General features: G+C 40.3%; 3 protein-coding genes across 4 annotated transcripts; 1 reads left to right on the plus strand and 2 right to left on the minus strand.

The window, feature by feature from the left end:
* Positions 1-16481: 16481 nt before the first annotated feature.
* On the minus strand, positions 16482-22371 carry adcyap1b (adenylate cyclase activating polypeptide 1b). Of its 2 annotated transcripts, XM_051410323.1 has the most exons (5): positions 22279-22371; positions 21861-21965; positions 20756-20890; positions 20251-20355; positions 16482-19596 (listed from the first exon to the last, which is right to left on the minus strand). In XM_051410323.1, the coding sequence occupies exons 1-5, from the start codon at positions 22293-22295 to the stop codon at positions 19413-19415; spliced, it is 546 nt and encodes a 181-aa protein (XP_051266283.1). In that variant the 5' UTR covers positions 22296-22371; the 3' UTR covers positions 16482-19412. The 2 variants fall into 2 exon arrangements, with proteins under 2 accessions (XP_051266283.1, XP_051266294.1); XM_051410334.1 differs by lacking the exon at positions 20251-20355.
* A 4641-nt stretch (positions 22372-27012) lies between these two features.
* Positions 27013-54210, plus strand: yes1 (YES proto-oncogene 1, Src family tyrosine kinase). The gene is made up of 12 exons (XM_051410294.1): positions 27013-27441; positions 38233-38523; positions 39818-39917; positions 41358-41456; positions 42410-42513; positions 42759-42908; positions 44243-44398; positions 46604-46783; positions 47450-47526; positions 48353-48506; positions 49126-49257; positions 52189-54210. Exons 2-12 carry the CDS (start codon positions 38241-38243, stop codon positions 52395-52397), a joined length of 1644 nt encoding a protein of 547 aa, XP_051266254.1. The 5' UTR covers positions 27013-27441; positions 38233-38240; the 3' UTR covers positions 52398-54210.
* A 73-nt stretch (positions 54211-54283) lies between these two features.
* On the minus strand, positions 54284-59934 carry clul1 (clusterin-like 1 (retinal)). Its single transcript, XM_051410297.1, has 9 exons — positions 59829-59934; positions 58278-58419; positions 57775-57923; positions 57517-57687; positions 56348-56783; positions 55864-55986; positions 55564-55778; positions 54679-54857; positions 54284-54520 (listed from the first exon to the last, which is right to left on the minus strand). The coding sequence occupies exons 2-9, from the start codon at positions 58378-58380 to the stop codon at positions 54505-54507; spliced, it is 1392 nt and encodes a 463-aa protein (XP_051266257.1). The 5' UTR covers positions 58381-58419; positions 59829-59934; the 3' UTR covers positions 54284-54504.
* Positions 59935-60948: the final 1014 nt, after the last annotated feature.

Here is a 60948-nt window from a genome sequence, read left to right on the forward strand (position 1 = left end):
ACTATTCTCCACCTCTTTTGTTTTCTCTAGGCTATAATGAAAATACATTTTTGGTCTTGTATGTCCAGTGCCGCTTAACACTTTGTTTTCTTAATTCACACTTGCAGCAGTCTCACATTCACTCTGTCTCTCATTTGCATTGAAGACAATTCTTGTAGACTTGCACTGAGGACTAGACTGTTTACAGTCTATGATCACTCTGCTTGTATTACTTACCATGGACCTGGATGTTGTTTTATATGCTGATTGTCAGTCAGTTTTGTTGGACTGAAAGAAAATGGACATCTTCAGTTCTATGCCTTCTCTGCATGTGGCATTATGATACAGATTTGTATCGTGTGTGTGTGTGTGTGTGTGTGCGCGTGCGTGTACAGACACACATTTGCAACTACTCACATGTTCACATATACCTCCTCTTCCCCCTCCCTTCCTTAAAATGATTCATCTGTCTGTCGTTCTTACAGGAACTAAAAAGAGAACAGAGGGTTGAGGAATACCATCTTATGTTTATATTTAGATGAAAGAGAAAATATGGCTTTTTGAACAATCAGCATCAACACCAACAATCAGTGGGTTTTTTTTTTCTAGGTTTTGACTGTCTTCTGTTTGGATCTATTTATGAACTCACGAGGGGAATGTTATATCAGCTCTGATCTGTCCCACTAACTGAGGGAACCGGCTGCAGCACTGCAGCCTCACAGGAGGCCTAACCGTTCAGTGCTGGCCAAATCAACAAATCTGCTCTCTGATAGAAACTCTAGTGCAAAACAGTCAACATCTGGAGACAGCTGCGCTTGCCAATATTATGCCATTCAGACTCTCACTTGTGTTTTTGCATTATATCATTGCAGCTCTCAAGGCAGGAATACTGATCCTGATAAGGGACCAAAACCTAAAATCACTTACAGTTATTGTGCATTTGTGGCCTATGTTTGCTGTTGAAAGGAAGTCCATCGTAACAGACTAAATTAAAAGGATGCAAATTCACTGCTAAATCTTGGTTATAAAGCTTATATTTTCTTTTTAAATCAATAAGTTGTGTGTCGTTGAGTGTTGAAATTCACCATTTACACATTTACATGGTGGGAGATGCTTTTATACTGTGCTGTGGATGTCTCTGCATACCTTTTCTGGTCATATCTTGTGGACAAATGTTTATTCTGAAGTCGGAATTAGAAGATAATAGCACATTTTTATTATGATTTTTAAGGTTTCATATTTGTTAAACTTTCCCAGAGCATAGAAAAGGTAATTACATCATGTCAGTGTAAAGTCGATAGACTGAGCAGGTAACGTGAGTCACACTAATGCACATGTGCAGTGGGCCACACGACATGGAGACATAACTGGAAGTGAGAAACCTTTTTTGGCTTGAGCAATCTTCACTGAAATGAATGGGCACCATCTTGGTGATTGATAATAATACATATAATGCATACAGAATAAAACTGGACAACAAGCAGTACAAAACAATCATGTCTTCACTGGAGGTACAGTGTGTTTGTTTACATCTTGTTTTACCTTTGAGATAAATTCATTTTTATTTTGATCGTAGTCTAACAGTAGCACAAGTATAGAGTCATGTGAATTTGTATTCAATTACACAGCAGTATCTAAAGAATGTTTTCTAACATTAGCACCATAGAGGTCATACCAGACCAAGTAACCTATAGCGACCAAATCTATCAAGGTGTTGAATTGAGGGGGAGTTTTATTGCTAATAAATTCAACTTGTCATTTGTAAAAGACTGTGTTACTTTTTCAGAGAGTTGCGAGATCAGACTGAAATTAAACTCCAAAGCTGTTGTGTGCTTTTTTTTCTGGGCTGTGCCACTATAACTGACCCGAACTGCTGTATTATGCACAGCACAGTTACTGTAGGTAATACACTGACTATGGAAAAGTATCTCATATAACCCCACTTCAAAAAACCCGAACTATCCCTTTAAGATCAAAATTGATCCTAAGTCTGTTTTATAAATGAGGCCCCAGCAGAACACAACATATAGACAGGCACAAGAAAATGAAAATCACAGGTATCATAGGTACGTATTTGCAGACACATTGGATATTTATGTCTTTATTGTCATTCCTTTCGTATCAGCGTGGCCTTTAGTTAGACATTGTCAATCATTTGCATTCGCAGCCTTGTGCATACACATCCACAGCCTGTCCAGAGCACAGTGCCAAGTCTATATCCAACACTGAGGGCAATCAAATATTTACCAAGCAAAATAAGGAGGAGAAATCAGACATCTTGCCATCTGAATAACAAAAGACTTCACCCTTCTTTTAATAAACCTCAGATTCCCAAATCAATCTGAATTAAAGTATTTGATTACCAGTTTCCTAGCAACCCAAGACCAGGGCCATCTGTTGCTTCTGCAGACAGACGAGTCGGCCTGTGCTCTAGCCAGCAGGGAGGAATTCCACCACGCTTTCCATTTTTCAAGCTCATGCAGAGGTCTTTTTTGCATCGAAGGAAAAAGAAAGGACCCAAAAGGACAGAATTCACAATATCTACAAACCTCACAAAGACTGTTTTCGAGAGTGCATTCAGTTCAATAATTTAGCATTGGACTGGAGGAAAAAATGTAATATTCATACAGACAAATGTCCCACTCTATTCCATTCAGGCCCTTAGAGGACTGGGAGGATGCCACATACTTCCTCTGACACAGTGGACTGCGAGACACAGGGTATCAGTTCAGCTAGTGACAAGCCCTGTCAGGAGGACAATGTAAACTCACACAGTTCATTTAAGTTCATATAAATATGATGTGTTTGTCTTTTGGCTTCGCCGTCTATCAGGGAAATGGGGAACTGTGATAGGACAGTTTGGGGATTGATATTAGTGAGAGAATCTCCGGAATATATACAAAAAAGGAGAGAATAAAATGAAAAACCACAGTACTGTACTATACAAATAAATAAAACTACCAGTCAGACGAAAAGGCGAGTCTATGAACATAGGTTTTAAAGAGGTAGTGTACTTCGATAAGGTTTGGGAGCATTTAAGAGACATAGTGAGGGTAGAAGTGTCAAAATTGAAGGAGCAGAGGCAAAGATATACTGACTTAATCCCTAGTGTGGGTCACACTGCAAAAATACTTAATTCTACATTTCCCATAATGCAAGTCTAATTTTTCATGAGACCCTGTGCATAAAATGCTCTTTTAAGTTTCTAACACATCACACAAGCCCAAAGTGATACAACCCTAATGTCATCACCATGACATCATGAAGGTTATTTTCTCAAATTTGACGAAGCTCCTCCAGAGCCACAGAAGTCATTATACAACTGTTTTTTACAGACTGATGAGTAAACTGAACTTTATTTGTAAAAATTAGTGGAGTTTCCCATTAAGACACAATTCATAAGCTGAGGCCGTCCTAGAAGGCAGAATAATAAACTGGGAGGATTTTCCAACACTGGTGCTCCAGTACAGCAAAAGGTCTATCGCTGCATGACTTCAGCTTGTAACAGCTAAAAAGCTTAACCCAGCAGATCTAGAGGCCTTTTAGGACAGTAGGGAGTAAGATGTTACAATGATGTACTCTGGCATCTGGCCATGCAAAGCCTGGTCTGCAATGAGTAACATATTAAAATGTATTAGGAAACAGAGAAGTTAAAACGCTGATGATGTATTTATGCCTTTTGATACAACTGATTACTATATAGTGTCATTATTTCTTATTGATAGTTATTTTAAAGGTTATAAAATATATTAGATTTAAAACATAGCAGCTTGTTGCTATATAAAGACATAGTGGAGTCATTGTATTTGTCTGTGTTGCTATCGCAGCCTGTCTGTGATTTGTTTACAAAGCCAGTCTGCTCTGCACATGCATGTAATCATACTCCCATGTGAGTAGGGAATTATTTCGACCAAACCAGAGTTGGTGATTGTTGTAACAGTGGAAAGACAGTTTTGTTAAGTTATATTTTGTCTCTCTCCACTTGAATGAAGTTGTGATGTTATGATGATATGCAAGCTAAAATTAGCATTTTTGTCTATGGAGTCTGGTGGTGAGTGATAGTGATATTACAGCTGTTGCTGTTTGTTTGCTGAGCTGTATTCAAATGGTTGCAATTGCAACTTCACCGCTAGATGCCACTTAATCCTTCACGCTGGTCCTTTATGACTTGTGCAGAAAACCATGTATAAGTTATTTATAAAACCTTACTTTGGCGTGGAAATGATCTAGCAAAGTCTAGACTTGATGTAAGCAATTTTTAAAAACGAAGCAATGTTCTGTAAATAGGGTGTCAAATTACGATGATTGTAAGGCAGGTGCTGTCAATTTTAATATAAAGATATATAGATATATATCTATAGCTCACAGGTGCGTAATTTGCAAATGGGCTTTTTAGAAAGTGCGTAAGCAAGATTTTAAGCTCAATATCTTTTATGAATCGAGCATAAGCACAACATCATAAATTATCTGATATCTTATTATCTCTTAGCTGAAGGATACATCTGAGAACATTTTCATAAATGAGGCCCCTAGAAGTTGAAAAACACACATTTCAGATTTCTTCAATACAGCTGAACTGTATAGTGTAAAAAATGAAGATAGTTCGGCCTAGAATAGGTTTAGTCGTCACTTTCCTTACATACCTGTCTAAACTAAACTGCTGCTTTTTAATTTTGTACTGGAGGAAAGACAGCTTCACATCATTTGTGTCGCAGTTTGTCCTAATTTTTACAACATTTCATGCAGCTGTTGGCAGCTTCTTAGTATTGGATTCATTGCTGCCAGCTGGAACAGCCAGTATGAAAAGTTACTTGGTTCAACTTTCATTTGTTTTTTTCTTACATTCTCCTGAGACAGTTTATGTGTCTTTTAATTTTGGCTTGTGTTCAGAGTTGTTACAGGAATCACGAAAATAGCTTTGTCCAACTGAGAGTTTAGTAGCAGTCGATTTGGCAGTGGGACACCTCAGCTCTCCCTCACCTTTTCTGTCCCTCTGTTTTCCCCTCCACCTCCTCCTCCCTCCCTACCTCACAGACAAAGTGACTTGACTCCAGGCTGTGTTTGCTATACACTGCAGCATCACTGAGACATTCAATAATGTTTTCCTATAATTAGAAGCTGTAGTAGCGCACTCATTTCCCCTTTTTATTCCTTTCTGGTTGCTGTTGGCTGAGTCCCTGGTTTGATGATATGAGCTATATTTTCCCACCATATGGCTACCTGGCATATAAGTAGACTCTATAATATCCACAGTTTTATTACAGCACATTCATTTCCCTCATGATACTGTGTGAACAGTGTCTCCGCAATAAAACCAATAAATGAATTTTTAGTTGCTCAACTCCTGTTCATAACTTTATCAGATGCTTTATCTCATAAAATCCAGCCATGTTTTGGTGAATTTGACAGTGAACTTGAGAGAAGCACTTCATGAATTCAAAAGGAAGCACTTAAACATTCACAGAGAAAATCTTTGTTTGCCTTTGCTGTTGTTTGTTTGCTCGTAGGATCCTCCCTTTTCCCTCCCTCGGCCACCACTTGCATCATTAACACCATTCAGCCCTGGTGCTGGTGTGGAGGGGGTAAACCAGCCCTTTGGAATCCTTCAATGGCCATTATTAGTATTCTGTGGGGAAATAAAAGGACCCATCTGTGGAGGTGGTGATGAGGGGGGTGACAGGAGGACAGGGGGAGGAGGGAGGGGTTGTCCCTTGAGAGACCGAGGGATTAACCACTGACACATGGAGCCTGCTAATAAGGCGTTTCGGAGAACCCCATCTATAGGATCAGTACATGCACGTGTAATACCCACCAGTCATGCACAGTCATATAGTTTCATATATGCGTAATGTTTTTCACACACTTGCACAGCTCAAAGTCTACCACACACACACACACACACACACACACACACACACACACACACACACACACACACACAGTCGCATCTCCGCATCTTTATTAAATTTGTAGTAGGGCCACATCTGGTCACATACACCCACAGAACAAAAGGAAGAAGCAGAGGGGGGAGAAAAGCCCAGTGTCAGATATGGAGATTTCATTCCGTGCCGCAGAGTATTAATGTGCGTGTGCACGTGCCAAGCATCTGTCACATATAATTGGAGGGTGTCAGGTGCGGACACGGGGCCAGATTCAGTCCACCCACAACATGAATTGTCTGCTCCTGTGACTGGTAGAATCTGTGTGTCAACATCTATATTTATTACGGGGCTGACCCAGAGGTTTGGGAACGATGACTGCCTGATGGGGGATGAATGACTCTCAAGATTGTCATGAATCACACTGCAACGCCCCAGTAGACCAGGAGCGTCTCATTTGCAACAGCCTCAACGTTTGCTGTTGTCAATTTAATCAGAATTCATTGATTGTCCAAAGCTTTTCTCCAGAGAGGGATTTGTGTTAGGCTGAGTAAAAATCTCCCCCTTCAGTGTCTGTTGTAGGTATGTTTACACTTGAGTTAATAGAGCATCGTTGTTAAAGCAGTGACGCAAAATTAGTTTATTTCGCTGTCCAAATTATCTCGACACCAAGTGCAGCACACACACACACGGGATACAAGTGCATGAACACGAGACCCTTTCCCTCATGAGACTTACCTGTCATGGTCACGGTACACAATCCCCCAAGAGTCTCCGATCCTGCTTGATAGGAGAAACCACTGCATCACCAGCATTGGCAGGAAGGTTTTGACACTTCCTTGCGGTAGTTTTGTTTGTGAAGGCATTACAAATTGTCTTGGTGTGCAGTTCTGGCTTCAGCTTTATCAGACTGTTCATGAATGTCTGCTGACAAGAGGAAAAGTATTGCTCATTACCTATGAGCTTTCATTCACGGTAGGTAAGTAATGTGACACACGGGTTGATAAGACTGCTTGGAGTGGGATTTTACCCAAGGGGCGCGGCAATTAACAGGCATGCAGAGCAGCCTTGACAACAATATGGCAAGGGGGTTTTGCCTCCCTCAGTCTAACCTAAATTTAACGTAAATGACAGTATGGTTTAGAGTGCTTGGATAGAAATAGATCACTGGGACTGGAGGAGAGACAAGGTAATGTAATGTCATTCACCGCAAATCAGGTCTCGTTGGCTTCCTGAGATACGGTGGATCCAGAAATAGAATTTTGCTGACAGAGGAAGTTGTTGCGACCAAAGATCGATACACTCACTCGCCCCCCTGCTTTAAGCCTAAGGCATTTTCTAAGCACTGCATTTTGTTTTCCCTGTTCCCGTCTGGCCGTGCCCTGACTTAAGAGACGATGGTTTTGGCTGTAATAAAGTTTACTCCTGAAAGACTGGGGTGCCTGCAGAGTCAGATTACTTACTGAGGCTGCAGTCAGTCAGAACTCTGCTTTAGAAACATTGATGTTTGAACATACAAGTTGTTTTCATTACTGATTATTCTACCAATAATATAGACCAACAGTTTAAATGCAAAAATATTTAATTCTCACATTTGAGAATCTTCACAAAACTTGTTTGGCTTCATGTGCTTGGTGAGCAGTTTTAAATGAAATGAATGAGCACCAGCTTTGATTCTGGTATCTAGTTCTTATAATGTATCGATGCATTGGACAAAATCCAGGGTTTCGTGTAATTGTCCAATCTCGACATTGTTGTCCGTTGACAGGGTTGTGACCATAGACTGTATAAATAAAAATGGACATGGCCTCTGTGACATCACCCATAGGTTTCTGAAGAACCACTGGAAATTCAAAGTGCGGTCAACTGTGGCCATCGCCATCTTATCAGCCCCGAATCCGCTGCATCCCGGCTAATCCAAAAATGGGCAAATACGTGGCGTGTATCTGGAGCTGAGGCAGACCGAATGAAGCCTGGATACTCAAAACAGCTGCCTGTGATGACACCTACCTGTTCTTCAAAGCGGGTAATTTACTTAATTATGCATAACTTTAAGCCTTAATATAATTTAAACAGGTGAGTATATAAAAATTCATACCCGTACAATTTTCATGAACTACGAATTTAGATATAGAGAAGGTACCAGGCTGTAAACGTGTTTATTTCTGCTGTAAGTTTCGCATTTTAATATGGGGCCTTATGAAGATTGACTCACTTCTGTAGGCAACCTCAAGTGGCTGTTAGAGGAACTGCAGTGTTTGTTAGTTCTGTGTTGGCTTCATTTGCCAGCTGTGGAGGTTGCGACTTAATTGTAAAAGTAAGTCAACCCATACTCCTTACATATGTGAATCGTTCATTTCAACATCTGACAAACGTTATGTACTCAAAGGTGATTTGACTCTGCAGTGGCTGTGTCAAATATAAATTAATGTCCTAAATGAACAGATGAATGGCATCTGTCTGGCATAGTGCTGAGTTTTACACCCTCAGAGTTAAACACTGACGATTTTGCCTCGCGCCAACATGCGGCAGTCAGTCTTTCCCCATATGGCTCTGAACATGCTCACAAGCTGCTGTCAGTCAGTGACTAGATGCCTCCTACACCAAACAGTGGAAGTGATATGGGCCTACGCTACACGTCCAGCAAAACAGCAGCAGATGGTGAATATTCTGGATCCACGAGCCATTGTGATGGACACCTCTGAGACTCAACTGAGTGACAGCTGTTTCTCAGTACGTGTCCAGTTACTGTGCAATCAGCTGCAGATCAGGCAAGTGACCTGGAGGGTGGATTGGCAGGAGGTTTGGCAAAAAAAGCTTAATCACAGATGTGATGTCATCAACATGCACTCTTTGGTGTATCATTAACTGATAATGATGAGGTCTGTCCTCATCTCCTCAGCAGGACAGGTCAAGAATTGGTTTCTTTTTTAAAAGACTGGATAATATCTTTAAAAACCAGAAACCACTCTGGATATGAAAGGTACAGTTTCATTTTTATAAAGAGATTAATAAAAATTGAAAGAACAAACACTAAAAATAAAATACATTCTGCTGTTTTTTCTGCAGCTGAATGAAACGCTGACTTTATAATTGTTTTCCAAGATACATGATCTACAAGGCTTTTTAACAGTCTAATCAATTGGTGCATTACTTTTGTAGCTATGACTACAGAGACACTCTGTCAAGACATTCTACGAGATCATGTTTTGCAGATGTTAGCTGCCAAACTCTAAAAAGCAACTTATGTATAATGAAAGATGGCTGCATGCATCTCACCTGCATGAATTAGAATCAGCTTACCGTAAAGAAATTAAGCATCTAAAGCATCCAAGCAGACAGTCGGTAAAACATGATTTACACTCACAACCACACACAGTGGAAGTTAAACCAAGGGAGCTTAATTTTAACTTTCATTACTTTATCATTACATTAGTATTTTTAGCCCTACATGTTATGCACAGAGATGCAAAATCATATCCTACATTGTCCTTTGTGGAATATACAATGTATGAACCCATATGTGAAAAAACAGTAATGCATACAACAGCATACATCTCTGTTTTCTTCTTCTGTTTTTTTTTTTTAGACAACAAAGAAACTCTTTTGAAAATAATGTTGTGAATTGAGCCATTAACTTGACAAGTACTCTCAAAGGTATAAAGCTTGGAAAGTTTGATGAATGGCTTCACTAAGCACAGCATTGGATTCTTATCAGTTCTCATGCACACAGGTACTTACATCGCTAAACACTACTATGTAATTATATTCTGTCAGTTACAAATACATTCCTAACACTTGAGGAAGACTATATGTCAAAAACACTTTTGTGATGATTGCTTAGAAATGTGACATCAATCCTAACAGGGCATGTGCAACGTTGATTTGGTCGTTGACTTTGTATCATGGTTATTATGGGTAGACTTTTGCCTAATTTTGATTGGGCTGATCACAGTGTACTAAACCAATGTTTAGACACTTCGTCTTCAGTATTTGTGTGTCTCGCTAGGCTTAACATCAGTCAATTAAATTAGCTTAATGTGATCATCTGCAGTGTGTTTGTTTTTATTTAGAGACATCTTTGATGCTAAGCAGTCATTGCCGTGTTGTTTTCACTGCATTTCTCAGTAATCACTGTGCCAGTACAGTGATGTCACTGGACTGACAGCCGCTGCCAAACAAACAAAGCATGAGCTTTTTTACTGAGACTACAAATAACAGAACGGCAGAAATTAACACAGTGACTACGTCTGAAGAGACGAGAATATCTGCACCGTTATCAGGTGTGTTTTAAGATATGATGTGATATAGATGTAGATAGATAAAGCTGACTTTTAGTTATCTATTAGACTTCATGACAGACAAATAGGCCAAGTAATGAACTTGACCTGGAGTATTTTGCAATAAATCTAAGTGTTTTTAATCAGTTTACTAATTCTTGCAAAAATGGAGTGCAAAATCCACAAAACATGTTGTTTGTTTCATGAACGCAAAGAAGAGTATTCCACCCTACTACGATTTCATACATTTCTGAATATTCCTAAATTACGTATTTTCTCTGATAACAATACTTCAATTAGCACCAATCAGCAAATTCAGTCCAAAAACTAATAGTGACCTGAGGGAAGTTACTACACAGAATCACTGGAAACATTAACACTATTTTCCATCTATATATATATTGGGGCTTTTTGCCTTTATTGGATAGGACAGCTGAAGATAGAGGAAAGAAAGAGGGACGACATGCAGCAGGGGGCCACAGTTCAGATCTGAACCCATGATTGTGATGAATCCATCCAAACTTTCAACTATTCTCAGATACTCTCAGTATCACAGAGACAATGTAAAGATTCAAGTCAGTCCCACTTTAGGTGAACTTCAGCCAGAGATCAGTGCACATCAGACAAGTTTTGATCAGCAAATGCAGGTCACAGTGTGTAGATTCAATCATTGTATCAGTCAGTTACAGAGTCAGTGGCAAAACCAAACATTTAATATTATATATATTACACTTTAGAAACAAGCCAATTAATGTAACAAAAGATCCCTGATGGGAAGAGCCGTGTTGGAGGAGAGCCCTCCAACAGAAGGGAAGAGAGACAAAAGGGAAATTGTGGGACACACAGGCAGAGCCTGTCTCCCCTCTACGCGATGCGGATGCTGTAACCCAGGGAGCTCAGGATGTCGCTCACAGGTGTGAATGAAGAGCCTGGTTGGTTGCCTCGCCTCCCTGTGTTTCCCACTCACACCTCTCTCCTTATCACACAGCCTGACTTTTTATAGAGCTGCCACAGACAATTCCCGAAGAGTTATGTGTTGCTCAGTGACAGGCAGTACCTTTTTGTTATGAATATGTGTGAAAAGATGGGAAAAGCCTATGCCCGCTTTGTGCCTCCGCCTCTCAAAGGGAACACTTACCTTTTGGCGTGCGTGTGAGGTTTGGGATAAAGCAATCCAGGATCTCTGTATGTGAGCACTTTCAAGCGTGAGGAGTTTGTAAGATCGGAGAAGATGCATTTTACAAAGGTGATACAAGAATGTTAAAACAAGAAACTGTTCCCATTATGAACAAAAAATATTGTGATAAAGTCAACGTCTTCAAGTGCTTTCTCTTAGTTTTTGCGCAAGAGAAAAGGGACTTTGCAAGCTACACTATTCTCCGGCAACTTTTTCTTCAAACGCTTGTTGTGTTTCACTGTCCATAGAACTTGTTACATCTGGAGCTGTGCCCTTAGAAACACTACTGTTACATCCTGCATTATACAGTCGTTGCCAGTGTTTTGTCGACACATTTCCCTACCACACACACACACCTTCCTAATATCTCATTCATTAAAAGGAAAGAAGAAAGATAACATAACCACAAGCTGTGTGTCAGCGTGTAAATTTGACTCTCATGAGCACATAACCCATGAAGCCTAAACCTGATAAGCGTATCTCTCTACCCTCTACTGTTCTCCATTCATTAACACCCTGCTCATTCAGGAAATCTGTCACAACTTTAGAGAAGTGAGGGTGAATGATGTGGAAAGGGATGCAACAGTGGATGTCTGCAGGAGGAAGGAGTAATAGGGTGTCTTTCTCCTTCATTTGGAGGCAAGTGAGAGAGACGAGGAGGAGAATAAAAAGAGCATGAACATGTTTCTTCACTAATCTCACACTGAGTTTTCACACCTAACTGCTCCAGCAATGATACATAATTCAGTGTTTGCACAGCCTTGCCCAAACCAGAATGAGCTGTGTGAGCATATGAGATACGGGCAAAGACAAAAAGACGGTAAAGCCGCAAGGTGTCTGTTCACCTCACGCTGAACTCTGAAGGTCAGCATGTGTGAAGTTTGGATGCTCTGATGCATGACCTGATTCTTTTTCACAAACTCCATTGAGCAGCCAAAGATAACTTTTGAGATTCATACAAAACATAGCATAACTTCCTATTGAAGTCCCCACACCCACTCAAGTAAGTTCAAAAGCCAGCCGGACCGCCTGCTGTGACACACCCCCACTGAGATTGTTAAACAGAAATTTTGAGCAGCACATGGGACACAACAGTTCTCCGTTCGTGTCTTTTGGAGAACTGGGAGAAGACAACTTTAAAGAAATTTGTTTGATGTTAAAAAACACAGAGTCACAAGCTCTGGGGATCTATCCGGTTAAGTACCACTACGACTACAGGGAATGATAGTTCTGAGGATAAGCCTGTTAAAAATGTATGCTAACAAATTAGAATTTGCACTAGCATACACAGTCATAATGGACTTACATGGGGGGGTGTCTTGCAAATACTGTTTAACCCAAGGATCATATTTCCAAACTATTCTTAATGCTTGTGTTTGTGCTTGCACTTAGATGGGTAGGATTTGCCACCACAGGACAATTCAAATGATATTAGAGCTGTCAGTGGAGACATGACATTAAGATTGTTTTCTGGGGGGTTATAATCTATTTGGCAGTATTTTATTGTCCCGAGAATCAACTTCTGCTCCTTTGTGAATTAGGTAAGGTAAAGTGTGTAACGTTTAGTAGGATCTATTGGCAGAAATGAAATATAGTATTCATAGGTATGTTTTCATTAGTGTGTAATCATCTAAAAATAAGATTTTTGTGTTTCTGTTAGAATGAGCTGAAGGTCACCTTCCTTAAAGTTTAAACCGCCATGTTTCGACAGTAGCCCAGAACGGACAAACCAAAAACTTGGTTGAAAGCAAGTGAGTTGCAATCTGCAACTACAGCACTAGATGCCACTAAATCCTACACAAGGATAAAAAATAACTCCATGATAGTTCAAGTATCTAGAGAGGAAATACTTCCTTTTTCCTTGCACAAAATTATTAAAGCTGTTATAATCAATATTCACAATGAATGAAAATTGCTATGGGTATAATGTGAGAAAAACGACCCACAAGACGTTTCCATCAGCTCCACAGAACATTTCTAACTTCTTTTTGAGGTAATTGTTTTTGGTTTTATGGGTTGCAACAATGTTCGGTCTCACCAGTCTCATTAGCGCTGTTTCAGGAGTCAGCTGTTTACAGAAAAAAAAACCTCTGATAAACCCACTGCACACTACCTGCTCAGCACCAAACAGAATTTGTGGAGCAACTAAAGAGACTGTTGCTAGAGACCAAAAATGGAGCTAAAGATTTCTCTCATCAATCTCATCTCATCTCATCAAACAGAACACATGATATCATTTTAGAAAGGACAAAATGGTGTTGTTTATTTTAGGTTATCATATTCAAACTTAGCTTGGAGACACACACATACAGCAGCTAAGAAAATGACATTTGAGATGGTCATTTTCCTTCCTGGCCATATAGCCTCATGATAAATGATGGATAGTTCTGGTTACTCATGATTACTCAAGTAGCACAGGTAAAGTGTTTCCCTCTAAGCCAGAAGCAACTCTTGATCAGTGGTCCATGTCTGCACAACCTCGCCCACATCTCCTATTTTCTTACTCCCTGCCTCTTCTCTCTCCCTCTCGCTGCTCCCAGAGGGGCTGCTGTTCACCGCAGAGTGCCTCCTGCTTAATGGTAGATGTGACAGAGCCCACCACAAGATGGGATTTGAGGGAGAGGGGGACTGGGGGCTGCCACAGTCGCGTGTTTCATTGCAGGCATGACCGGACCGTCCCCCCCCCCCAAAAAAACCCTGACCATTGAATGATTCATGAGGTGAAATGTAAGGGGGAGGGGTGTTGGGGATAGAGGGGATTGAGGTGTGTGTGATTGCATCATTGCTGTGTCTGGGCCTCTCTTGTGAGTGCTGTATTCTTAACCCTGACACGCAAGAGAGATGTCGGGGGAGAAGGAGTAGGGGCAGTGTTTGTGTTGGAGGTAAATATACACACAGACACACACACACACACACACACACACACACACACACACACACACACACACACACACACCACTGAAGGACAGGCAGAAATGTTAATCATACAAGTAATAAATCAGTATTACACATGCACACACACTCCTGGCTTCACACGCTCATCAGACACATGGTGACAAAGAAAGCTGGGTGTGGCTGTGGGGTGCAGTATGGGTATCCCCACTGGAAAAGCCCTGAACACCACCTCCCCTTCCCCCTCTAACACCTTATACATAATTAAGACATATCTAGAGGCATCACAGGGCAGAAGGAAGATTATTAAAAGCTGTGTATGATTCCAAACTCTGTGTAGAGTGAGCCAAGCTGATTTTGCAGCTGTAGTTTTGGAAGATCCTCCCATTTTTCCCTCCAAGAACTCGCCAACAACACAAGCCAGGAACACAACTCTCTTGAAAAATTAAGATCAATTGTAAAACAGCTCGAAGACATTAATGGGGGTATAAGAAGTGGAGTGATGCATGCCGTGGAGAAGCGATGGTGTGGGGCTGCAAAGGAGGAGGAGTCATCTTTTATTGATTCAGGCATAAATGTAGATTATCTACAAATTGGTTGAGGGTGGCCCCTCATGTGAAGCCTACTGCTGCGCAAACAAATTGGAGAATTTGTCTCAATATCCACTTGTGGGCATGAATATCAAATTTGTTTATGAATACACATATTTTTTTCTTTCCTCTGAATTCCTTGCTCCATGAATCTTTTTGTAAAAAAAAAAAGAGTCTGTTTGTCAGGAGGACTATACCTGCTTTTCTTCTTGACGGCTGAAGAGGAAGAAAGCAGGGGGGAAGGGAGAGAGGGATAAATAAAGAATGGAGACATCCTATAGATCACACAGGTAGCTCAAACCCTGACAATCGACAATCTCTCAGCCTTTTCTTAGCAGCTCCTATGAATCAACGTCCTCGGGGGAAGAAACAAAGATGTATCTCTCAGAATGTTTGTGTGACAGTTTCTTGTGGCTAATTCATTTTGTTGAATTTCATTAATCATATTTACCACCTGTGCTTAACTGTGCCAGTGACTGGTGGTGTTATTACAGTATCTGTGAGGAATACAGTGTGTATGTGTGTTTCCACTGTTCTGCAGGCAGTGTGTGTACACAAATGAAAGGTGTAAAGAAGAACCCCATCCCAATGCAAAAGGTCTGCCTGTGTAAAGCACACAAATAGCAAAATGCACTCATAGACATGCACACAAACCCACACACACACACACACACACACTCTCTCTCTCTATCTCTCTCCTTGTCCACACATACAAACACACTTGACACATGCGTATACATAACCATGTCCCTTTGTGGACCGTTGCCATGCAACATTTCTCTGATTGGGTTAGTTGAGCTCTGGTGCATGTGCACTCTCTCTCTCACACACACACACACACACACACACACACACACACACTCCTGCTGGCTGATGAGGATCAGATCACACACACACTCCTTTGCCACACCCATCCTCCTCTCCCACGGGACACAGCTGCACATCCAAGGCCAAGGATAGCGTGAGGAGAACGATGCGGTTGTTTCTGGAGGGGGGAAGCTCTCTGCTGCTCACTCCAGGGTCGCTGCTTATCTCGACGGTCTCCTTGGAGATGTTGGATGGTTCTTCCGTTTGAGTTACAGGTGCATTCACTCAGATGTATTTCACCCTTTTTTCTCTTAATTTTTATGAACTGTAACCTAAAATTTTAAAAACACATCTGGAAATGTTATTTAATGGTGAGGATGGATTAATAAAAGACACCAAATGCTCCTCACTTTGCTTTTTTTCTCATAATGCAATGTTAGCTCCTCTTGCTGAAGGGTTAGACCAGTTCTGCACAGTGCACCAGTGCTTTAGGTCCCTCAGATCTTCTGTTTCATCTCTGTTGATCTGGCTTTAGAAAGATAAATTTAACCTGACAGGACATCAGGTCGACATAACCCGCTAGAGAACACCAGAGTTGGTGCTGTGGCTGCTGGAGGATGTTTCACTTTGTTGTCTGTAATGTGACTTGAGGTTTGTGTTTGTTTTTCAGGAGACAATCTCTGCTCAGACAAATATGTGGCCCTTGGTAAACCTTTAAAGGTAGATTGAGTTTGATTCTAATGTAAGTTGCAAACAAAAGACTCTATTCAAGATGTGTGAGAACTATAGCTCTTTACGGTTGCTGCACTTTCACTTTCAACACATGAATCGTCTTAAAAATGATGTATTTCAAAGATTAGACATTGATTAGAAAATGTTGTTGTTTACAAAAATTTATTCATACAAATCTTACAACACTTTCATAACATTGAGAAACGTAAAACCCCATATGAGGACTCCTGTGTGTATAACGATGTCACTTGTACTAAGGTTCACTTTTAAAACACATTGTTTTCAGATAGATAAGAGATTAAACATTGAAGTAAGGCGTTTGGCTCTTTCAGAAATATCAACATCAGGCATTTTCTTTGATCTGAACAACATCTCTGTCATGTTCTGAAACCATTTTATTCTAGATAGTGATGCACATAGTTGTAAATAATATGTCGGGGATATTTTCTGATTAATAGATTACTGACCAATATCAAAATAATCAACAACACCTCATAATCAACAGTAACAAACACTGGTCATTGTTCACAACTCTCACAGACACTGAACACCCCAAACTCATGCACACGCACACATACACACACATTGCCTGCTCCATCAACATATACATTCTATTCTTTTTTTCTTTTTTTTACTCAATGGATCATTGGCCATGCTTTAAAAGAAAGCCTAATTCTACTACTCTTGGGGCAGACTAAGCCGAGCGATTAAACAGAGTAAAAGGAAGTTTCAATGTAAGCTAATGGACTGCAGCATTGTAGGGCCACTAAAATTGCCATCTGTCACTTGTGGCGAATTTTTTGATTTTTTATTTTTTTCTCACGTCGAAGCAAGGCACCAAAGCCAAAAGCTGTTTCCACCTCCGCATGCGCGCTCAGTCACTCATTCACAACATCAACAAACATCAGATGCACACACACACACACACACACACACACACACTAGCGCATAAACCAAAATGCGCACTGATATGCAAACATCTACATCCACACACATTCACACAAAGCCTGTAGGATAAAGCCAAATTGAAGGAGGAGTGTATTGATAGTTTCTTTGAGAGAACGCAGGCCACTGATTGGATTGCAAGGGTACATAAAGCTGCATTTGCATAATATTGAATAAATGCACAAGATATCTCCCTAATAAAAGTCAGTGGGAAGATCCCTCTGCTGGAGGGCTGAATTCAGAGTGGCCTCGTCCAGCTTCGCTCACATAACTTGATCCACACTTAATCCGTCTGCTGAAACCAAAGTGATGGGAATTCAACATCTGATATTTTCTATCAGACTCATTGACCCTGATCTCACTTTGGCAGGTGTGGAGAGGCTGCGGACGCCGCTCTCGCCTCTTGTTTGTTTCTGTATCCAGGTGCGACAACCTCTCTCAGGCTTGTGGGTGCTGTAACCTGTCTCTTATGTAACAGCCTACTTTGCTTTCTATCACAAACATTATCTCTCTTTGTCTCCTGCTCTCTCATCCTCTCCACGCATATCTCTCTCTCTCTCTCAGCTCACACTCTCTTCGTCTCTTTATCACACCCTCACAGCACATACCCCTGTAGACATCTAACACAGATCAGCTTCGTCTTAACAATGAACTACAGCACTGTCAAATCAACAACTTAGCACGGCGATCTAGAAGCAAAAGAATATCTAAAAACCGTGACCAGGACAAAGGCAATAAGCAGAAAGGGGGTCCAGTGTCATGTCTTATGATATCCACAATGACAGCAGCAGGGGAGGTAAAAATTCAACAAGTCAGTGCAGTACCAGTTTCCACCACCTCTAGCCCTCCTAGTTCACATTCCCAACACATCTGAGGGGGGAGTGGTGCTGAAATAGGCTTAACACAGCCCACCTCCCAAATAGCACAATCCAAAAAAGCACGATGGCATGCAGTTTCTAAGCAAAATTAGCAAGGTGTCCGTTTCCACATGCACCAATAAATAAGAAACAAGATAAATATTCCTAACTGTAACTCAGATGCTACCTTTCCTCTCCACCTCTTGTCAAAATATGCTTCATTTTCTGCATCTTACATGTTCTGGGTCCATTCTGACTATTTGTAGTGCTGCCCAAATACAATCAACAATTGAAGCACATTCTTCCAGATAATTGTGTTGACTGAACACAGACAACATTGAGATGAATATGTGCACTGTGTAATTTTATACTGTACATAATACACACATGTGGGACATTCTTTACACAGTCCTATCGAGCATGATTTATCTCCTGCAGTAAATGACTTTGAGGCAAGTGAGCAAGCAGTGTTTGCCGCATACTGCTGACAGCAACTTGAGTGCTTCCTTTATGTTGAGTAAAGGCAACAATGCCCTTGCAAAAGCCTGCAATTAAATTTCTGTTTAAAAAGGGGTTGGATTTTACCACCAGTTACATGAATGACCGTGTAAGCCAATCAGTTATCCATCAAATGAGAGGCTGTACAACAGAAGCCATCTGAATTCCCCTGGAGGGGCAGCAAGCTATACAAACCCACAGAGCTCCCCTTAAGAGAGCGAGGAGAAGGGTGGACAAGGGCAACATCTATCATTTAGGATAAGCCGGATGTGCCTCACATAGCATGCTCACTGCTTCTTTGGGCCTGTTTGGAAAACAAACAACACTAAAAAAATAGAACGTTGGTTACAAAAATAAGTATAACATTCAATACTTTGATTGTCTTTTTAAAATCTATTTATTTTCTGCATATGTAGATGACCTTTAAAGATTTCAAGCGCATAACGTTGAAGGTGCACAATTATCTTTTTTTTTTCTGATTTCTTCTTCTTTTTTTTTTTTTTTTTAAGTCATTTTGTTTTGTTTTCAACATCTTAACATGAAAATAAAATATTGGTCCACAAAGTATAACTGTGCGGTATCAAGTGCTTTTGTACAAAAAGAAAAAAAAACGATATTATTATTAAAATATTCATTTTAATGGCTTTACTTCATACATAAATACATGTTGAAAGAACACAGGCGCAATCCACTGGTTGGTCAGATATATCTGAATGACTTTGATTTAACGACTGGATGTATATACACAGGAGGGCAGTTTGGGCGCTTTAACAACGCTACAAATAGGCAAGTCGGCGTCCTTTGTTCCTAACTCTCTGTCTGTACCTTCTTCCCAGAACCGCTGCCAGGTATTTCTGCACGGCCATCTGCTTTCTATAGCGACTGTAGCTGTCGGTGAAGATCCCATCTGAATGTCTTTTGGATAAGGGCTCTGACTCGTCCTCCATGCTGTTGTCTTCACTGAAAAAAACAAAGGAAAAACAAACAAACAAGAAAATAACATTAGTTAAAGCTGCAGCCTTCCACCTCTTAACAGTTCTGATCTTTTTTTGTTGTTGATTTTTTTGATTTAACATCTCAGCTTTGATAACCTCTTTATCTTTCCATGATGCAAAGTTCATTAATAATCATTAAAAATGCATTTATGGGCCTTTTATCCTTTTTTTCGTTTGAAAAAAGGCGGCAAGCAGGACAGTGTATTTAAGCGGTTTTTTAAAAAAAGAAAAGTTATAAATTATTAATTGGCAGCCCCGTTGCATCTTCTGGCGCACGATTTTCCAATAGGGCAAACAAAATCAATTTATGGATTGATCACATAGAAATCGTATAGTGCATTTTACTCTCAGAAAACTGACCCTCTGTTGTCTTAATAACTAATCATGAACGCAGTAACACGCCACATCAAAAACACAAAAGGAAGGTCATGGAAATGTCTAGACGTTGTTTTTTTTATATATATTTATAGAGAGAGAGAGAGAGAGAGATATTCAAATAAATAAATAAATAAAAGACGCACATATAATGACAGACAGTGATGCAGCAGCCTGGACTTGTGCAGCGGTGAAACATAAAGGATGATGACTGCAGGTGAACGCTTATAAGAAATGCCCTTACCCTGCACGAATTGTCATCAGAGAATGCAGATAATGTCTCGCTGTTAACTGACCCAGGATCTCCCTCAAGGCTCTATCTAATTCTTCCTCAGCATGCCTTTCTGGTCTGAGATGATAAAACGCCAAAACACACAGATCATCAGTGACTAAAAAAAAGCGCAGACAAAATGATCAAAAGTAGCCTAAAATGTCCCCCACCCACCCGCAGGTCTAATATCACATCAGGTGCTATTAAATCGGAGCCTCGTAGCCTTTTTTTTTTTTTTTTTTTTGCACACAGGTTTATGTATCCTTCCTTAATCTGCCGAGCTTTTTATATTGATTATTAACAATATTTGGAACCAACATTTTAGGCTACTCGGTATGAAAATAACACTGAACAAATAACATGAAATACTCTGGGAAAAACCAAAGCAAGCAAACATTATCGCAAAAAACAGCAAAAAAGTCATTAAAATGGAATCCAGCTGGAGGACTTCATAGCTGTGATGTGAAAGCACGTTTACCTCTTCTCTGGTGGGTAGTATAGAGTGTACGCGTCGTCGTTTAGGGATGGTGGGCTTCGTATAGCAATCTGATCGCTATCAAAACCCATGTCGGATAATGAATTCCCATCCTCGTCGAAGGCGTCGTTTTCAAGTCTGCAAAAAAAGGAGAGAGCATTCATCACAAATTAGATGCGTGCTCAAGTGGGACGCAGGAGTGAAAGAATGCCAAAATGTCTGCATCAGTTTCTAAAACCAGTGGGAGGTTAAATGCATTAGAGATTGGAGAAGAAAGGGAAAATAAATAGCTGAAGGTGTTTTTAAATAAAGACCAGAAAACGAATTATTTTAATTTGACCAAAAAATTAAAATAATGGCTTAAAATGTGTTAAATGTTTGTAGCTTTATTTATTTGTTTCGTTAAATAGATTCTTTTCATCGGGAAAAATCTGTTTTTTTTTTATTCCAACTTGATGCTGCTGCTCATAGCAGAGGCAATACAGCCTCATTAATTATTTAAAAATCGAAACAATGGGTGTGAAAGTGATCGCATTTAGTGTGGGCGTGGAGCCAGCCTTTTATTAAAAGAATGCTGCAATTATAGCAGTGGAAAAATTAGAATCAGTACGAACCACGCCCAAATTATGTATATACTTTTCACAGGAAAAAAAAAGGAATAAATCTTAAATGGATAGAGCTCTCCTATTCGTTTCGCCTCGCCTCTCAATGGTGACGCCAGTCCACCGTCATCCCAAGAGCTATCCATTGCACTGACTGCACTCTCATTTTTAATAAGGGGAGTTCTGCGAACCGTCCCACCGGACAGATACCTCTACGCTATTTCCATTTCCATTTTCCACACTAGAATTGCATTTGTGTGTGTTAAAATGACCTTTTTGTCATCTCTCTCAATTCTGTGATTTAAAATTGGGCGCAGAGTTTGTGCGCAATTACGCACACTTTTAATATAAAAGTACCCAAATCCAAATAATAAAATAACACTTTACCATAAATCACAATGCAATATCATTAAACAAAAATGGTGTTCAGCAGCATTATACAGGTATGAATGAAAAAAATACTATCATGATCAGGTTATAAAGAGGCGTGAAGCGCGTACACCTACCTAATCTTAGGATAACTTAGTCCGATAGGTGTGCAGAAGACGCTGTAGTGCATTAAGATTCCGTAGATGAGCAAGATTAAAGTCGCTTTACTCGAACTGGCCATGCTGTTAGAAAATGAAAAAAAAAAACGGAACATTAAACAGGTTAGTGCAATAGAAACAACATGCTCGCTCTTTTGTTCCGTCAGATTCACACACAGTGCTACTTCTCCTATTACAAACTACAAAGCTGGATCGAATAGAAAAACCTGTTTAAATGAACTGGAATAAAAACACACGTCCGGTTTGCTCAAACCAAAAACATTTTTAGTCTGTTTCATTCATCCCATTTCGTAAAAGTTTAACTATTTAAAAAAAAAAAAAAAACAGCAGATCTCCATGCAGGGGAAAAAAAGAGAGAGAGAATAATTTCCATTACTTTATCTCGCTCTCCATCAATGAATTTCTCCGAGTTTTTTCTTTTCTTTTCGTTTTTTTTTTTAAGACAATCCGCAGATAAAGCACATACCTATAGCAGGGAAGCAGAGAGCGCTGTGCTGTAGGATGTGATCCGGGCGCGGCTGTGGTTAGTGTGTGTGTGAGAGAGAGAAAGAGGGAGAGAGAGAGAGAGACGGTTTCTTTCTCACGGCACTTCTTTTCCTGGCTGAAGCGCCTCCGTCGTCTCCTTACGTTCCCCTCAGAGCAGCCTATCTCACTTTTATACACAACGAACAGGACCCAGGCAGTCGCACAGGCAGACAGAAAACTCGGTGGGAAAGTGCGCCGTATGTTCGTCTACATATCGTTGCTCTAAACTTTTGTCCTGTGCTGTGGTTGCCTTGGATTTTTATCCTTGTATCGTAAGCCTTGTCCCCCCCCCCCCCCCCCCCTCCCCTCCCTCACTCCCTCTCTCCCTCCTCCCTCCAATAAGTCACATTAAGGATGCTATAGACGTCATCAAGTCTGCCTCCCGGAATATAAAAGTACAGTTCCTTCCTCATCGATGCATCCGTCAGACTCTCCCCCCTCCCCCCTCCCCCCTCCCCACCTCACCCTCACCCCACCTCCACCTCCCCCTAAGATGGAAGTTTACTTCCAAACTTTCTTTTTTCTTCTTCTTTTTTTTAATGAAAAAACTGAAATGGTTGTCGATGAACTTTCGCACAGGACGATGTGACGGCCTACAGATCAATTTGTCCCCCCCAGCGTCATCATTAAGTCCAATTAGGCTTTTATGATTATGACTGAGCTGGGAAATGATCGTCTTTGCTGGTGGTGGTTAATTGTGACTGGATGTTTTTGATGGGGGGGGGGATATCAGGCTTCCGGTGACCAAGTTCAAGGCCTCTGGGGAGTCCGGAGCTGTCCGGTGCTGAAACCAATCCTCTCAGATTGCGGCTTTTTTGTATTTACAGTAACTTTTTCTAATCAATCCAATAATTGCTCACTGGATATCAGGGGTGAGGTGGTAATGGCCGGGGGGGGGTTAATGGCCGTGCAATGACAGCGCTAAAGGCCTCGGCCTAACTGTTACATTGGTGAAATAAACGACGCACGTAATGTGATTTGAACGCCGGCTTGGTGACGCAGGATGCCGGTTCAGGGAGCTGTCAGCCTACGTGGCTTTATAAACGATTCACCCATTTTGTCGACATTGTTCTGAAATTGTCTGTGTCGTTATAATGCGCTGATTGATGCGTTAAAACGAAAAAATAAAAGAAACCCCGAGAAAAGGCTCGCAGCTGTACTGCTCTGTATGTGGCAATTAACCAAGGAGCAGCCGGGCCCAATTCCTTCCACCCATACCGGGCTGATGGAGCCTCATTTGGTGCATTTTTATGGCACAAAAAAAGTCTTTATGCATGAGACTTCCCTGTAATGTGCTCCTTATTATTTGCTAATAATCCAGTCAAATTAAATTGCAGAGAAGTATAAACTTGACATTCATATCCACGACAGCAGCAGAGTGTTGAATGGAAGTTTTAATTTGGAGGCCTGTTTAAAAAATCTAATTCCAGTCCTGTATGGGGGCTCGTTATAAACTCCAGGTCCCCACTACCACATCTTTTTGGATTTAGCTCTGTACAGCACTGAATCAGACCTATAGCTCAGCAACCAATTGAAGGCTTTTGCCAAAGAGGAGAGAGATTAACGTCAGCGTTTTGTTTACTCTGACGCAATGTGACGAGCAGAGCCAGTTATTGGCCGCGGGGGGGAGGTGGGGGCTATCCTCAACTTCTTCTTCACGGTGCCTGATTGCCTTGAAGAGCAAAACTTAAAGCCCATATGTGTCAGCTGGAGCAGACTTTCTAATATTAGGCCTGTTACAGCAGCTATAGACGCAGCTCGGTAGCCTGAACAAACGGCGCCATCATGAGGAAAAAAGGGGAAACGTGGTTCATTCATCATCAGCAGTGCACGCACAGAGAGGTGAAGGACAAAATGAGTAAAGAATTGTCCCTATATTAGTCATTCAAATAAGAAGATATGTTTATTAGATTATTTTTACAGCTTTTCTTTTCTAAATATACCCTACATTTAATCAGGTAATCTCCTTTTGATCTGTTTAGCAAGAGAAATGTGTAGAATTTATGTAATTATATTATCTATAAAGTCTAACATGAGTTTCTGTTTATTGGGTCTGATTTAATTCTTTGCATTATATTTTTTAAGCAAAAGATTTCAATTGTGTAGCAGAACTACTTTTTTTATCATCTGTATGGAAGATTGAAAATGCCTAATGTGACACACTGTAATATGAATTTCATTTGTACTTATGTTTTAGACAAAATATTTTTATTAAATTATAACACACAGTAAATGGATACATAGCGAGTGTGTTTCAACCCGGTCTCGCTCCCAAGTCGTCAAATACTGCTGTTTGATCAGTGGCCATGCGCTTGAAAATATGACACTGTTAGTATTCCTCTAGTGTAATTTCTGGACATGCCCGTCATCATGACGTAGTATAAAGACTGAGAAAGAGAGTCCAGATATGGAGGAGGTGGGGTGGATGGATGACTCAAACAAACACAGGACTTACGTCAGATAATTAAGTTACCTCAGGTACATAATGTAATTTATTTTCCTAATCGTAAATAAATAGTTTTTGTGCCTGAACCTAATCAAACTGCAAGCTTTATTTTGAAAATCTAACTGGACATTGCATATTTATTCTTCCTTACTTCCTAACTTTCTGCACATCCAGAAATGATGTGAAAGGTACCGATTTTGAAGCAAAGGGCTACTGACCAAGTGGCAGTATTTGACGATAAGGGAGTCAGAATGTGTTGTGTATATCACAATCAGTTCTTAGTTTGATTTGTTTTTAATTTTTAGTTTGATTTGTTTTTAGTTGTGGCATGCTGAATCTTCCATAATCTTGTGACCCCATCAGACTTATCTTGTGACCTCTTGAAGAGGTCTCAACCCCTAGTTTGGGAACCACTGAAAAAGGTTACAACTCCACATTTTATTGGCCTACGAACTACAGACACACATAACGTTTTAAATGTTAATTGTCGATCTTATAGAAATACATATCTGTGATACAAGAATTCAAGTTACCTTCACTGAAGAAGACCATGAAATACAGTGGAAACTCTGGGGGAAAAGTAGGAGGTGAAACTTGAGTTCAGAGTATTCAGTTATGTAATGTTTTAGGCCTGTGTTTTAAAAAGTCATGGAAACACAGAACAGAGGAATTTTATGGCAAATGGAAATAATTGTGATGCCATTGCAACATTTTTACACAGATTTAATGAAAAAGAATCACTATAGATTTTTTCTCCTGTCTGTGTGTGTGTGTGTGTGTGTTAAGTAGATCTCGTTTCCCTCAGGGGCCGCTTTCCAGGAGCCGCCTGCGCACAGTGCAGTCAAAGTCAGTAGGGGTCAGCAAATCACTTCAGAATCACTTCAAAGAAATCTCAGCACTCATATTGAACCTGCAGTGTAGTAGTCATTGTTTTTGCTGATACAAGATGTTTAAAATGCCATCTCAACAAAACATCTTTAGGCCTATCCAAGTTTTTTCTTTATTAATATTATCTTGGCAAAAAATATAGACCCACTTTATTTCCCTTTGGAAATGTTATGAGACTGATAAACCTACCACAGGACGTTAAATAGGCTATCATACACCATGTGTTAACTCCATGCTTATATTTATTATTAATAGCAATATAAATAAAAACATAAACCCAGTTATGCTTTCATACAAACTAGAGGGCGCCAGATGTCTGCCGATGGTGAATAAGGTTCAAAGGTTAAACGACACGATACAACATCTGTATTTTATGCCCAAATGATCCAGTTTAAAGATATTTTAAATGATTAGACTGAGTGATAGAAATGAGAACAGCTTTATTTAGTTGGTACTGAGCCAGATGGTGTATTTTCTCCTCAATCTGTGCTTGTGATGTCGGCCATATTGGGCACAAGGGAAAACCACTCAATGGGAGATGATGCAACGTTCAAGTGGTATAGGAAATAATATAACATGCCGGCGTGAATGTAGATAAACAAAACAGAGCAAGAAAAAAAAAAAGCCTGAATTTCGATAGACATCAAAGTTCTTAAGATTTTATTTGTGAAGTGTTTCTGACTTATTTTATATTATTTTTTATATTTTTAAAATTAATTAAAAAGTGTAGGATGTTTTCCTCACTATGTATTAGAGTGTGAAATAGGCAAATGCTGCCCACATATAGTAATTTATACCAGAGGTGAAATGACCTGGTGAATAATTGATCAGTTGAAAAAACAACAACTACTTTTATAACAGTTAGTTGCAGCCCCAATTTATAGGCTACATAACAGCAGCATTTATTTAGGCGTACATGTTATTCCGTGGTTCCAAAGGGTCATGAGGTTATAATAAAGCCAACAGAGAGCCAACAGAGAGCCAACAGAGAGCCAAGATTTATCTGCTACACAAAATTATGTTAACGTTTTCAGATTTTCTTGTTATCTTTGCTTTTTTTTTTTAATGAATTATAAGATATTATTAAAATAAAAAAAGGAAATAAAGATGCAACTGCTGACGGGGTTCTCAAGTAGACATTAGTTAAAAAAAAAATTGAAGCCAATTCATCAGTTAATTAATGTTTTAGGATCAATTAAAGCAGGGAGACCCGGATGTACGACTCTAATCTGAGTACTTGAACACAGCATTATTGCTTCTTTGGCCTCGTCGGCTCCTCGGTGCTAGTCTGGCTATTGTTGTGTGTCTTTCGGGGCAACCCTGACCTATCAGCAGGCGGTGATTTCTGGATATTTTAACCGTTTTGCTGAGCTCTTACCCCGCCATATTAAGCAGCCTTTGTCAGCTGGCGGTGCGTCCTCGTTTGAACGGAATATAAAGGATCCCAGCGGAGGACTTTGGGGCTGGTGAAGTAGTTAATCGGTATGGGACAGACGGAAGACTGAGATTCCACGTTAAGAGACTTGTTTTGTATCGGCCCTGTTTCCACTTTCTTTTTGGATTGTCGACGTGAAATTAGAAGAATAGATAAAACAAAAAACCAAAAACGTGGAGGAGGAAAAGAAAAGACCACAGGACGCATGTAGCCGAAGTACAACACTGCAAAGGTCTCTTTTCAAGGTAAGGAGTCCTCGCCAACAAAAAAAAAAAAGTCACATTTTGTCTTGGAAGTGAGTGAGCAGGGCCTTGTGGTGCTGTGACACTTGGAGAAAAGTTGAGGAAACGGTTCGGCAGAGTTTGTTTCGGTGTGTTACATTGTTACAAAAAGTCTGCGTCGTTGTTCCCTCCTGAACGAGGACTCGAGGAATCGGGATTATTTGCCTGTATGAGTCGATTGGAGAGGAAAACAATGAGGGGGAAAAGACTCCTAAAACCGTCCTGGAACAAGGCGTGTGGGGTGCTGCTTTCTTTATAACCCTTTTATAGCCCTGAAATATACACACACTTTATGTAACTGGTGTAGCCTCAGTTTTCAAATTTTGTGTTTGAGTTCCTTTCACGTAAAGTTTAACCACCAACTCTGCCTCACCCAGTCTCTGTCTCTCTCCCCACACACACACACACACACACACACACACAAACACACAATCAGCTGCTGTAGGCCTCAGCTGTTATAGGCCTTTATTACAGGACACACTGTGTCACAACAGAGCTTTCCCCCAAAAAGGGACAAAACTTGCGTAAATGTACTCCTTTGCAGTAGTTTCAAAGTAGGTTCTTTCATGCTTTTATTGTGGCGGTTACAACTGTACTTCCCCAGATTTACACACTCCCCAAACTTTGTGTGTGTGTGTAAGAAGATATAAAGTGCAGGAATGCTGCTGTAGTGTTGTGTTTGATGGAAGTGTGTCCTCATATCCACTGTCCCTTGGTTGTGTGTCTGTTGGTGTGCTTATATACTCCGGTGCCACAGTAATCCTCCTCCACGGTAATCCCTCTGTTAGTACAGACCCAGTTGGCCGAACAGTCGTGTCTCCATCCATCCCTCCCTCCCTCCCTCCCTCACACACACAGACACAGACACACACATACACAGCTGGAATGGAGAGGGCTGTTGGCAGAGGAGTGAGGAGCCCTAACAGGTGGTGTTGGCCGGGGTTCAGGGACTCGGGTTTAACTGGAGACATGAGGGATCCTCGCATACTCCTCGAGTGTCCTCATGGCATGAATGAGACTCCGCAGTATCATTACAGCTTGCTGATTAGAAGCTTCAGAAGATTAATGCCACGGCGGCGAGGGGCAAAATCAGAACGCAGCACACTCGCATGTTACCAAACTGAATAAATATTTGGATTTGTGGCGACTTCAAGAAAATCCTCGGATTTCAAATATCCACAGTCAGCAATTCGGGCACAGAGAACAAGAAGAGCCTTTTCTGTTTTATAGCTTGAAGATGGCTCTTTCTTTTCTCTCAGCCTCACTCTAGCCATTGACAGTCACAGCAGGTGGCCTCAATGGCATGAATGGATTCGGAAGGAAGTCCCCCCCGCATCCCACCCCCTTATACTCACTATGATTGGCAGAGATGGCAGGCTGCCCTGAAGATAAGACCGAGCTCTGCCTCAGAGAGTGTGCCAGGGAAATTACTGTGTTACGGTTCAGTAATGGTTTGCAGCCCCGGGTACCTTCTCCGCTCTCTGTGATTGTGGCCAGTGTTTACGGAACAAATCTGTCAACTGGGCTTTCAGGCTTCTAGGATTCATCTCTCGTAGCTTTAGCAAGTTCGACATGTACGCTTCACATGCTGCTGTTTGCCTAAGCCATGTTAAAAAGCCCTCTAATGCAGATGCTCAACAGGAACCTAATGTTCTTTCCTGTAGTGCTGAAACGATCAATGGAAAACAAATCAATAACACTGTGGTGATCGATAAACCATTTAAGTCATTTCTCAAGCAAAAATGCCAAACGTGCAGTTTTTAGTGTTTTCATGCCTTTCACTAAAAGGGCTTAGTGTCATTTCACAAGCTTGGATGCTAGTGCTGATACAAGACCTAAGTTGCAATACTGATAGCTAAAACATGCTTTTATATTCATATAACTGCCCTCGGTCTGATAATCTGACCTTCCCTGCTGACTAACTGTAACAGCATGGTTCTTTTTCACCCCTGTGCGGCAGTGATGCAGTATGGCACTATGGTACCGAGCTACATCACAGCTAGGTATGATCCCGGTACAACAGACTCTACCTGACCGCACCCAGCTGTGATGCTCAATGTGGTTAGAGGTTCAACAGACTTGGCGGGCATTGAAACTGGAAATATCCCTGTATTTAAAAAATGTAAGGGGCTGGGTTGGTGGCGTGTTGCTTCAGGTACCAATGGGATAGTGATGCAAGAAATCCAGTTGCAGAAACAGATGAATGCATTTGAAAAAAAGAGGCTCATTGAGACACGATTTTCCAGCTCTGTAAACATAACACTCTTAATTGTTTTATCTTTCATTGGAAAGATTGCAAGGTAAACATTATAGCATTTATTTGATTGGTCGGGTGAGGTCTCATTGCGCTTCAGCAAAAGTTACGCCATGTTCAACTTTCTTTTTTTTTTTTTTTTTTTTTACCGACGACCCAGTGTTGTTTTGGCAGGGCCTCCTTGCATTGGCACTCCTGCTGTGCTGGGTCCTCCGTCAAAATAAAAGTGCATTTTTGCAGTGGTGCTGCCAGTTGAGCCAGCAATTGAGACCATAAACTCATTAGGAAAGTATTTGCTGAAGCAATATATCAAATGAGAAGTAGGGTCATGTCTCTTATAAGACTCAAATGCTAGGGGATTTATTTTTGTCGCCCCTGTTGGCCATTAGAAAGAATACAAACACTTAGCTTCAGGTCACATATTTGGAGGCTCTGTCCACTAATTATATCCTGCCAATGCTTGAACGCCTTATTTCTACTGTTTGCCTTGTGATCATTGCTAAAAAACATAAAATGGTTGCCGCTATGGTAACATTTCAGAGTTGTAAAATCCTGTATGAGGGTATTACAAAACATTATGCAGTGTCTGACAAGCTGTAAAATACTTTAATCTAGAATCCTGTCAAAATCTGTCAACATTTTGATTTAAAACAAGAAGTATCTGATCAGAGAGTAACTAAAAAAAGACCTTCACTGCCAGCTTTCTGTCAAGTTTGATACACATCCCTATGCACTAAAGTCTTAACTGGACATTTATGTACTGTAGTTACTGAATGTACAGCCTGGACGAGTGTGTCACTTTTTTCCAGCAGCAAAGGTTACACAAGGCAGTAGCTCAAAGGTCGGAGGGCCTGTCCCTGTACACTCCTGTGTTGCATCTTATCTGATTAGTCAGAACTTTAACGAGAGTTAAGAGCTGTGTCATGCTTGATCTCACTGAGTACATAACACACACTTCATGCTAGTTTAAGAGATCCCATTTAAACACGCATTTGCTATCAACCGTTCCTTTCGGAGCGGATACAAAGCTTGGCCAGCATCAAAGCGAAGTATAAAAGGACTCTGATACACGAAGATTGGCTCATGCTGCTCTATGATGTTTTCCCCACTTTTCACTGATAGTGTCACTTTTCAGTTTTGCACACCAACCAGGTGTCAATTGCAGTGCAGGCCTGTAAAGGTCTTTGAAAGTGTAACTGTATAACTAGGTTAAACAAATAAACTTGACTCTAACACAGATGTAACACATGTGAGTTGGCCCTTACACACTCTGGTATAAACTGACCTCAGTATAAGTGGGTGTTAATGCCAGACTGTAAGGTTCAGAAAGGAAAGGTGTAATGTTAGGTTAAGGTTACATTTGGCCTGTATACTTGCAGTGCTGGGATTTTCTTCCTCCTGAACGTTGCCTGCGTGCCAGCTACAGCAAAAGCTCCCCTCCTGCATTGTTGTATTCAGCCCTGTGGGAAGCAGCAGCCTGTGTCTGCTTAATCTGACACGGCATCACTGGCAGTCTGGAGCACAGCTTCACATGTCACATGTCCTTGGATGGGGTTCTGGCTCCAGCATATATTTGAACACATACCACTGCCCTTTGTGTGCTCAAGTACAGTATGGCTGAGAGTAAAGTTACTCACAAATATGCGTGGAAGCATGTGCATGAACTTTTGTCAAATTCAGTGCAGCTTGATTAAAGTTTCCAAATACAGCATGTCTCCTGTGTGGTAAAGTAAATGTGAGCAACTCATGCGAAGGGAGGGTTTAACTACAATTTTGTTAAGCGCTATCGCATGCTAATATGCAATTTGCATTTGTTCATTTAAGTGGGATTCATGAACATATCCCTGTGTGAGCGAAAGGCTGTATTTACTGTGTTCTCTCCAGCCGGCAAAAGAATAGCACTGTTCTTCGTGCTAATCTCATTGTGTATATAACAGCCTCATTTAGGAAACCATCTGAGAGAGGATACAATAATCTAACTGTAATTTGATTTGCTGTGAAGTTGATTTGAGCTGTCATTAGTTTGGTAAATCTGTCTCAAAAGAATAAAACACCATTCACTTCACCACAAATATTCTCACTCTTATGTTTCGGTGTAATGTTTTTCATGGAAAGTTTTTTTTTTCCGGGGCTCAAACGTGTCATTTTAGGACGGTTAAATCTGATTTGAAATCCTCCGATCTTAGTGGGTAGACCAGGACTGAGGAGGTGACGGTAAAATGGTTTGGATAAAACTGCCTATAAAACACCATATGTTGTATACTACAATGATTTTATTTAGTTTGCTGCAACGATAAAAGTGTCCATTCATTAAATCTGTGGTTGTAAATCTCCCCCTGTCTATAGAGGCATCTGGTTGTTTTGAATATTTAATTTGGGCGCTTGGTTTGATTGATTGTCGGGCCTCTTGGCTCCACCACTGTAAAGCTAGTCTGTGTCCTGATTAGCATTTGTGCTGCTCAATGTTAGCATGTGTATGGGGTTGTATAGTTCAGGGGATTGTGAGTGTGCTGCGCTCTGTGGGGGAGCGCCACAAGGTACTTTCTCTTTGCCCATAACAAAAGGTAGATAGGCACAGACAAAAGAATAAATCGAAAGGCTTTCCCTGTGTTACTTAACAGGCAGAGGTGGCCTTTTCTGTTCTCAGAGAACAATTCACCACAGGAGGTTCAGAAGCTATTTGTTGTTTAAGATATTTTGTTGTTTAAATGAAATGACTTTTTTTTTTTTTTTTTTTCAAAGAATACTTTTGAAGGAATAAGGTAAAAGATGACTTTGGTAATTTGGTGATTTTGGGGTTGGGTGTGGAGCAGATGTTGGGATTGCGTATGAACAGCTGCAAAATCTCAGTCACTGCTGCTAGGCAAACCACTGGAATACATGTAAAAAAATATCAAGGATTGCACAATGAATCAAAATATTATTGCCATAGTTCTATCCATGGTTATATGTTTACGGATACAGATAGTATGCAGAACATTATTGACTGTATCTTTTGAAAGATTTTATTTTTATATATGATATGATGTGATATACCGTATATAGATCTGGATAAATCATATTCATATTATTTCTGGATTTTGATGTAGGTCAGTCATGTCTTTAGTATTTTGTGCCAACAAGGAAGGGATCCAAAGTGAAACTTGTGGGCGTTGAACCAGTTTGACACGCCAGATCATGTGCCAACCCTGTGGGCTCGCTCAGGCTTGTGATCTATTCATGGCCATTTTAGGAGCAAATCCTCCGGGTGCATAATGGCGAAACTATATGAAAATGTTTCCAATCATTAAGGAAAGGGAAGTTTTTAACATCATTCTCTGAGGCACACATCAAAAGATTCTCCTAAACAGAAAGTGAAACCACTAAAAACCGTAATCCTCATCGCTCAAGTTCTTCATCCTGATAGTTGGCTTCATTTTAAAGCAAATATTCCCCCATAGTACTAACATTAACAGACACAATCTGTGTACTTACAGTCATCATGATCACCGGTAGTCTGCTTTCATCAGGATCAGCCCCAGCCTGGAGTATTAGTTTCCAGGACACAGCAGAGGATTTGAAGCATTGATACCCTCTATAAACTACACAGACACTCTTTCACTATGTTTTCTTTCAGGTCAGCCATTAGTTTGCTGTAGCATTAGCTTTAGGGTCAGGCACTAAGCGTTTTGGACATTTGAAAACGTGTAGCGGTTGACATGTGCGACAGGATAAGGTCAAAGGTGGCGGCCATGTTTATGCTGGCTTCTGCTCTTCTGTCAGTGGCTTTCATTATGACATCGTGTGCTCTAGAGGAAGGGAAAACCTAGAGATATTGGACAATACAGTGAGTACCGTGATTTCAAAACACTAGACTTGGGCTGCAACTGACAATGTTATTATCGGTTTTGTGACTGAAAATGTCAAAAATAGTGAAAAAGGCTTATTACTATTTTCTTAAGCCATAAGTGACTTCTTTAAATTGTTTGTTTTGGCTGACCAACATTTAAAAATCGCCAAAATATTGTGTCCCCACAATTGAGCATCTGGAACTAAGGAATGTTTGGTATTTAAAAACTTCGACTTAAATTAGAGTTGAGTATTAAAAGATTTTGCTTTTCTGTGAGGCTGCTAGCCTTGTTTTCTTGCCTTTATTTATTCCTGTTACTAAAATAAGAATGAACACCTTTAAAATCTCATTGCTTTATCTCGTCTATTTCGGTCCTCTTGTGAATTCAACAAAAGCTGGGATGCGTTGAGCAGTGAAGAATATTCGTCACTGGTGTCAGGTGATTGTTGTTGTAGTTTTAAGATTAATTCCTGGGTTTGCCAGGTTTATTCTTCATTTCCTTTACATGCAGCATTGTATGTGACACTTCTCCCTGGTGCTCACTTTAATCTTACGTGCATGTATGTTCCCTGACACCTGTGTGGACATCTGCAAAAAACGACATGCAAATGTGCATTTCAGGCTTCAGTGACACACAAACACTCACTTACTGCACCTGATATACTTAAGTAGACCAATGTAAAACAATGTGTTCTCAAGATAAGGCTAGAACTGAGAAATTTCAACTATAATATTGTCATTTTACATCAACTACATTGCTATTTCAAAGTGTTTTAAGTGTTCTCTGTCTACAGACAGGTTCCTCGTTCATTGCATGTTAACCAGCTTTAACAAATTGCCAGGACAAGTAGTGCTGCCATGCTCGCACAGATCGCATGCTGTCATCACCAGCTGTTATTGGCTATCCTGTCTGTGGTAACAATCCTGTGGAGGTTGTCTGGTTTCCGGAGAGGCCATAATTTGTCTAAGTGGACCTGTTAGCTGACCAAAGTACATCATTTTAATATGATGCTCCGATTGTACTCTGATTGTTCGGAATCTGATCTCATCTTCATCCACTTCGCCTACAGTTTGTATCCGGCATGCAGGCAGAGTGTAGCAGATTAGCATACAAGATGTTGCCTATCAGAGTTAAATGCAAAAAATACTATTGGTGGTTGACTATGTGAACGACAAAGAATGAAAACCTGATTTGATTTTGATTAAGAACCCGATTTCTTGCATTTTAAACAATGAAACGATGACTGTTCTGTGCACCATCATCATCATCATCATCTGCCTCTCAAATTTTCCTCCCTGCTCTTTAAATATTTCTGTTTCTTTCATAGCAATTCATCTCCATCTATCCTTCTCCCCCCATCTTTCATCCCCCACACTCTGTTTTTGCTGCCTCAGCGTTGGCTTTCAGTCAATACTGTTTATTCATGGGAAGAAGTCCATACACCATCCATCTGAAATACGTTCATCCATAGATTGATTGACCCTCATTAGGTTCGGTTGTAGCGCTACGGTTAACAAGCCAAGCCCACACTTTCAGTTGAGACTAAATGAATAGTTTTTTCCACCAGAGGATTTAGTCTTTGATCCAGTTTGATAGAACAAAGAACTGCCAAATCAATACATCCATTACAAATTGAGTGGTGCATGAGCTTATTTCACCAAACAGTAAATAAAATAAAGAATAAAGCTCAAAAATATAAGTAAGACTAGAACCCTAACAATGGAAGTTGTATTTTGTTTTTTAAGTAATCCTTTTAGTAGCCTTTGATTGTGTTACCATGGACACAAAGATTCTGTTATTTAATCAGGGCTTAACAATGAAACACATTTATGTCAACATCACGATTTGATTTTCAAATGAAGATCTACAGTTTTAATTATAGCTTAAACCATTAATGTCCTGGCAAGCTGTAAAAAGTTACATACCGACCATCAATATTGTGGCCGTAAAAACAGCCAGTTATTATTATTATTATTATTATAGCTAATTAATGTTTACTCTGTGAGCTCTATGAAACATCCCTCTGTATCATTTTGATGTCAGGGAAAAATACAATAAAAAGTAAGCTGTGTCATTTTGCTGTTCTATAAGATTAAGAGTCAGTCTAGTTGATGGGATCGCGTCATTTTCTAAAAGGTTAGCAGTTGGTGAACAGTAACCTCCCAGACAAACTGCACATCATATTGTTGTTTTTAAGCTCATCCCTTCAAAAGCACTGAATCGGTACCTCTGGCATTCAGGCTTGTGAAGCTAACGTTAGCTCTGCTTTGAAGACACCAGTGCAGACAAACACTTTGACAAAGTCCCTCGCACACTGACCATAAAGAACATCAAAAAGCACTCAAAAATATTTTTACTGACAGGCTGGACACGGAGCCCACGTGAGCAGTGCGTGGCAGCTGCCTCGCTGAGCTGCTGCGGTGTCCACACACAGAGAGACATTCTGCTGCTGCTGCCAGCCCTGTCTCGACGCTGAGTTTGTCTTTGATAAATACAACACAATAAAAGCTTTGTTGTTTGTTAGCACTAAAACTGAAATGGATACCGGAGGTGTTAAAAAAATCTATCCATTAAATATGTAGTGAAAGGGGTGCATGTTGCTGTTATAATGTCGATATTATGAACAGATCCTATTCTTGCGGGAACTGTGTCTGGCTAGTGGGGAAAAATAGGTGAGACCTCCACTTCCCAGTGAAGTGTTGCTGCAGCCGCTCGTCTGCTCTGACTTACTAACATGGGCGCTGAACTAAAAGGCAAGACGTTCCTCGATGCACGCGCTCTGCTGACATGGGCAGTGTTTCCAGAGCTTTAGGCAGAATAAAATGCAAGTGTCCACACACAGGTGTAGTCAACTTAAATTACAAATTTAATAAAAGGAGTTGCTTTGCCTTATAATGTCGTCCGAGGACATTAAACAGTGTCCGTCCGTGTGATGAAATCAAGCACCGAACAACAGACAAAGCATTCAAATGCACTCAAACATAATCCAATGTTTGTACGAGTAATGTGCACGTTTAACTCATGACGATAAGTTAAAAATAAAGCCAATAATCAAAACATCAGATGTGTTGTTTACTATTCACAGAAACCTGCATTAGTAGACAGATTAAAGCTTTTTTAAGCAGACACACTGGAGTGTAAAAGCTCTATACAGTGTCCTTTTACATTTCTTACCTTTTGTCTTGGCTTTGTTGCCCTTGAAAGCAGCACACACCTCTGTTACTCCGTTACAAACCAGTCCAAATGTCCAGTCACTGATGGACATTTGGAGCCATGTTGTTACATTTTACAAATGTCTATGAGTCACTGACAGCGGTTCAGTCCTGGAGTTGAGTGTTCAGTGGTAGCTTGTTTTATTGTGTACAGTTGGAAACACAGAAACATGAACAGAACTACTCGATGAAGCGGCCAAGACGATGCTATCGACTGCTGTCATGACAACAAACTTAAACACCCATAATGCATTTATCTGTTGTGAGGACCTCCCAATCACTTCACAAGACATTAAACCTAATTCAGATGATTTTTTCTTATCTTTCTGTTTATGTGAAGTAATTTGGTCCTCAAAATACAACACACACACACACACACATACACAGTTTCATATATCAGTAAGCTCAGGAGGGGAGAGCTATGACTCTTAACACCAAAGGGCTTTTTGCCCCTCACAAATCTGTGTCAGTGATAGTGAGATCACAGGGGGAGAGCTGAAATGGCCAAAGGCTGTAATAGGATCTAGTTTTGAGCTCGGCTGGCTCGACAGGCTTTTGTTGGAACTTGTGAAGTCATATGAGGTCATTTGTTGGCTTGCAGTCTTGGTTTTATGTATGGTAGAGTTATGCCAAGACCCCCCAAAGAGCTGCAGGCTAGTATGAACAATTTCATAATGACTTCTCTCCATTCTGTGACACAAGCTCAGCCCCACGAGAAAAGCATGAGCTCAAGCCTCGTAGGTTCTGTTGCTAATTTAGACACGAAACACTGCTTTGAGTTTTTGTTTATGTGCAAATGTTGAAATCTCCCCTGAGGACTCATTGACAGCCTTTAAAGGCTGAGACTCCCATTATGATATCTTGGATAATTATGCTCTCATATAAAGTCTTTTACCTTCATTTCTAAGAAACAAGATATAATTTGTGTTCTTAAAGGATTTTGTAGGCATAGCAGCACCGCTCTACTTGTTGTCTACCTGTTGTTCAGTGTGTTGAAGTCATTGTTAAAGACTAAAGAAATCTGCAAAATAATATGTATAAATATGTCGATCAAAATAGTGTGGGAAGTCTTTTAGCTTCAGCCATCTTTGCAACAGGCATCATTTGCTTTTTATATTCAGATTGTTGATGTCATGTTGGTAATTTATAACTACATTATATATTTTTAGAGTGTCATCTACAGTGCTAAATTAAGCCCAGTTCTTCTATCCATCAACATGAGAGTGTCGTGTCAGTTTCTTTCTCAATATTAAGTTAGCACCTCATTGTTTCCCATTCACATATATTTCTGTTGGGTTAATAAAAAACCCAAAACTTGTGTTCAAGTTACATTTTAAGTCATGAACCGCTGACCTACTGCAGCAAGAATGTTTGATAGACAGTAGAAACTACAAAGAGCTTATAAATGCAACCAAATTCATCATTACTCATATATTCCTTTTCTTTCCCCTCCCTGCAGGCTTGACGATGGGCTGCGTCAGGAGTAAAGAGGACAAGGGCCCGGCGCTGAAGTACCGACCCGATAACTCAAATGCCACGCCGATCAACTCCCACCTGGGCCATTATGGGCCTGACCCCACCCTGATGGGTCATTCACCAGCTATGAAGACACACAACAACAGCTACAACAGTCACGCCGCCGCCCTCACGCCCTTTGGTGGGGCGACTTCGGTCATGACGCCCTTTGGCGGGGCCTCCACCTCCTTCACCTCAGTGGCCGTGAGCAGCCCCTTCCCCGGTATCATCACAGGTCAGTTTGTGGAGGATTTAAGTTTTAAGGGAGAACCATGGGACAAGGGAATCTGCATATTTAGGGGGGAAAACGTCCTTGAAAGTTTCTCAACATGAATGAAATCTTCTTTATTATTCAAATAAATTCATATAACTTTGGGTCCCCAAGCACTCTCAGAGAAGAAACAGAAATGTAAAAGCCGTGCTGCGTTTTAATAAGGTATAAATTGACTTTTCTAATGAGCAAAACGTGATACAACCTAATACTTCTGAAGCATTTTCTCAACTTTTTTCTAACGTTTCATTTTGCTGTCATTACGTGTGAATCAGTGCACAACTTTAGAATAAACTCTGTTGAACATTTGTTATGCGCAGGGCGTTATGAGTAGCAGATGTTATGCAAATTAGACATTTGAAATGAGTCAGCCAAAACTTCAAGGCCAAAGACAAGCCCAAAATAGGTCTGTAATATGGGAAGCAATGCAGCAGGCATGGCATCTCCGGAGCTAAAGAAAACAATCGCATACACTGAATTCAATAGATATAGTCATGCACAATAAAGTTTATTTTTTCAACAAGAGTTTTTTTTACGTTAATTAGGGATTTGTTGGTAATGAAATGACTCTTGACATGAAAAATATTCACGCAGTTTTGCGCATACACACACACACACACACACACACACACACACACACACACACACACACACATCCCTCAGTCCCTGTCTCGCCCTCTCAAGGAGGATAATCTGGCCTGAGGGGCTGCTGTAGATCTAATCCTGCCTGTTCAATTTCCCCCTCAAGATAAACCCATCAGAGTCCTGTTGTCTCTCTGCACTCTGTCACTTCACACCATGGACAAATCAACTCTTGTTATTGATTAGAAGAGATTAAGTGACAGTCAGTTTGATTTACTGACTCAAGGTGATACGGCCAAGTTTGAGAACTGTGAAAGGGAATACTCTCTTTTCCATGTTTCCCTTTAAAATAAATCAACGTTAATAGAGCCGGTTGTATTTTTAGTCAAGGCTCTGGGTTGGCAGGAAGTGGCAAATTTCAAAAGAGAAGGGATATTTTAAGAAAACAGAAAGTATTCTGTGATACAGTCTTAAATTGTTTATCAGTTTATCAATTAACATAAGACCCTGACTCAAGTATGAGATATTATAAAGGGACAAAGTAGGTTAATCAAAAATGATTTTGTTGTCGTTATTTGAAGGTCGAAGGTTGCTGGTGCTAATTTAATTTGTTGTACAACATTTCGAGATAGTTAAAAAAACAGCTTGATTAACGCTGGGTTTCTCTTGCTTTCAGGTGGTGTAACATTTTTTGTAGCGCTGTATGACTACGAAGCGAGGACGTCAGATGACCTGTCATTCAAAAAAGGGGATCGTTTCCAGATCATCAACAACACGTTAGTGCATTTGCTTTTTACCCCGACAAACTCCTGCTGCGTGTGTGTGTGTGCGCTTAATCCCTCATTGTATTCAGGTCTGATATTAAGGCTGAAATCTGTCTGGGTTAATGGGGTCCTCTAATGGGCCATCTGTTCAGTCCGCATCGCTTTTGAGATCATACCTCCAGTTTAACGTGTTACATTTGGGTTACAGTGTAAAACATACTGCTCTTCCTTCACTTAGTGAAGTACAAGCAGTGCACATAATAAATAGATGAATTTATTACTAACATTTACATAACCTCTATTCACCAAGACATCAACAATGCTCTGAAAATATGCCTGAAGGTCAAACTCATTAGAATATTATTGAATCAAAACCGTTTCTAATTTTCTTAAATTTCCTTCTTTTAAGAGAATAATGTTGTGAACAATCTATCTAAATAAATAAAACAAGTTAGTCCAAAAATCAAATCCCTGGATTTTCTTTAATACTGTACAGTACTACCCGCTCCTCTCTACCTACTGCAGCAGCACAGACTTTGTCCCAGGTGTGCACAGGTGTGAAAATGGGCAGAGCTCCAAGTGCTCTGCAAATCCATCACAGCGTCCATTATGGGCCTGACCCCACCCTGATGGTTCATTCACCAGCTATGAAGACACACTCTGCAAATCCATCACACGCGTCCTCAGGCTCAGTCCATGAACACGTTGCGTTCGCAGTGATGAAAATGCCATCTGCGTTCAGAGGAGAGGTGGGAGGAGGACAGATTTGCTCAGTTTGGTAAAAATGCCAGTGGACAGATTTTTCCTCCATCCCAGTTTTAATTTAAATTTAAACATTCACAGCTGTGCACATATATATGTGCCAGTTGATATAGGTTATATATGTGTGTGCGTGTGGAGCGTGTGTCAACAATTATGTGTATCTACGAGTATGTGTTACCTATGAATTGTTGTATGTTTAAATGTATATGAATGCAGTGTTTTATTATATATAGCTTTCTATACAGCTTTTAAACTTTTGAATGTCTTTGAAAACATCTTGCATACATCAGGAGCTTTAAGTTGATATAAAATACCTAATCAATCTTCTGCAGAACTTTTACTTTTGATAGATTTTGCAGATGATACTTTTGTGCTAGAATGCAGTACTTCTACTAATAGTGCTTTTACATTGTGATATTGGTACTTTTACTTGAGTAAAGGCTCTAAATAATTCTTCCACCACTGAATGACACAGCTTAAAAACCACTCTCCACCCCATATGATGAATCGGATAACTGACGTGATTGAATGACGCACAATATGACCTTGTTCCTTTTCTATGTTTGCATACTTTTATACCTGCAGTCTTCTTTTCTGAGTAGGTGTATTTTTCATTCATGGTTTTATGTCTGCATTGTGCGCGCGTGCGTGCGTGTCTGTCTGATTTTTAATCTTTACTTCTCTCTTCAGGGAAGGCGACTGGTGGGAGGCTCGCTCCATCAACACCGGACACAAAGGTTACATCCCCAGTAACTATGTGGCTCCAGCTGACTCCATACAGGCTGAAGAGTAAGAGCTTGTTACCGTCTCCAACATCCTCCATCGTTTCAATTTTATATTCTCCCTATCATTCCTTTCGGGTTTCTGATTAAGACGACATGACGCGCCTGGGCGGTCACACATTGTGACTAACTCATCGTGTGCCAACATGGGGGAGAACTGAAACAATGAAGTCCTGTATTGTCACTGAGAGCTGGTGGCATTCCTGTTGCTGCTCATCCAGTGTGACAGAAACGTTAAAGCAGTTTTGGCCTGGTTTCTCATTGGCTGACGGCCATTTTACTCCTACTAGATGTTTAAGCAACTCATTAAATAAAAAGGAAACCCGGGTAAACCACCCAGTTAAGTTTGCCTTTAGTCTCAAAAAGTGATTGACGGCGTTGAGGATTTTTGGGCCCTTCTCAATTTAGTCTTGAAGAAAATACGCCTGTGAGGTAAAACAATTCAACATGATTGAACTTGTAAGGATGTCCTGAAATAGACTGCTGTGCTCTTTTAAAAGGGAGAAGAAGAAAAGCTAGATTTTAAGATTGTTTACAGCCGTGAGCTCATGTTTTACTTATTTATTTATAGCAATAGGAAGGAACCTTTTTTTAAGGTGCTCTAATATGTAATGGAACAAGCTAAAGACGTAATGCTTGGAGCTAAGTTAATAAAGAGCTATAATTATAGTGGTGTGGTTGAAATAACTTTGACTAAAAGGAGATTTTAAGCTATAACGTTTGTCTAACTTTGAAGATAACAACGTATAAATTCCAGATGTTTAATCAAATATGTTTTATTTTCCTGTTCATCAGTTTTTGAACTTTACATTGTAGACACGATTTATAAGTTATAAAGCCAGAGTATCACCAGTGCCACGGTTTTTATTGCAACAATGAGGAAATTCTACTTGTGGTGAAAGATATCACGCTGAGAGCTCCTCCTATCATCTGACTGTCTGACGTTCTCTCTTTTGGCAGATGGTACTTTGGTAAAATGGGCCGCAAAGATGCTGAGCGTCTTTTATTGCTTCCAGGGAACCAGCGGGGCACTTTCTTGGCACGAGAGAGTGAGACAACCAAAGGTATGAGGATTTAATAGCAAGTCAGTAATAATAATGCTGCTGTTTTAATATATAAAGCAAATTATGAAAGCTTATTTTCTTTTCTTGTGCAAGCTATTGCAGCCAAATGATAATTTGTATGGACAAAACTTTCATTTTTAATGTAGGTTTAAATGTGTTATGTAAAAAGTCTGAGATGCTTGGCAGATTTGAGAGTTTCTGTTACTGGGAAGCACAATCTAATTACATTTCTGTGCATTTTAAAGGTGCTTACTCTCTTTCTATCCGGGACTGGGACGAGGTGAAGGGAGACAACGTCAAACACTACAAAATCCGTAAGCTGGACAACGGTGGTTATTACATCACCACTCGGGCCCAGTTTGAGAATCTACAGAAGCTGGTGAAACACTACACAGGTATGCAGCCTGCAGACAAATTGTTGTTTACAACTGGACAGCTGGTTTTACTTGGAGCAAGTTGTTTTTTAATCTTTTTGATTCATGTTTGGAGTTATCTGGACAAGCAATGTTTATTATAGTCATTTCTACTTTTGGTGGTTGTGCTTTTGCAATACAAGTAGTCTCTACTGTTGTTTTATTTGATTTTTTTAGCCAATGAACTCAGTGCTTGCAGTAGAAAATGCATTATTCAGCTGCAGATCTGCTGCTGGGATATGTTTTGAATATGTTTTCCAGAGCTTTTTTTTTTTTCTTCTGTCTTGATCCTCAAGCGGTGCTTTCACTGACACAGTCACGGATCAGTAATCATGACAAAGTCCCAAAAACGCGAAACCAAGTGAGACTTGAGCCAAAAAGAGCCGTGAATATAAAAATGTCCCAAAAAAATAGTCTTAAGCCTGCTGTAATCTGCACAGTATTGATAAGCAGGCAGCTGTTCCTAAAAATCCCCAGCGATCTGTCACAAGAAAGCGTCTGAATGATGTAAACACAGGCAGGAAGAACTGCTTATTGAAAACTTTGCAAGAATACAAAGTCTTTAACACTTGATTTTAGACCTTGTGTTGTTGACCTGCTTGCTTCCACATAATTCATGTAATTCACTATATGCAGTTCCTTTTATAATTGATGACTGGTAAATTCAAAGCTGTGCACTACTTTATATTCCTATATGTGTAGCTTTGAAACACCAGACAGAAGTCAATAATGAATGGGCATTCATGCAGAAAAGGTTTGTAACATCTTAGCTATTCATTGGCTTGAATGTAACAGGCGGGTTCTTCACTGTTTCTCCCTTTTCTGTGTGCAGAATTCAAATGGGACATTTCACATGATGGTTAGTGCTGCTGCTGTCAGGGCTCTTGCTGTGTCTGAAAAGACTTCTGTAGCACAAACAGCTCCTTGATCTCTTTGCTTTCTTACTGAAATTGAAATTACATTGAGTTCAGCACAGTTCACGTCGTTATGGTGAAAGTACCCGAATATTTTATTATGAAAAATAAAACCCTATTCTGTGAGGAGTGACTGGAAATGTTGGATCATCATTTCTGTGCATTTGCTTAGTTGTGGTTTGATCGTAGTCTGCTGCCTGCGTCCTGTAGCAAACATGATATTTTATTTATCACATATTTACAGTCCACTTACTGTAGCATGGCTCTGCTTACTCCTTGGATTGTGTATGTACTTAACACTACTCAGTGATTGGGTTTTTGTTGAACAGACTGGTGGTGTGAATTAGCAGGATGATCACTTACTTGGCCTTCTTCTGTTTCTCCCCCCCCTTGTGTGTCCAGAGCATGCAGATGGTCTGTGCCACAGGCTGACAACTGTGTGTCCCACAGTGAAGCCTCAGACTCAGGGACTAGCTAAGGATGCCTGGGAAATCCCGAGGGAGTCCCTCCGACTGGAGGTGAAACTGGGCCAAGGCTGCTTTGGAGAAGTCTGGATGGGTAAGACACCATTACTGCTGTACTCGAGCACATGCTGTATGCTTCTGGAACATTCTTACATGCACATCTGCCATCCATATTGTCTTGTAAAGTGCTTTTGTAGAACGGACTTTGGGACTATAGGACCTCTCCTAACAGATATATCTACCATTATATCGCAGCTAAATTCATTGGCACAGTCTCTGGAAACAGTACTACTACTACTTGCACTTTTGGTAGATAACTGGATAATATTACAATGCAGCTAACTGAAGGGATGGCACATTATGTACCATTCACTCCTGTGTAATGGCTGAATGTAAACCAGGCTGCATCTTTGTCCATTTATACTCCAGCAGAGCAAGTTTAGACCAAATTGGATGAGAGTCGTAATATGATCTATATATTTTGGGCAGTTCTTTTTGGACAATTATTTTCATCAGCGATTTAATCTGCAGATTTTTTTCTTGATTGATCGACTAACCAACTAACTAACTAACTAACTAACTAACTAACTATAGTCCAGAAAATAGCCAAAAATATCCCTTACAATTTCCAAAGGTTGACATAATCATGTTGCTATTTTCTCTGGACAACAATCTAAAACCCAAAGATATTCAGACCTCATACAGAAACCAGCAAATATTCACGTTGGAGAAACAGGAACTAATTCATCTTGGCATTATTTCTTAAAAACAAATTATAATCCAGTTAGTTGTGGATATATTTTCGGTTGATTGATTAATTGATTAATTGACTCATCATTTCAGCTGGAGAAACCGCTCATTGGGGGCTGTTCCATTGAAATCGGATGATTTTGCTGATTTTGCTGAGTTATTTTATTTAGGCCACAGAAACAGAAAACAGAGTAAAATCCAGCATGAAGAGGATGCAGGTTGAATTTATGTATTAATGTGAAATCTGTCAGTACATTGAAAGCCAGATGTTGCTGAAATTTGTGCCTTAGTAGCATTAGATAGCAGCTGTGGGATGTTGACTAGTTTCAGGATCTGGGATTAGTCCATGTACTGACGTCGACCACACACAAATGCATAAAAACCCAGTGTTGATGTTCGATGCTGACGCTGATCACGAATTAGGAAAGAATATAAACATCTCCATGGACACATCCGTATAGGGCCATTAGTATGTACATATAGAAACAACACATCCTCCATACATTATTTATAACTAATGTAAATTTAATGTAAAACAACCCAGAAGCAGTCAATGCATATATAGTGAGGTTGTTTAAAAAATGATTCATATTAGCTTAAAGCTGACTGGGACTAACCTCAGTAAAGAGCTCGTCTTGCTGCCACACTGGCCCACATACTGATGTAAATGCTGATTACTGATTGCTGTTGGTTTACGCACGCACACACACACACACACACACACACACACACACACACACACACACACACACACACACACACACAGCTCCGTAATCACAGGTCACCTCCTACGCTTTAGTTCTCGGGCCTGCATGTGAGACGGGGGCCTTTCAGTGAACACGACTCTCTTCTTTCATCACTCAGTCTTTCATTAAGTCTGGCCTGCAGCAAGCCTCGACCTGCAAACCTCCGCTGTGCAATCCCAGGAATCCCTCTCTGTCCCTCCTTGATGGTTTATTTTTCTGCTCAGCTTCTTACTGAGAATCCCTTCCTTGCTTGTCCAATATTTAGTTTTGTAAATATCACATTGTGCCTACATTGCTCTCCTGTGTCCTCGCCACCTCACCGTATAATTATTTGATATTATCATTGTCCTACTTTGTCCTTCAGCTTGTGTGTAGTTTGTTCGGAGTGATTCATTCATGAAGGTCAGCCTTATGACGGAAGCAGTGGAGCTCATTGTATGTAAGCAGGGCGTGAGTAAGTGGCTCTCAACCAGGAAGTGGCTGATTATTTAAGCTGTCATGTTCTTTCTCTCTCGAGCTGCTCTTTACACATGGGAACACAGCCAGAGATCACTGACATGGCGGTTGATTTTAGGATCGGACTTTCATCCACTTAGTAGGGGTCATAAAGTATTTATATATTATTATATATTGAACCTTCAGTGTTTTTGTATTACAGTATGTGTGATAAATTGGAAAAACATCTCAAATGAATTGTTCCATCAGTAATGCCTTTCAAGCTGCACCAGTGCAACATTGGTTTGGGGGTTATTATTTCAAACATGAGTGATCATTTTGTTTCTGTGGTTGTTGTTTTTCTTCAGGCACATGGAACGGCACTACTAAGGTGGCTATTAAGACCCTGAAGCCGGGTACCATGTCCCCAGAGGCCTTCCTGCAGGAGGCTCAGATAATGAAGAAACTTCGACATGACAAACTGGTGCCTCTCTATGCTGTCGTGTCTGAGGAGCCCATCTACATTGTAACAGAATTTATGGGCAAAGGTAAGAAAGGATGGACACACCCGCTTCTTTTAATTCACCTGCAAATTCTTCCTAAAGGCCCATGTTTTTCAACATACAGATGAGCACATAGCATATCGAAGTATAGGAAAGAAGGAAGTCGACTGAAGTTCTGACTGACTTGCTCAACTGTTATTGGAGCACAGAGCAGAAAAGGGGCAGGGCTTAGGACGTGTCAATTCACCGCAGCTCGATACATAAGATGCCGTTTATTAGTGCTAGTTATTTATTTATATCCTCAGCAGTTCTGCAACCTTAGGAAAGTCTTCTGATTTCATTTGAACTACATTTCAGCCTCACGCAGTTTTTAACATCTGTACATAATCACAGGAAAAGTCTGTAAATGTAGCAATGATCTGTAACTTCTAATAATGTTAATTAGTATGACTGTTGAACTGCATTGAAACTTCTATTAAAAGTAGAAAAAAAACAATCTGTGTGCTCAGACATAAAACAGAACTAAACTTAAAGAAGAAAACCTCTTATGATCTTTGCAGTCATGTTGCCTTTAAGTGGTTTTGGTTATTTTAGAGTTTTCTGATGCTGAACACTGGAGCGTTGCTGTATTTATTTTTGTATTTTGTTTATACGCTGCCCAGACAGACGTATTGATTCTTGCTTGACCATAGTCTTCTAAACTCTTGACAGGTAGTTTACTGGACTTCCTGAAGGAGGGAGATGGTAAATATCTGAAGCTGCCCCAGCTGGTGGACATGGCTGCACAGGTAGGATCAAAACACAGCATCTGAATACTTATGCAGACACAGAAACTCCCTATGCCTCCTACCTGCCCAGCTGCTGTTTGAACTCTTGTGTGCAGGAATGATTTTCACACATCAGCAATAAAACAAAGAGAGCTGCATGTGGGCAGGTTTCCAGTGTAGGAGTGTGTGAGTCAAATATTCAGTCCTTGTGAATAAGGGTTTCAGTTTGTCCTCCATCTGGCTGTCATAATTATTTAATATCCTACCTGACATCTACCCTCCCCTCTTCCTCCTCCCCGCTGTACGTGTCTCCCCTTGTTCTCTGCCACTTATCTGCCTGTAGCACTAAGCGCTGCTCATCAGAGGCCACTTGAGCCCGTTGGTTCAGTTTCCTACTGTGATCTGCTCTTAATTCGCCTCTCCGCGCTCCCAGGCTTCCTCTTCTCCTCACTCAGCAGTGGGAAAGTGTTTGAGAATGAGATCTAGGCGGGTTGAAACCTCGAGACGCCTCTGGAGGAGTTGACAGCCAGAGTGATGAGATGTTGGATGGTTGTGTTCAAGATTTGTTTAATTGACCCTTCCTAAACGCCCTCCCCTTCAGAACCTAGGTCAACTTTCTCCTTTCTCCCCTGTTTTTTCTTTTTTTGCATCATTGCACTCCTTCCCATCGGAGTCAAATACTAGATCAATGAAGTGTATATTAAAATAACAACTCACTGCATCCCCTCTTAATTAGTGGCATTCACAAGTAATATTGATCTGACTTTGGTTGCATCATGATACCATTTTCTCTTTGTTGACCCGGCTCCCCTCTTTCCCTCCCTGTTCTGTTCAATCCCTTTCTTAGATCGCAGACGGCATGGCCTTCATTGAGAGGATGAACTACATCCACAGGGACCTGAGAGCGGCCAACATCCTGGTGGCGGATAACTTAGTGTGTAAGATCGCTGACTTTGGCCTGGCTCGGCTCATCGAGGACAACGAGTACACCGCCAGACAAGGTGCGTGTTAAGAACTGGAGGCAGCTGGTGCTCAGACACACGCGGGTTTAAATGTCTGTGTTTGTGAGGATTGGTTATCCTTTAATGCACACCATGAACCTTCAGCTCAATTCATCAATTCTTCTCTTACCATGACTACAGCCTAACACTGGTTTTAGAGCTGAAACAAGTAGTCAGTTGATTGATTGATAGTCCTTTGTTTTTCTATTATTCTTCCTCTCAGTTGTTTTTTCTTCATCGTACATGAAAGTAAATGGAATATGTTTGAGTTGTGGACTGTTGGTAAGAAAGAAAAAGCAATATGTCAGCCTAAGGAAATTTAGATTTTTCTATTTACTGACATTTTATAGACCAATAGTCAGAAGATGAATTAATAATGATAATGGTCTGTTATTTGCTGCCCTGCTACAAGGTTTTGTCCCCTTTAGGGGCAACAAGAGCACATGCTGACACAAATTTTATTTCATCACACATTCTGTCTATTTATTGATGAATCAATTAGTCAAATAACATGCAATTAATTGCAAACATGTCAAACATTCTCTCTGATTTCAGAAGTTAATGGTTAGTGGCAACCTTAGTCATACTGATCATTTCCGATTTACTTCCTTTTTTCCAGGTGCTAAATTCCCCATCAAGTGGACGGCCCCTGAAGCTGCTCTGTACGGCCGCTTCACCATCAAATCAGACGTCTGGTCGTTTGGTATACTACTGACTGAACTGGTGACTAAAGGGAGAGTACCATACCCAGGTAGGGGCAAGAGCTACACAGATATGTGCTTATATGTGATTGTCAGTTTATATGGGAGGCTGCCTTTTCTGAGTTTGTCTGAATTCCCAATTATCTTAAATATGAACATGAATGGAGTGCTTTCAAGTTTCCTTCATGGAAAACTGGAATAATTAATACATTTTTGCCTCCACGGGGTTCCTACGCAGTATGGAAAAGTATGGAATTAGATTTTGATAATTTCCAGATGTATAAGTATGGAAAAAAGAAAAGAAAGTATGGAAAAGTACTTGTGTTTCCACACTATTGACCCTATTTTGTTTTCTGAAATATACAATTCAGAATATCTAAAAATGAGTTTAAAAATAAGATAGACGTTTGGAGAGACGCCCTTTTTTTTATAATAATTTGATCGTACAAGCAGTGTTTTCAGGCTGCTGCACTGCCAAATGTTTACTGCTGTGTGAGAGAGTGCGGGCCAGAGTGACTTGATGTCACCAAAAGCAAGGCAAGGAGTTTGGCGTGCGACTGAACGCGCACTCCTACGCAGAGCTGCCTCTATGCCTGAATGTCACAGCCTAGAAAACAGCTCTGCTGCAAGTGTATTATAACAGAACCAAATGTTGACCACTGCGATCACATTAGTTTGAAAGAAAATGTGTCAGTATCTTTTGAATTGCGTATATACATAGCACCAAAAATAATCAAATATTAAGCTTGTCCGAACCTTTATGAGTTATACAGTAAAAGGTAAACAACTATGTTGTCTGTGTAAGAAAACATTTATGAGTGTGTTCATTGTGGTTTCCATGGGCAGTGGATAAACAAGGCTGCATTAACGGTTGGATCTTAAAACCCTTTACTTGCATAATAAACATCATTTGTACGCAAAATACAGTCATCACAGAAGTCTGAAAAGAGTCTGGAAAACGTGTAGGAACCCTGTTTCCAACATGCTGTTCTCTGTCATCTATAATAGTATTGTGTCTCACATGCAGATGAGAATAGAACTGCATGCAGTAGCTGATGTGAGTCAGCACATATGTCTAACTACTTATCAGTGCATGGGAAAGGACCCCTTACTGTCTCATACACATCTCCCTCTTCCTGCCACCTAATTTCTGACCACTGCTGTCTTGGAGCAGTACTGCATTGTGTCTGGTGTTGACAGTGTTCGACTGGCACTGATTACAGAGCATGCCATATGGCCGACTTAACCACCATCTCTTGCAGAGGGCCATCTGGCTCCTGTGGCCTTCTGGTTTCAGTGCAAACTGTTTCGGTCTAATTAATTCACCTCAGAGCTGCAAATTCTGGGGGCTGGACCTCCTCTTTTCCCTTCATCAGAATTGTAGTCTGACTCACCAGACATTTGTGGCTCTTGTCCTGCTGTGCTGCAGTCTTTTTGGGGAGCTCTATTTCTATCTGCTTGCTTGATAGCAGTATGAGGCAGGTATACCAAGACCACGTATGGAGGGCCTGCCTGGGAACACATCATCGCTTTTTCTATTTTAGTTTGCACATATATATTTAGATACATAGATGTATGACAGGCATGTTATTAGAGGTGAGATTTTTAGATGCAAGACATAAATCACACTAACACCCCAGCATCTGACATACCACCGCCACCATATCCTGGTCTCAGCAGTTGCTCCGGGCCCTTCCTCTCTCCCAGTGTGAGATAACCTGATCCCCCACTCTCCCACAGAGTGATGGTGGGGGGATGCGGCTGGGACCATGCCACTGACTGTGTCATAACCTCTTTTAGCTGCAGTCGAGCTCCCCATGGAGCTGTTTCTGCACTGTGTCACAGGGTTCAAGTAGAATCCACGACTCTGGTGCTCTAGTTGGGCAGGAAGTGGCCAGAAGATGTTTGGTTTTTGTTTGAATTTGCTGCAGTTGATGAGTAAGAAACTGGTGATCTCCCATTTAGAGGATTGCAAAATATTACCTTATGTTATGTCTGGAATTTGTAGTGTTTCAACCAGAGATTGCCAGGACATCAGTGTTTTTGTCCTTTTAAGCTTGAAATTGACACAGGAAATAACCTTTCTACCTAGTTGTTGAGTTTTTATGAGCTTATTTATCTTTTATCACAGTGGTTTGCGTGGGCATTTTTATCCTACTGTCAGCTGCATGATGCCAACATTTGTTCTGCTTCAGGATGCAAACTGGGTTGTTTCCTAATCCAAACTTGCACCATTTTTCTTGACAAGAAAACTTTGGAAAAATCCACTTGTCATAGGTTTTCTCAATTAGCTGAAACATAGAAGACACAGATCAATGAATATTGTAACTCCTGTGTGGGAGTATCTCATTTACATTACTTGGCTAATGACAGCATAAAGTTAGCTAGCTAAATGAACACATACAAATACACTTAAAATCCTTGCAAACACATAAATTACCTATGCATAACTTGTTGGCAATTTTGACTGGGGTTAAACTCCAGTCACACTCTACCCATAAAGTCTTACTTATTGACTGTTCATGTTACTGTTTCCTTTTGAAATGTCAATTTACTTCTGTTTTTTAAAGAAAATAACAACATAAAAGCTACAAAACAAGTTACACTATGAACTTACCTATAACCTATTAGGTATGAAACCAAGCATGTATGGAGGTTAAATTACTTATTATTATTGGTCCACATATGAAAGTGTCCTTGAGAAAGACAGCGAACCCTTATTTTTTTAGAGATTTGTTAAGCAAGTTAGGCCACTATGTTGCCTAATAGCTTGCTGCAATCGATGTGCAATCGATGTGCTGTGTGTGTGTCTGTGTGTGTGTCTGTGTGTGTCTGTCTGTGTGTGTGTGTGTGTGTGTGTGTCTGTGTGTGTCTGTGTGTGTCTGTGTGTGTCGGTGTCTGGCCAATTGACAATCATTTTGGATAAAAAATGCTATACAAATGCAGTCCATTTACGTCCTATTTCTTTTTGTTTCTTCCAGGTATGGTTAATCGAGAGGTACTTGAGCAGGTAGAACGAGGTTACCGCATGCCTTGCCCCCAGGGGTGCCCCGAGTCCCTCCATGAGATGATGAGGCATTGCTGGAAGAAGGAGCCAGATGAAAGACCGACCTTTGAATACATCCAGTCCTTTTTGGAAGACTACTTCACAGCCACAGAGCCACAGTACCAGCCAGGGGACAACCTCTAGTCTGGGGGATTTGGGGGTTGAACTGTGGCCTCACACAGAGGTACATCAGTGGAGATCAAAGCCTGGGACAACAGACAACTTCAGTGGGAAAAGCCTTGATGAGGCTGCAGAGAAAGAAGTTTTAATGCTACAAACTAGTCCACAACCACACTGGTATATCTGCAAGTGCAAGAAGAAAATATTTTCCGAAGTAGAGGTTTGTCCCTTGTGTACTCGGGGACCAAATGTTTGGGGGAGTGTCCAACTGTGCAGATTCGTGCTGGTACTTTTAAGCTCTGGGAACCCTGCTAATCAGAATAATCCATATGAACTGGCCACAACACTGTGATCAAAAAGAGAGGGATTTTCTCCTAATTTCAAATAAATGGCAGATGCAGTTTTTTATTTTATTTTACTTTTTAAAAATAATACCCTCCCCCCCTTGTCTCCAATTCTTAAATTTGTATTTTATTTTTTATCGATATTGGGGTCAAGATCTTTCACCTGTACATGAGTTTGGTTTGAATATGTAGGTTGATAAGTGTGTTTTTTTTTAAGTGACCAACAACTGTGGTTGAAAAGTATGTGCCGTGACTGTAAAGCTTTGATGGAGGAGGGTGAGGAGGAGGAGTAAATGAAACAGATGTACTTTATGGATGCAAGAATGTACTGAGAGATCAAAGCAGATGTACATACAGTATGTGCAAAAAGATGTATTTTTAGCAGGTGTGATCAGGTGGGATGAATGCGAACGTGAGAAGTGATTTGTATGATTCTTTTTAACACACTTGAACGGCAAATCACGTCGATTTATCATGTTTTTTTCTTTCTTTTTTATTTAAATGGGGACTTGAAATCATAAAGAGGTATTTTGATAATATACAAGTGCAAAAAAAAACATTTTTCCTGTTTAACATTTTATAAATGTTTTTAAATGGACACTTCAGCTGTGAAAATTAAGTAAGATTGAGTTTGTTTCTGTCTGAAATTAGCATCTTGTCGTTTGTTCTCCGCACATCTCTGATTGCTGTAAAAGACTCTAACATATTTCTTCTTATATTGCACATCTGCAGAGTTTAACATTGCAGTAGATGAGCTATCTCACGGTAGATGGTCCAGGAAACTGTTAGATCTATTAAATTCATCAAATCATCATGTAAATCATACATGCAGCTGTAGTATTTTCTTTCTCTTCTTCTCAGTAAAAAAACACAAACCTGTGACTAACTACGTCTTCAATGTTCTTGGTGTCTGCTGGAGGGAAGGTTTTGTCCAAAGCCAACAACTCGAAACAAATCTCTTTCATTTGTAAATGCAACTATGCAAAGTCGTCTAGTGATGGTTTATGGAACGGAAAGTCTCAAATGGTATCTGCCTGTGTCGAGCCCCCCGTTTGGTTTTCCTGTTTCTGTTCCCAGTTGTAGAGATGATGGATCACTTCTGGAGTGAAGTAACGAGAACCAGACAAACCTAACACCTTGCACACACTGTGATCAGGTCAGGGCTTTAGTGCTTTTTTTAAAAAAAAATTTTAATAGATATTAAGAATACAAAAGTCCAATAACAAGGTACTTCCACTGTCTGTCCAGCGGTATGAGATGGGAAATATGAGAAGCTATAAAGGCAACTTTCTTAATGGGATTCAGTAAGTAAGCTTAAGGATTGGATGAATATGTGAACTTTTTCCCTTTTTCCTTTCTGTGCGTCACTCACAAGAACCTAACATGTTATTGTTTCTAAAGATGGGACTTGAACTAGTGGGGAGATGATAATGAAATTACTGAGACTGGTAACTAATATGATTTTGTACAGTAAAATAAAAGGTTTACTCTGAGGTTTCCTTTAACTCTTTTTCTTGACTAGAAACCAGTTAAACATTGACAAATCATCCAGCACTTTTAATTAAGTCACGCTTACTTGTATTTTATTTTTATTATTTTTTTTACACCAGTTGACAGGTGTGAAGTACATTTCATGTTTACATTCAATAAATAGCAATTGACATGGTTCAGCTTTAGTGTATTTACATTTTAACAAGATTATGCTACTATACAGGAACACAATCTAGTTCTGATCACAAATAAAGTGCTGATAGGAGCTCAGAAAAGGAAATCCTGTAGTTGTAGTCCTACTCTTCCTCATACCTGAAAAGAAAGAGAGAATGCCATTTAGGTCAGAATTTTCAATCAAAACTCGGGCAAAAGAGATTGGGAACAGATGATGGATGACACATGTCCTTGGTGAAATCCAAGCCTGTGATATGACTAGTGCGAGGTACATTGGAGGTCGGGGAAGTTCTCACCTGACCATCTCCTTGTACTTGCTCAGGGCCTCCTGGGTCACATACTGGATGAAGGCCGGGTCCTGCAGCTCCAGCTCCCTGGGAACCGAGAGGATGAGTGGGGAAGAGTTCAGGATCTTTACCTCCACCTTGGTCTCAGTCACAGATACATTCTGGTCCTCATGGTTCTTTGGCGCCACCTGGAGAGCGGAACAATTATTGATTTACAATTACTGGTGGTTGTTTTTTTTCATACCAATTTAGAAAAATCCAATCCGATATGTTTCTCTCCACTTGGCCTATGTCTACTTATTTTATTTATTTTATGTTTTTAACAATTTATATTAGTTTCTAATTTGCGAAGGCTCTCAAGATGAATTACTTAGACCAAATTCTTTGCATTCAATAAATCTTCTGCACATAGCTATACATTTATGTCTGTATATCTTTAATAACCTTTTCTGTACATTTCCTATTTGAACATGATCAACATAACAGAACAAGTTAACTTTTTTTTAATAGTTAGGGACCCATATATACACTGAAACAGGTTTTATTTGCTGTAATCATTCCTTCTTCCAGTGGACATTAAGAGATGTCTTTCCAATATAAATAGGGGACAAAACTATATTCTTAAGTTTATCTGAAGTTAATATGAGGGTTCAGCAGTCAAGCAAAATCAAATAGGTAATTTCCAAAGTAGAAACTGTCCTCTTTATGTTACTAGAGTGAATTCTGTACTCAAAAGATACCCACTTAATTTGTCTATAGATAAACTTTGGTATATATGTTTTCACAGAACGAGGGCTGTGGATTTTGTCTCCCATCTCTTACACTGGAAGCACCTTAGGAAGTGATCTCTTAATGGTCAGTATGAACCATTTTGTTTCCTTCACTCCTTCTCACCATGATGATACGGAAGATGTTTTCGGGAGTGCTGCTGTTGCTCACAGCCTGAGCCACCCAATTGTATTCAGCCGCCATGTTGCTGAGCCAGCTGACTGTCTCATCAGTGTGGCGCTTGACAATAGACAAGATCTCATCATACTGCTCTTTGGAGACATCCAGCAGCTGGGAAACCTCATCCAGCTCCACATGCAGCTCCCGAACACTGGGGCACTCTGGAGACAGGAAGAGGGGCGGTCACATGAGCTGCTGTATGCAAAGCTGAAGTAAACACAACATGTGAGGGTGGTGGTGCCTCACCTGTCAGCAGGGCTCCCTGGCAGGCCTCACACTGGTTCTGAAGCTGCCAGCACTCTGAAGTCTGTTTGCGAAGGTCTCTGCACAACTTCCTGTTCCGCAGGAAACGGGGGAAAGTTTCCCTCGCTACACCAAACAGAAAAAAAGCTCAACAATTAGTGTTTTTGTTGATTGGTATTGCTTTAAGATGTTACACCTAATATTCATGAAAAGAAACAAATGTCTCTGGAATATAATTATTTCTCAAAAATTCAAAGTTACCACATTTAAACTATGGGTTTGGTGCAGTGTATTTCAACTTTTAACCTTTTTTAAGATTACAGTTGCTCTAACCCAGTACTTCATCATGTGCCACTGAAGCCAGAATATCATCAATCAATAGCAGCTATTATAAATTCCCGCATACAACCAGAGGAATCAGTAGTTTTAGTGTTTTTCTGACACATTTGGGCCTCTCTGGCACCAGCTGGCTGCTGCCCACCATTACCTTTCTTCTTCTCTTCCTGCACTGCCTCATTGAGGTCATCAAACACCTGGGTCACCACAGCCCCAAACTCTTCCACCACGCTCTTGCCGAAGTCAAAGAAGGAGTCCAGCACCTCCTCCAGCCCCACACCCTGCAGGAAGCCCGAGTCGCGGCTGGGGTCATAGGGATCAGTGGTGGTCTCCATCAGGGTGTCTGTGTGGTTCAGGAAGGCTCTCTGGAGGACTTTGTCGAGCCTGGTGCTCATCCTGGAGACCAGGGTGACGCTGCGGTTCACCAGCGTGCCCACCTTGCTGATCAGGTGGTTGAAGGAATCTTCGATGCGGACAACCTCAGCCTCGCTGTTGTCGGGGCCCTGATTCACCAGGATGTCCCCTGCATCAGTGCGAGGCTCACGGGGGCCAAAGCGCCTGGACACTCTGCGGAATAAGTTCTCCACCTACAGTATGAAAAATAATGGAGGTACGTTTATTCTTTAACCTTTTACGGAATGGTGTTAAACTTTTTTAAATAATAAATACTTCTGCCTCTCCAGACCTCCAAAAGTGTTCAAATGAATTAAAACTCACAACTCATAGGCCTGCGGGAGAATCTAGAGAGGTGGCATGGGGGGGCAGCTGCCAACCCTAAAAAGACCCCAGTTTGGTGTCAAATACTGTCAAATTTAACACATTACTTTAGATTAATTTTATTTTTAAACAACGGACATTAACATATAATTTAATGATCTGCTGTGGGCCACATTTTAGATTAAGTAATACGCTTCAATTCAAAAGTTTAATGAAGAAAAGACATGTATTTGGAAAAATGGAAATAAAGCAGTTTATTGATTTCTAATACCACCTTTAGCTATGACTGTTCAATGCTTTACTGATGTGCCACAATAAAGTAGGTGATGTTTTTGAGTTATATCTAAATAATATGTGTGATTACATTTGTAATTAAATCAGCATACACCCTATTGATATTTCTTTATATCCACCGCCTGCATGCCTGGCCTGTCATGGGGGGTCAAAACAAGACACAGCTTGGGAACCATTGGTCTAAAAGAAAATGCATGCAATGCATTTCAACTGACAGTTGATTATATAGTTTTGTTATTTTTGGTAATGTTGCTACAAGAGTTTGAAGGTTAGAGTAAGAAAGGCAGAGATTGAAGATAGTTTTCATACCTTGGCATGAAAAGTGGCAAATCCCCTGCGGCAGGTGGAGGTGTAGAAGGTTTTACATGCATCCTCCAGACAGGGTCTGCACTCCTCCCACTCAGACTGCAGGGAGTCTTTGCACTGCTCCTCTGCCTCCTCCAGCTTCTCAGTCACCTCCTTTGCCAGTTGGGATGCCCCCTAGTGGCAGAAAGGGGAAACTTTTATATTTGCTTGCTTTTCTCTTTGTTCTCTTCCTTGCATGGGAGAGTTTAACATTGGTCTTACATTCTTCTTCTCACTGCTGTGTTGGAGGGACTTCATGAGGTGTTCATGCTTCTGCCCATTCCTCCACATCACCTCCTTCATCTGCTTCACTCCATACAGAGCTCTCCTCACCTCCTCATCCACGAGTTTCTCGCCATCGATTGACAACTCTGAGACAGAGAAGGAGGAAAATAACCCCAGGATGAGATGTTTTTATAAACACATTATTATATTTTTCACAGTCAAAACAGAAAATGTAGCACAATTATTGACTCTTCAAAAATACTGCAATTTTATTTGTATAGCACCGAACAAAGACATACATCTAAAGTGAATTAAATGAAACAATCAACAACAGTTGAATAAAGTCTATAAAATGAGTGATTATATGCCACTGCATTTACTATATATATCAGAAGACACAGACATTAAACTTTAACTTTTAACTAACTGGTGCAAAACACTGTACATGTTCCCTTAAGTAAAAAATAAAGATACGTTTAGATTTCTCTGTGTTTACTCACGTTTTAACGTGTCCTCCGAGACGCCTGGGGGTTTGTCATCTGGAGCAGAGTAAAGGACCCCCAGTGTCACCGCCAGGACAGCCAAACCGAGCAGGAGCTTCATTCTTGAGCTCAGTCTGTGTCTTAGAAGACAAAACTCAGTCTGAAAGGACATGACAAGTGTGGTTATGACTGGTACAGAATCCCATTTTCACACTGTCGGATGAACACATTTACCATATGATCACACAGAAGCACCAATACAATGCAAGTTCACACGTACACACAATTTGTTTAAATAGGGAAACTAAAACAGCAGGTGCTATCTAGTCTGATCCAGAAAGCTAATAGGATTTGAGCTTGAGCATGATTAAACATCAACAATACTGTGGGCATGAGCAGGTCTGCCACTTGGTGGTGCTACACGTCTGTCTGGACCTAAAAACAACTACAGTCATATGTCCCTATTGGCCAGGGTCAGTTATTTCTAGTTAAGTCAGACTACTAATATGTCTTTCAACAAATCGTTTAATAGTTAATGTGCGGTAATACTGGTAATAGATAAAATCTAGATATCATATAATCAGATGTTGACCTGAACCCCTTTTTGTCACGTAAAGGGGTTCTGAGGTGAATATTTAGACAGTTGGAGCATTTACTTACAGATCACTTTTCTTCCATGTTTGAATAAGTTTCTGTCCTATGTGTTGTACTACATTTCCATATGTTTGTATTGCTTTAATAATACTGTAAAAGATGTCCCTCTTTCCTTCTTCTGTGGACGTTTGTGTACTGTTATTCATTAGACTGGCTGGTAACAGCTTGACTTTAAGCGATACCATTAGGAGGTCAACAGTACCGGGTGAGACACCTAATAAGATACATCATGGGGCTCACCTCAGCTTGAAAACTTGGCAGGCTGTGTTTATGTCTGAACCATCTGCTGTGTCAGGAGGTCAGGCTCCATCGAGTCACAAAAGCGGACAAGAAACCATGAAAGGCTTCTGATATCATAACTTGTTTTAAATTGGGAACCAGTCAACAAGCTTAACTCACCTGCCTCACTTTACTGGAGACCCTGGCCCCAGAGGAGATACACAAATTGGCATCCAGCAGGGATTTACAGTAAATGAGGATGTACTGCCATGACTTATTTCATTATGGGTTTAAGTTGCTGGTACAGTCAGCTCTATTATATCCTCCTCACAACATATCTAGCTCTTGTTCCTAGTGTAAGAACTATAAATAGAATCTACACATTATTGTATAATTTTGAGTTTTAAATACATTTAAAGAGGCACAGAGTGATGACACTGATGCTGCAGTAAACCATCTTTATCTTCAGTATCACGTTAAAGTAGCAAGCAAACATAATGAGCAGTTTAAATGACACCATTTTTGTGAATTTATCAAACTAAGATTCACAATAAAAATATCCTATCCTGACAAATATATCATGATACAAACAAAATATTAAACTCAACTAAAGTGGAATACAAAATGCAAGGTTACGACTCATCAAAAAAGACCCCAAAAATAGCCATAAGTGACCATCAAAACAAAGAAACTTACCAGTAGATGACTGTAGGTGCTTCTCCACTGGCAGGAATAAACAAACTGCCCTGTGTGGGCAGCAGTCGTGAAGTTATCTTGACCTGACCAAGTCTATTTGTGCTCTTTCCACCCCAGCTTTATCCCATTACAGTCTTTGCGTGATGTTGATGCCCGTTAATCCAGCATTCAACAAGCTTGTTTTGCATAAGAGGTTGCTTAGTCATGTCAGACACAGGCTACTGTTTACACATAGGAAAAGTGTATTCCTTTCAAATGTGGCAACATAGCTCCCACATGAGTGTGCCACTCAGAATAATTCCGAACATCAGACAATCTATCACTGGATTAAAATACAGAAAGGTTCAGTTGCAAGTTGATGTCATATTGTCTTTTATTTGCAGAGCAGAGAAGTATTTGTCATATCAATACAACAAGTTAAGATTTCTGCCAAAAATATTTCAGTTTTAACATAATTTTAAGAAAAGTATTGATTCAACCTGGTAAAACAGCTATTTACTTTGTGCCGGATGTTTTGGAAATGTTCATAAATTTAATTCCCTTAATCAACTAATGCTATTAATGCCAATCCGACAGCATCAAGTTGCAGGAGCCATTAAGGACACTTAGTGCCGGAAAAGGCAAAAGTACAAAAAATACTGGTAAAAGTACTGAATTAACTTCTTTACTCAAGTAAAAGTGAAAAAGAACAGGCTCTGAAATGTACTCAGAGTATAGAAGTAAGAAGTACTCTCTCTGTTTCTCTGAAGGATCTCGGATCTTCCTCTTGCAATGTCTTTTATGTTCTTTTTGTCATATCTTATATGCACCAGTTTTAATATTGGGAAGGTGTGCAATGATGGGGGAAAAAAGTGAAATAAATTAATTCCCCTCATGCATTAAAATTAGAGTAAAGTATAGGAGTAGGAAGTACAGATATTTGTATAAAAATACTCAAGTAAAGTACAGATACCTAAATTATACCAACGATTATTTTGTTCATGTACAAAAACTACACAGTGGCCCTACATTTGGTGAAAAGCACATTATAACTTGCTTATGGCTCAAAACCCAAAGTTTAGGATGCAGTTTGATTAATTAAGGAATTTGTCAGTGTGGGATTATTATAATCTACTACTTA

This window comes from Dicentrarchus labrax, unplaced genomic scaffold, assembly GCF_905237075.1.
Source record: "Dicentrarchus labrax unplaced genomic scaffold, dlabrax2021, whole genome shotgun sequence".
Classification (NCBI taxonomy): domain Eukaryota; kingdom Metazoa; phylum Chordata; class Actinopteri; family Moronidae; genus Dicentrarchus; species Dicentrarchus labrax.

Bases quoted from the DNA above. Each gene is read 5' to 3' on its own strand.
- adcyap1b (XM_051410323.1), bottom strand. The intron at 20,891-21,860 runs GTAGGTGTACGC...CTTTTTTTGCAG, and splicing joins CTAAGTTATCCTAAGATTAG to ACTTGAAAACGACGCCTTCG. The intron at 19,597-20,250 runs GTAAGGGCATTT...TGTTTTTTTCAG, and splicing joins CTGATGACAATTCGTGCAGG to TGAAGACAACAGCATGGAGG.
- yes1 (XM_051410294.1), top strand. From the start codon at position 38,241: ATGGGCTGCGTCAGGAGTAAAGAGGACAAGGGCCCGGCGCTGAAGTAC. The intron at 38,524-39,817 runs GTCAGTTTGTGG...TCTTGCTTTCAG, and splicing joins CTTCCCCGGTATCATCACAG to GTGGTGTAACATTTTTTGTA. The intron at 39,918-41,357 runs GTTAGTGCATTT...TTCTCTCTTCAG, and splicing joins TTCCAGATCATCAACAACAC to GGAAGGCGACTGGTGGGAGG.
- clul1 (XM_051410297.1), bottom strand. From the start codon at position 58,380: ATGAAGCTCCTGCTCGGTTTGGCTGTCCTGGCGGTGACACTGGGGGTC. The intron at 55,779-55,863 runs GTGAGGCACCAC...TCCTGTCTCCAG, and splicing joins CCAGGGAGCCCTGCTGACAG to AGTGCCCCAGTGTTCGGGAG. The intron at 54,858-55,563 runs GTGAGAAGGAGT...TCCGCTCTCCAG, and splicing joins ACATCTTCCGTATCATCATG to GTGGCGCCAAAGAACCATGA.